The sequence below is a fragment of the Carassius auratus genome, chromosome 32, assembly GCF_003368295.1.
Source record: "Carassius auratus strain Wakin chromosome 32, ASM336829v1, whole genome shotgun sequence".
NCBI classification, from domain to species: domain Eukaryota; kingdom Metazoa; phylum Chordata; class Actinopteri; order Cypriniformes; family Cyprinidae; genus Carassius; species Carassius auratus.
Window position 1 is genome coordinate 25,072,584 of NC_039274.1, and position 72,089 is coordinate 25,144,672.

At 35.7% G+C, this 72,089-nt stretch overlaps 2 protein-coding genes across 3 annotated transcripts in view; both read right to left on the reverse strand.

The window, feature by feature from the left end:
• Positions 1 to 20,080: 20,080 nt before the first annotated feature.
• Positions 20,081 to 37,471, reverse strand: LOC113051915 (major intrinsically disordered Notch2-binding receptor 1-like). Its single transcript, XM_026216096.1, has 5 exons — positions 36,818 to 37,471; positions 36,440 to 36,479; positions 33,342 to 35,626; positions 26,377 to 26,631; positions 20,081 to 20,410 (listed from the first exon to the last, which is right to left on the reverse strand). The coding sequence occupies exons 3-5, from the start codon at positions 35,586 to 35,588 to the stop codon at positions 20,213 to 20,215; spliced, it is 2,700 nt and encodes an 899-aa protein (XP_026071881.1). The 5' UTR covers positions 35,589 to 35,626; positions 36,440 to 36,479; positions 36,818 to 37,471; the 3' UTR covers positions 20,081 to 20,212.
• Positions 37,472 to 60,247: 22,776 nt separating this feature from the next.
• Positions 60,248 to 72,089, reverse strand: part of LOC113051914 (A disintegrin and metalloproteinase with thrombospondin motifs 17-like) — a 94,610-nt gene continuing 82,768 nt past the window's right edge. The window contains exons 21-23 of one of the 2 annotated variants that reach the window (XM_026216095.1): positions 72,010 to 72,089; positions 62,809 to 62,986; positions 60,248 to 62,252 (exon numbers count right to left, since the gene is read on the reverse strand). The exon at positions 72,010 to 72,089 is cut by the window's right edge and continues 73 nt beyond it. In XM_026216095.1, the coding sequence (XP_026071880.1) occupies positions 62,101 to 62,252; positions 62,809 to 62,986; positions 72,010 to 72,089 (410 nt within the window). In that variant the 3' untranslated portion in view covers positions 60,248 to 62,100. Of the gene's footprint in view, positions 62,253 to 62,808; positions 62,987 to 71,985 lie in introns of those variants that run through there. The other variant, XM_026216094.1, reaches the window with a different exon arrangement.

The following is a 72,089-nucleotide window of genomic DNA, read 5'->3' on the forward strand; positions in this document are numbered from 1 at the left end:
TGGCATATATCCATGTGAAATACATAAGCAGTACATCAGGGAAAAAAATGGAGAAGACATGTTTTTGAAAGAAGATTATCTTGACATTTGTACTATACCTTTATGTCAGTTGTTTCTTTTTGAAACAAGTCCTCTGATAGAGAACAGGTATGAGGTGATGTTTGCCGTCTCTTGCTGGTATCGACCGATGGATCGCTAAACAAAAACTTTATTTATCCTTTAGAAAAAAAAATATAGAGATTATAGGAAACTTACAGCCTGGCCCAATTTGCTAATACATTAAGTGAATAAATTTGACAATATTATATCTTATTATATATTGAACTGAATATGATGTATAGCAAAAATAAAATTTCTGTTGACGCAAAAAGAAAATCTAAAAATTCACAATTGTTCCCATTTATTTTTTAATAAGAACAATTCAGGGAACCATCTCTCCAGCTGTCCTCTGAATTCAATATTATGCCGCAGACAGTGATTAAGACTTTGACGAGTAACTCTCCGAGCAGCATTGAGCTGATATTGAATTGCCCTACAGTATGTAGGAAAAACATCACTGACAACAACAGAAATCAATGACTTTCAGTCACATCAACAATCACTCACATTCTGGCACAGTCATGACATACACGCTTAAAAATAAAGATCCTGAAAGATGAACCAAAAGAACCTTTCAGTAAACAGTTCTTAAGATTTTTTCTTAGTGTGAAGAACACTTTAATAAATCTAAAGAACCTTGAATAAATAGGCATTGATGTTAAAGGTTAACAACTGATGCCAATAAAGAACCTTTATTTTTTAAAATGATCGTTTGTCAGCAGTTGCATATTAAATAAATCTTGTCTGATTCACAACGAGAGACAAGCCATACACCACCAAGAATGATGTCTAATTTTTATGCAACTCTTCTCCAAAATGGAAAGGAAAGATTCGAAATGAGTCTTGTTTGTCTAAATGACCAGTCGTTTTAATGCATCTGTCTGTGTCCCTCTCTGTAAGTCCAAATCATCTGCTTGCGCTGACCAACCAGCAGCCACACTGTTACACCAGCGGTGGATCCTGGACCGATGCCCTTCTACAAAGATCCAATCCATCAAAGCTCAGAGAATTCAGTTGTCTCTAGTACAAGATTGATTGCAAGGCAATTAGAGTCAAATGAGTGTTTAATAGTTGCATTGACTACATTATTAATTGAACAGTATTAATGATGCATGAGCCAGGACTTTGGGTGGCGGCTGAAACCCTACACAACAGTCCATTAGCAAGGCCTACATCTGGGTTTAGTCTTGGTTCGTTTTATTTAATGTGGCTCCACTCCATAATAGCTGTTTGCATTTGTTTCAGCTTGGTTTCCCATTAGCACAGTCAGTTTCTGGGCTGTTCCCTTCAAAACCTAAAGTTACCATAAAAGTTAGATTGCAAATAATAAAGCCTATGTCAAACTGTTATCTTTTACCATCTTATTTGCCTCTAGACAACCTCAAATTTTAAAACCAATGACTTACTGCAAATAATTTGTGGAAACCAATTGCCTTTAAAAATAGAACTATTCCACTAAAAAAGTAATTTCTTAATGCTCAATTATAATAACATAATTTCTATAATTATATAAATGTAAAGGAAGTATACGTATGTATATTTATAGAAATATGAACTCAAACATTAATGCAAATAGAGACAAAATAACACTTACATTTTAATATTTAACTTCTATTCAAAAGTGAAGCATGCTGGAACTAGAAAGTTTGTGTTCTGCTTAATATCATCAGTTATTGAGCTTACATAACCTTTTCTAATAAGTGCACTGGACTTTCAGTAATATTTGACTGAAATGCACTTAGTTTTATTCAATAAGATGCAATGCACTATTCTCCTTTAAAGAATATCTCTAAGGCAATGAATGTTGGCATACATGTATATAGGGCCATTAGTAATTTGTGTAGAGGCCTTGCTAACTAAAACACATTTTATCCTGCATTTATCACAAACGATCTCATAAGTTTTGTGTTCAGACGGATCTCACAAGCAGACCTTCAACTCACTTTTAAGGAAAGACATCCATATATGGAAAATTGTTTCCATTGCCATTAAAATGGCCTGGCAATCTTTGGTAGCGGATGAATCCCACTGCAGAAACAGCTTCTTATCACACCACGGCTTAATGGTTGAATCCAGTTGAGCACTGAAGACAATAGAAGACACAGCAGCAAATAAGATATCCTGACTCTGTAACGTCTAAAGTGGGTCTGAACGCAGTACTTAAGGGCTCGTAGAGACCTCTTCTTGAATTATCCAGAACTATTACATTAATAATGATCTCAAAACAGCAACAACCAAGCAGAACCAGAAGCAGAGAATGGTTCGACTTTGGAAGTGGAGCTCATTTTATGAGTGTATTTTTAAAGTATGTTCTATAGAAGGAGTTCTGTACCTGAATGTGGAACGTGAAAGCTCAATTATGGTGTTTCACCTAAAGTCACCAAAACAGTCATATGACTTAGTCAAACAGACAATATATTAAAATATGATAAAGATATATTTCTGACATGTATTACATCTATACTTCCAAAATATACTTTCTGACAACGATTTCATTATATTACAGTTTATTATTATTATTATTATTTATTTATTTGCCAGATAGAGTTGCATTTGATATGCCTCAGGATAGTTACTAATGATGGGTTTGGGATGTGCATATTCTTTTTTAATGCCATCTGCTTGTCAAGAGATCATTTTCTTGCAACTCTAGAGTCAATTTTTTTAAAAAGAAAACAGATTTACATCTCATTTAATCCCATGAGCATGAAAGTGTGCAGGTCGTGCAACTCTGTTTGTGCAGTATGTGCTAGCCGTCTCACCCAATAGGTAACGTCTGCATCATTATTTTCCTGTCAATTTTTTCCTGAGACGTGGGTTCTGCAGCAATTATGAGCAAAAAAACCTGCCCTTCTGTGTTTTTTACTGAAGACTAACTCGGTAAACAGAGGCTTACCCGCAGGAGCTGCATTGAATGCTGTGACTTATGAAGCCAAACATCAGAGCTGAAATATCTGCTCTTTATTCGTCTCTTGTCGCACACGCAGGACTGTGTCCTATTTAACGAATGGCTGGATCCTTTCTCAGAGACGCTGCAGTTAATAAAGGTCACTCTGTGTGTGTGTGTGTGTGTCAGAAGACCAGCAATGGGACGCCTTCAGTACAACCAAGATGGCAATATTTGCAGATGCACATGGGCATTTAAGAATTCTGACCAGGGAGAGAGAAAAACAATACAGTACTATTGAAAAGAATGGAATGGAATATAAATGAAGCAATTCTAACAGAACTGAGAAGATTAATACAATCTAATATATATATATATATATATATATATATATATATATATATATATATATATATATATATATATATATATATATTTGCAGCATGTTAGGTTCCCAAAAAACATTTTAGTGAACAGTTCATAAAATAAGGATTTGTTTCTTCGTGTGAAGAGCATTTTAATAATCTAAAGATCCGTTATCTCATTATAAAAAAAACTTTTGTCCAATAAAAGATTCCATGGATGTTTCTTCATGAAACCTTTAATACCAATAAACAACATTTATTTTTTAAGAGTGTACAATTAAAGGATTGCAAATTAAAAAACAAATGAACGGTTAAAAATAGAACCTCATTATATTCATTTTAATAGAACAGCTCAGAAAAGTTCTCTATTTTCAAATGCATCTGTGATAAACTTATTTTCCTCCCACTTGGACAATTGAACCCTTGTGCAGTTACTGTTCTTTTAAAAGTGGCTTGTAAAGATCTCATTATGCTACATTATTCTCAAATCATGCAATCAATCTCTTTGTCAGTTTGTTTTCTTTCGATTAGCACAGGTATTGTATGTCTTTTTGGAACGGATTAGGTAGACGTCGTTGGTCTGAACTTATGCACCTCAGTTTCTGAGTGAAAAAAAAAAAAATCATTAACTGTGGTTCATTTTGACAATATTCACTTAAAAACTGAGGTGCATAAGCTCAGATCAATGAGACCTTTTATTAACCGGTTCCAAAAAGAAATATAAAACTTGTGCTGATTGAAAAAAAGCAAGCTGAGAAAAAGATTAAATCCAATATTTGGGAATAATCAAGCATAACAAGGTGATCCTGACACACGGAACTGCATTTTTCTGACAGGATGTCTGTGTAGGCAGATCATGGGCACTGTTAATGCTTCAGAAATGAGCTTCGCTGCTGTGGTTATGAAAGATATTAGGATTAGAAAGAATAACATAAGGAATATAATGTTTAGCGAGGAAGACAAGGAGGGAATGTATGCAATAGAAGGTATAGAATGATTTATGATTCACAATATCATTTCCAGGCTACGCTTTAACAACAGAGCAATATATAACTACAGGCTCTTCTTCATCAAGGTCCAACATTGAACCGCTCTCTCAGATTGGTCCCATTTGTTTCAATTAGACACTGATCTCAGGACAACGACACAAAAGCAGACTCAAGATGGAAGATTTATCTTATATGAAGTTAATATTAACATTTAATGTCTCATCTATCTATGGAATCAGAATAAAACGTGTTGTCTGAAAATGTGCATGTGACTCAATAAATTAGCAAAAATAAATGTGCAGTGGTGCCATAAAGCATTTAAACACTTGAAGTATTTAAACTGTTTGAATGTCGTTAGAATGCATTAGATCACAAACCATCAAAATGCTATATCTATTTTAAAGAAATTTCACTAAATGAACAGAGCAACGAAACTATAAATAGATAGATTTATATAAATACAAAGAAAACGGTCAGTAGTTACAGTTAATATTTAATTATTATATACACTTATTGATTTAAGTGTATTATTGATCAAAAGTGATAGTAAATACTTTTGCCACAAAGGATTTTGATTTCGAATTTAAATTTCCTTAAAAATAAACATCACAAAATGCAAACAAACAACAGGTTTCCACAAAAATATGAAGCAGCACAACTGTTTTTAACACTGATAATAATTAGAAATGTTTCTTGAGCAGCAAATCAGCATATTAGAATGATTTCTGAAGATCATGTGACACTGAAGACTGGAGGAATGATGCTGAAAATTCAGCTTTGATCACAGGAATAAATTACATTTTACAATGTAATCAAATAGAAATTTTTTTTAATATTTTACAGTTTTTACTGTATTTTTGCTCAAATAAATGCAGCCTTGGTGAGCAGAAGAGAAAACAAAATCAGCTTGGGTAAGGCTATGAGCAAAAATTTACATTGTTCATCTTTTAGGTGTAGTGACTTCATGCATGGCCAATTCCTGGAAACAATACCAAACGTGCTGTGCATTTCGTCTCTGACCTCGATCTCCTGCAGTTATCTGAGAGGAAGTTGTTGCTAAGAGCTTGAGAGAGTCCGATATTTTTTTTTCATACCTGTATTAAACCTCAACAGTGGTAGTATCCAACAGCCCTGCTTGACCACAACAACAACAACAACCACCAACAAACAAACCCAGACTCATTCACCAGTCTGACTCCTGTGTGCTGTCGACAGGCAGTGCATTGTGATTTTACTCCCAGGCTGCATGCTACACAATCCAGTTTTAGACACTATACATTAGCATTTGAATGGGTGCCATTTTCACCTACGGTCCAAAAAAAGAAAAGAAAAAAGGTTTGTATATCAGGCTTGTCTCATTCAGTCAGATTTCTGATTTAAGAAGCATGACATATGCCTCTATTTACAATTGCACAAAGACAGCAAAAGTCCCAAACACAAACAAGACAGCGTCTGCCTAAACTGGAACACATCAGCATTCTGTAACCGTAAGCTCTGTAATGTTCTCAGTCACTGCTAATGTGCTCACTTTCTTCCAGCATTGTTTACACGTGGCTAACAGTGTTGGGAAAGTTCACTTTCTATATGAACTAGTTCAAAGTTCAATTCACAAATTTTAAAATGAACTAGTTCAGTTCATAGTTCAAACTACAAAATCTTGAACTAAGTTCACACAGTTCCAAAAATGAACTAGTTCGTTGTTATTTTTTTCCATATGTTGCTGCGAGCTATTACTTTTCAAAATTATTGCAACAGCCCATATAGAATCACAGACAGAAAATTATTCTATCAGTTTTAACAATGAAGCTATGCGTCAGATTTCATCTTCATATCCAATTTTGAATCCTTATCCAACCAGGGTTTACATTAGCATTGAGGGGACAGCATTTCCCCATTGTTGCTTTAATGCTTTGTCTCCCATTCTCACCGACCTTGTCATAAACATCATAAAATTATTTTAAATGATCATACGCCTTCTTGCTACATGCTGCTGTCGCGCGCATACTTTTTTTTTTTTTTTTTTTTGATGACGCGTCACGCATGCGGCGGACGGCGATGCGACACTGGTGGCTGGTGTTGCCAGATTGGGTGTTTTTCCGCTACATATTAAGACCCGTTTACGGTGTGTTTTAGCCGGGTTTTCGCCTGTAAGGCTCTATAGAAATCTGGCATCCTATTGAACGAAGTTAACCTGAGAGAGCGTGCCGTTCACAGACACCAGAATGAACGAGTTGACAGTAACGTTCATCAGGCATTAATACAGCACGTTCAGTTCACGTTCGCCCAAAATATGAACGAGTTCATGAACTATCGTTCAATGAACGCGTTCAGGCACAACACTGGGCTAATATGAGCTGATCTCAAACAATTATCCCTGGCGATCTCCACAGAGATTTTGATTTAGGTCCTCTATGGTGAGAAGTCCATACCTTGATGGTATATACTGAATTTTAAGAAGAACTGATTAATATTTGCAGTTGTGCAGTATGAATACATTCCAAGACATTGTACATGTTGACATTGAGGTTTTGGTCAAATTCTAAGGAAATGCTACGTTATGGAAGCCCGTCTCTGCCACTGAATAATAATACATAAAGTAAATATGACTTTTTCTCACAATTATGACTTTTTTTCTCAGAATTGTGTGATATAAACTCACAATTGTGAGTTAAAAAAAAATCATAATTGTGAGATATAAACTTGCAATTATATTTTGCAATTCTGACTTTATAACCCACAATTCTTTATATCACACAATTCTGAAAAAAGTCAGAATTGTGAGAAAAAGTTTCAATACCTTTTTTTTTCTCAGTGGCGGAAACAGGCTTCCATACAACATAATGCACAATGAAGAAAAACAATCCATCCAAGATGCATCCAAGTTGGTGGATGAAGTTGAGAGAAATTTTTGGTATAAAAATTCATAATGGAAATATATAAAATTCAACTTTAAAATTCCAGAAATGTTCATTATAGTATTGACAAATACATATATAGATATAAGTAAAAAATAAAAATAAAATAAATAAATTTAAATAACCGCTAATCTGAACCAAGAAAAGTTTATGTTTCATCATAAGGCCAAGCTTCACTCTTCAGCACAATGGTAACCAAAACACTTTTCGAAACACAACATTAACTTTTCTAAATCTCTAAGATAACTGAACATCACACATTAACAAGTGTTAATGTAACTTAAAACACAAGATAAAATACATTTTACAAAATGTCTAACAAAAAAATGGACAGACAGAATGATGGTAGACCAGGAGAATTAAAGATGAGATGAGGGAATAAGAATCCATAGGTGCATGAAACACTGCTGAAGGCACAATTTCCAGAGAGAGAAATATTGGCTTGTTACTTGATTTTAATATATCTGCAATCTTTCGCCCACAGGGTCACATTAGATTATAGCTCATGAAAGAATAACGAGGTATAACCACAACCAACAGAAAATCAGATGAGACACTAAACACTGAAGTGATGTGATGCAACGGTGCTGCATCTACAACTCATTATACTGGATTCATTTAAAACGCTTCAATTTTCTTCATTGTCACACCTCATAAAGATCCTTCAGTTTTCAGCACATTTTAAATGGCGTTAATGCAGAACAAATGTTTTCAAATTAATTTACTGAAGCAGCAAAACAATAAGAAAAAGTCCTTTGGGACCATTTTTCGCCCTAAACTGTACACTATAATGCAAGATTAGATTTAGCACTTTTTTTTATTTAGCTTCCATATGCAAACAATAAAAAGTGCATAGTATGTCTCATCAAGGCAAGATTATTTTATATGGAAGCTTGTTTCTGCAACAGAATTAAGAAATAATATTTTAAAAAAGGCAACTGTGAGTTTTTAGTCTCATTATTCATACTTTTTTTTCTTGTAATTCTGACTTTACACTTTCTTTTCTGAATTGAAAGATCTCTTTTTATCTTGCGATTCTGATGATATATCTTGCAATTCGGAATAAAAGTCAAAATTGTGAAATATAAATTAAAAACTGCAAGAGAAACCTTAGAATTCTGCATTTATATTTGTGGCAGAAATGGGCCTCCATAATTTTATGGGTTAGATTGAATGCAACGAGCACCATAAAACTGTTCACCTCTCAGCACAGATTTCTGAAAACACTAGAAATGCAGGAAACGCTACACTATTTCATGATTTGATGATCAAAGTGTGTTAGCAGGAGTCCAGCTCAACCCCCTTCTCTCCCTCTCTCTCACACACAGTTTTTCATATTAAACCAGTGAGAAACCTGATGTTCCCTTGAGGCGCTAGACTTTAATGAACGGATTTGAGTGGAATTTAAAGGAGTGAAGGTTCACCTTTACATGGGGTGATTTGAGAAAATGTACCACCCATGAATAAGTTTTTACCACTTATATGGAACTATATTTATAGCATTATGCACTGTAAAAAAAAATCCCGTAAAAAAACGGTAAAATTCCGGCAGCTGGGGTGCCGGAAAATTACCGTTAAATAACGTGCACATTAAGTAACAGTAATTTTCCGTAATTCAAAAATACAGTTTTTTGCTGTAATTTTACATATTTTCTGTATTTTCTTCAGCTTTTAATGTTTGATAAGATGTTTTACATAAATATTGTGGAAAGTTAATAAGAAAAAAACCATTAAATTATCATAAAGTTTGAACACTGCTTTAATTCAAATAATCAGCCGTAAGTGCAAAAATGTGTTTTAATAATTTATTGACCAATCTGCAAGAATATACAAATAGTTTGTTCAGGACTGCAATTTACTAATATTCTTTGTACAAAACTGCAACAATATACCAGTATAGAGATTATAGCTAAACTGCAACAATATTCCAATAAAAAATAAGCCCAAAAGTTTAAATTAGATCACAACTGCAACCACATACAATTCAGTTTTTTTTCATAACTGCAACAGTATATATATATATATATATATATATATTTAATAACTGCAACAACACACAAAAGAATTGTTCAAAACTGCAACAATATAGCAAATTGGTAAACAAATAAAAAATAAGAATTAATTTGTCCTTAAAACTGAACCACCTGTGAACAGATTAATTCATCTTGACAACAGATGATGCATTAAAAAAAAAAAAAATCAACCATGAAAGCAAATAATCAGCAAGTATTTTAAGTCTTTGACACTGTCAAGAATTTCTGCTAGGCAATGTAGGAAGATCTGACACTCCAAGTTTTACTCCATCCTTTCAAAGTCCGCAATCTTGTTAATCAGTGAAAGAACCTTTGGACTGACTGCTGATTTCTTTCTCGATGTGGTCTTCTCCACTTTCGATCCCTTCTCGGGGTTCATCTTAAAAAGGAATCTGTTGAGTAAAAAAAACATATTTAGTAATAAAACATGGACTGTACCATATGCTGTGAATATATTTAAAATAAAAGCAGAACAATAAGAACTTGTAAAGGGCATGCTTGTGGTGGATGTTGTGAAGAAGTATGTGAGAGGTAGTTGTGTGTGAGGCAGACTAAGAAGGTTGTGACAATGTAAGAGAGTGTGTTGTGTGAGGATGAGAGTGTGAGGATGCATGTAGGGCTGCACAATTAACCACATGCAGTTGTCAGATGCATTTGCAGATGAATCGCATTAGATTATGAACAGGATACTGCATAGCTTGTCAGTGAACTACAGCTCTGTTTATTAAATGTTGCTTAATTTGAAAACAGGTGATGGATATTTACTACTAATCACAGGTGTTTCTCGCTTTCCGCATTTCATGTTCATACACTTTTTCCTCTTGCTACCCTTCATCAATTATGGCCTAGAATTACCCATTTAGTCAAAAAGAGATGATCTAAATGACAAGTAAAGTTAGCAACTACACTATGTTTTGATTTGACACACTACCAACAATAATAGACCAATACAGAACATTAGTTTTTATAATCATGCAGCAATATCTATGAAAACACTGTAAAATGTAAATATTTGTAGACTTTGTACTCAAAATGTACGCCTGTGCAAAAGTAATACGCACTGTTTCTCAGACAAAACAAAGCACTGCTTTTGATGAGCTAAATAGTTTTTTTCTTTTCGTTTTTGCATTTGATTTCTATTTAAGCTTGCGTGCTAATCTATCTGATTGTTAAACTCAGCAAGTCTTATGATAAAAAGCTTACAATGCTTCTTATTTGTAAGTCTCTTTGGATAAAAGCATCTGCTAAAAAACAGTTTAGTTACTGCTAAGTGCTTCAAACAAATCTCTTTCAAAAGAGTTGATGGCACTAACCTTGAAAACTCTGGCAGATTTGGTCTTCCTCGGGGCTCACTGTATCAATCCTGTACCATCTTAACACGACTTTGTTCCCAGCTGGCGGTCAGACTGGACGCAGTGACTTCAGCCAGTGCTTGGCGTTTTTGTTTGTAATGTGCATCAAAAGGTCAGTGAGCAAACTGTGAGCAGCTTGACATGCATGCTCTCGTGGGCCTTCAGTTTAGACAAGGAACTTTAGCCAATTTGGAGCCAATGACCTGAATCATAAATCCCATGTGACTGATCACTTTTTAGTCACAAGAAAATGACATCATGACAAAGCTGATTGGCTGATGACTCCACGGTTCTAAACCTTCACTAGTGACTATCATGAGTTACGATGTTTAGAATATTATGTTTGTCAAAGAAAAAAAAAATACAACAGTTTTAATTTAACATTCTAACATTAAATTAATCCATGATAACGATACAATGTTGTCAATCTAAAACTAAAACTAAAATAAAAATTAAATGAAATTAAAATTAAAAATAGATTGCAGATATTGAAATAAAGCTAAAATAAAATAAATCATCGAAAATGAGGAATGTTGCACGTAACTCAAATTAGCTGAAAAAAAGAAAATTAAAATAAACATAAATAGAAGTAAAAAATAATAATAGAAATGCATAAAAAAATTACTAAAATGAATGTACAGTATAAAAACGTTAACATAACTGTCCAACTACCATTTGCTTTTTCAATTTTATTTGATATACAAAAACCTCAATTTAAAAAAATAATAATAATTCAAAATTAAAAACTTTATTATTATTATTATTATTATTATTAATAATAATAATAATAATAATAAACTAATAGTAAAATAAAAATCAATCCAATGTTTTGACAAAAAGAGGTAAAAAATAAATAAAATAGCTCCAGTTGTCTTCAGGGCCTGGATCAATATGATTTCCATTAATCATAGACTAGAGAATATCACCCATGACTCCCTGGGGCACAAAAGGCTTAAACATCTTAATTTTTGTACATGGACTCAAAGGAAAAGCATTGTACGGTAACATTTATTCAAACGTTGTGCCGTTTCGCTACATTTTTCCGACTGTGGTGTCAAAGGCAATCATTACAGATGAACCCTTTTTTCAAGTGATGTTTATGTTCCTTGCACTTCTTTTGAAGTACTTCAAGTTACTCACTTCCTGTGTTGTTTGTTTTTTTCACTCAATTTCTCAGTCGCCACACTGATTCATTTAACAGCATGACGGCATCCAGAAATCTGGAACATCTTATCTTGTGCAACAGAAAAAGCTTCGGAAATACAATTAAAAAAGTCCTCCTGAGCACATTTATATAATCGACGACGTGACATCAAATACATCACCAGGAATTATTTGTCAGCCTAAACAGGATAGATGTACAGCACCCTTCATTATATTTCATTGTGGCTTTCATTTGTGCAACTACTCTGGACAATTAAAGTTAACATAACAACCAACTAGCAAGCACATTTGATTTACTATCTTAGACTATATTTCTGAAATGCATGCATCATTGACCATTTCCGTTCATATTAGTCATCCAGATTGCAATATAATCAATGATTTATTACAGATGTTGAATATCTAGTTCCTTCCGGCCGGATTTTGAATCATGCATAATGATTTTACTAAAGACACAAATAAAAACATCTCAGTTTCCTATGGAATTCCAGTATATTAGACCACTCGGTTTCTTTGCTTAGACAGAGATGGTCTTGTTATTGGGAGATCAGAGGGTCTGTATTACTTACCTTTATTAATTAAAAGGCACTATATCATCATTATACCCTGCAGTCACAAATCAATATTTTAACGTTTCTGTTCTGCATTCCTCTGATATTATTACCGGTCCCAAACCGGTTCGGGTGGAAGAAATACTGGTTAATAACATTATTTTAAAAATAAACAATATAATTTGCCTAATAATAATAATATAATTACAGTGTTTTCTTTACTCAAAAAGAAAAGGAAAAAATAGAGATCTAACTTTAGCCAATAACTTGCTGCGCTTAGTCACAGCCAAAGCATCATCTTTTCTAGTTTTTGGGCAAATGTTCAAATAAAAAAACATATATCAACACTTTAAAGACATCAGAGTATTTTTAAGATATTTAAAAATGTTTGCTGCATTGTTATATAAAAAAAAAACCACTTAAGATTGCGCTGAGAGTGGAAAAAAAAAAAAAAACGGAAGTCGCTTACTTCACATTTTATTAGCCATATTACTTTCCGAAATAATGAAGGCTAAAATGCCTGTAGTCTAAAGCAAACTGTTTACAAACATTATAAAAACAGCTAATAGTTTCTCTCCAAAACAAATCCTTTAAAGTTTAGGCTATAAATATGTCAATCCAAAAAACAATTTAAGCTGAAGCTGATGCGTACCTCTCTCTTTCGTCCAAAAGTCCAAATGTTTTCATGTTCCTGACCTATATGGTTGCTAAAATATTATTTATTATATATAGTGTTTGTACTTTCATAAACATAAAACATCTTCTTTCACATGGGCTTTATCAGCACAGTGAGGCGCAGTCACTCTGAACGCAACATGTTGTACAACGGAGTAGTCTAACTTTTTATTTGTTTCTTTAACTCTATTTTTAATTTGTCTTATGGGTTTGAAACAACATGAGGGTGAGCTATTAATGACATAATTTTCATTTTTGGGTGAACTATCCCTTTAAGTGAAATGTATTTAGTGTATATGCGTATATTCCTTTTTGTGTAATCCTATAGTTCTTCTGTTTTCTCCATTCACAGAAGCGCTGCAGGTGCATGTGATCTGTTGAATTCATCTCACACTATCCTCAGCTAAAATCTAAGGGCGGTGCTTTGCCATTGAGATTTACCTATGATGAATTCACAGCTGAGCGGACATTTCACTCGTTGACTTCAGTGTCACATTTGCATATTCCATACTACTGGAATTCATGATTGGTTGACAGCAAATTTCAAATATTAAATGGAACGATAAAATAACGTTATTTACTGGTTAATGGCCCTTTAAAATTTTAGATTCTGTTCGCAACGTCAAAATTTTGTTCGTTTCCGGTTTTGGCTTTCGTTCCTTGAACCGGTTCAGAGCCCTGCTCATAACTGAATGGCATGTCAGAGCTGTAAAGTCTCTGTACTTTGGTCAAGACCTTTCCGGCAGGATTCAAACAGCAGCAATGTAATGAAGCTTAGAGACAGGCTGTGTTTGACACGGTCACTGCTTAGCATGTGATGAATCTGTCCAGCAGTGAGAAGGATTTCTATACTGTAATATGCCAGTCCCAGAGATATGCTCCAGTGGGACTGTAAATGGATATATTGAGATGGATAAAGTCTGGTTTAGCAGAAAACAAAAAACAGAGAATGGTTTCATAACCTTACAAACTTCTGGAGCTTCCATTTTTTCAAGATCAAAAGAGGTCGAATCTTACAATGCATAATTAGAATGAGTGTAAATGTGTGGTCAAGTTATTAATGTAAAACAAGAAATTACATATTCTGCATAAACAAAATGTAGTCTTTAAGAACATTAGCCATTATCTTCATCATAGCACATTTTCACATCCAAACACCATTAACATAATGCATCTGGATGTTTTGTATGTTTGCTGTTTGGCTTTTTTATTTTATTTTATTTTTTGGCTGTTTTATCTTTTCTTTGGTCTTTAATTTGTTACAGTAAAACAAACAAATAAAAAGAAGAATAAAAGAATTAAAGATCATACTAAGATGTATACCAATATTTTTAATTTTAACGTGATAGTTAAATTTAGTTTAGTTTATTTGTATTTTGTCTGTGAGCTGTTGGCCCATGTGAATCACATAACTGATGCCTTCATTCTTGAGCTGTGACCTTCAATTTCTCGTCTTCTGTCTTTTTATATAGGAACTAGTGAAATATTTATCGAAAGCAGTTGTTTGCAGGTTAGATTTCATCACAGCAGCAAAAGCGCTTTTGGGCTGTTTGTCTTGTGGCATTAGTTTCTGAAAAACATATCCAGGCTGCTAGCTTGCTTTAGTGTCCATTTCAGAGCTGCTGTTTCTGACAAATAGCTTTGGTTATGCTTGAGAAAACCATCTTTGCTTAGCTGTGCAGTTCTCATCTGCTATCAGTCAGAAAAAAATGAAAGAAAAAAAAAACATCCGGATCGTCCATTGCTGAAACATCAACTTAGACATGTGTTACTTTGATCCGAATTTTAAATAAGATTTGCATTCCCTTATCTTTTAGACACCAGATTTCTTTGAAACCCATGTTGTTCCAAACCTGGATTTTCTTGCCTCTGTTGAACGTGAATTTTTTTTTTTTTTTAAATGTCATAAAAAAATAACGAATCCAGAGTAGATTGGCAAAGTCAAGCACAATAAAAAGAGAGTGCAGACATGTCACACACACATATACAGATGCCATTATGAAAAATGAAAAAATGAAAAAAATATGATTTTTTTTAAGATGTAACTTAAAATGTGGGAATTTTTATATAAAAAGTCCCATTTAGTTCCATTTTTCACAATAAGCCTAGTTTTAACATTACATTTTTACAGTCTTTTACCTTTATGATTATGATTAATGTTTTACAGTGTAGTTTTTAATACCTAGAAGGTTTCTAATCTTCTATATTCCAGAGGATCCAAATGGATATTTCCCTGTAATAATCAAGCACAACACACAGTTCCCAATAGGACTATTAAATACATCTGTATATGCAGCAATCCATTATTCCAATACAGCACATGAAGATTACACAATCTCCAATATGACTGCTCAGACTCAAATAAGAATAAAATGATCAGATCTTATTTGATTCTGTTTCACAGTTCACATTAGGAGTGGTTCCATTAATTAAATATATTATGGTATTATGATATACGTGATGGATGTCTCATAAAAAAAAAAAAAAAAGGTGCAAAGGTGTCACTTGAGCGGTAATGTATAAGAGCTAAAAGCTACATCTTTGTACCCTAAATGTCACATAATAATACTACTTATGAGTTCAGGGAAATACTGAACATATTCCTTATCTATGAGTAAGCTATTATAATAAAAATAAAAAATAAATGAAAAAATCAAACCAACTGTATGTACTTTTTTTTTACCTTGCAATATGAGTTTAAAGGCCATTCTGATGATACACTGATTTCTAATAAGGGGAATGGCTTCTGTTTCATTTTCAGTGCAAAACTCAGTGAAAAAAGATGTATTGCTTTATGGCAGCAACAAAAGCATGTGTTTTTCTATTCACTGTAATTAGGAAAGTGGTGTATTTATGACCATTCACTTAACTGTAGGATGCTCGCAAAGACACACGAAACCACATACAGATGCTTTAATACAAGTATTGCATTGGTCTTGGTTAACTGGCCTTGAAATTCAGCAAGATGTACTTGAATCTTCACCGATACACATAATTCACAGAACCTGCTGTACTTTGCACTTTAGCAACTGTTGGCAATCAATGACCTTAAAATTCTCCTCATTCGCGTCGCTCTGAAAAGTGTTTTCTAGTCTCAGCGGGTTCTGGCAGTCTAGTTCAGATCTGCTCTTGATAATGTCCCCAGTGCCAGCTCTTTACACCAACCTGTGCCAGATTTCATATAAGCTGCGCTCAGCAGGCCAGAATCCAGCATGAGGTAGATCTCACACTGACAGAACCGGAGAGCAGCTGCACAGTCATAATCAGACTGTACTTAAAGTCAACATGACATCGAAAATGTCCCAATTTACTTTCCTATTACATGCCCCTCATCTTACTTTGGATGATTCATCAGTGCATATTATATGAAGTAAAATGTGACTTTTCTTAATTATATTAACTTGCATGGATTCTGAAATGACCTTGGTTTTGATTATTGCATAGGCAATGTCATTACTAATGCAACTTTCCCGTGCATTTATGAAACAATGCTGAGAAAGTGCTGCCTAGCTTTCTGAAAAGTCTTCGCGTCAGAAATACATTTATGATGCCTTGAAATGCTGCAGCTCATCAGGTTTTGGAACAGAGCCTGTAAATGCAGGTTTAATCACAATAATAGTAACATGACGAGTGTTTGATGGAGCACCTAGAACATTTTCAGATATTTATAGATGCCATTGTCGCCTCAACATTTCCAGGAAAACACCATCATAGACTTTCATCAGTCATAGTCTGGTTTCACAGAGCACATCCAGAGGAATAGGGATATAAAAAGACCCCCCCCCCACTCCCCCAAAAAATGAATCATGATATTGAGAAACACATGCAAATAAATAGGCCGATGCACATTCAACTGTCTGAACAGTTATAGATTTATTCGAATATGATTCCAGTTACACTTGATTTACACAATGCGCTCTGAACCTGGAATTATTTACAGGGGTCTACAGCGTGCTACTACACACAGTTCCCGTGTCGAAGGCGAGGTCACCGGACATTCAGCCAATCAAAGAAAAGGTCACATTCAAATGCCCTAATTACTGATCAGCTCAATTAAAGGAATAGTTCACCCAAAAATGACAGTCAGAGTCATTATTTACTCATACCTTACAATTACAGCCATTACAAAAACCCATATGCTGATATTCTCACACAATACTGTCACATCATTTCATAAGCTTCCAGTAGTATTTTGAAAATATCAGCCTTACGGGTTTGGTTTGCCAGCAGGTGTGCAAATAAATGACAAGCTTTATTATTAGGTGAATTGGTCCTATAAGTTTCATTGCGAAGCTACAGTGGTAATAGGGATAACAATGTATATATTTTGAAATCTATTCACCGTTGAAAACTCTCAGAAACAAACATAAGATCAAAAGTAGTAGTAGTTAATTCTCACATGTGTAAAGGATCATTCTGTTAATGTCATTTTTATGTGCAAGTTAAATTTCTCTTAAATGTGAAGTGTGTTATTTCTATGGCACTAGTTAAAGGACTAATTTACTCAAAAATGAAGATTTTGCTTAAAATCATTCTTTCAGGCCATCCAAAGCATAGATGAGATTGTTTCTTCATCAGAACAGATTTGATTCAAACTAGCTTTACATCTCTTGATCACCAATGGATCCTCCTAATCAAACTCGTTCCTCTAGGGCCGGTGTCCTGCAGAGTTTAGCTCCAACTCGCCTAAAAACATCTGTATGAAAGATTCAAGTATACCAAATGAGACATTGATTAGCTGGTTCAGTTGTGTTTGATTAGCATTGCTAAACTCTGCAGGGAACACCAATTAATGATGGGTTTGTTTCTTACAAACACTCAGCTTCTCACATCATAAGACATTAACTGATGGCCTGGAGTGGCGTGGATTACTTGTGGATTATTGTGATGTTTTTATCAGCTGTTTGGACTCTCATTCTGACGGCACCCATTCACTGCAGAGGATCCATTAGTGAGCAAGTGATGTTATGTTCTGCTCTTACGAAGAAACAAAACTAATTTACTTATGGAAGGCTTGAGAGTGAGTACATTTTCATTTTTGGTTGCACTACTCCTTTAATTTACAATAAAGTAATCTAACATAAAAAAAAATACACACTTCACCTTTAAATTTCGTGGCACCTGTAAAAGACAGACCATTGAGTTTGGTTGGGTGCAAACAATGCACTGTTATTTGATTAGCAATTGTCATAAAGTGCTGCAGGGATGATTTTTTTAGTTCAACCCAGAAGTTGGATATCTCCGCTGGCTTAATGCAATGTAGAAATAACCAACACAAGTGTATGATTTTTACACATTTTGTTCTTCAAGATAACCTCACAAAGGAACACAACATGTGTAAATTCTAAATACAATCAGCAGAAATAAAAAGTTAATTGCAGGCTAAAAATGAACTGCAATGTTTGCATGACTTTAGCATCACCACCACTAAGCTTCTGAATACTTTGCAAGGGTGAGTATAAACACAAGGCTATAAAAGCAAGGCTATTAAAGCAGTCTAGTGAGTAGATGAGTTTTTCTGTTCGGCGTGATGATGTTTAATGTTCCCGACAAACTCAAGACAGGGAAAAACGTAAAAAATTGAAATACAAAAAATGTTGTGTTCACCTCAGACCTTATCTCAGGTACTGTATTTAACCAAAAACCAAAGACTTCAGGACGGTTGAACTGGAAGTGCAAAAAAAATCAATGGGTTTTGGGACTCATTCCAGCAGCACTCTATTCCATATGACATTCACATATTGTGATGATAGAAAAAACATTCTTATATAATTTGGCTTGCATGATTTTTCTTCTGTTTTTGTTCAGACATTGTTCCAAAACCTAGTGAGCTGATTACATAAACAGCATTTAAGGCATTACAGGCGGTTCCAAAGGGCAACGTGCTAGTGGCAAACTCTACAGAAATCAATTGTTAATTAAGTTTCCTGTGTGCTACACATTTGTAGCATTATTTGTATGACGCACACAGTTACTGTCTATTTAGAGGACCCCAAATCAGTCACTAAGGGCTAATTTCAGTTAGGATGCTGCCTCAGAAGATAGCTGTCTGTGTAGGCGTTAGAAAAGAAATGCAGCTCATTAGTTTTAGAACAGTGCCTGAGTGCAATATTGTTTCTGGTTTTCACTCAACGGCCCTACAGCTTGACTTCTCCGAAGAATCATTCCTACAACGGTTGTAAAGAGCGTCAAAAGTGAACATCATTAAGGTAAGTTCACAGTTTTTGTTGTCAGGTCCAATTTTAGATCGGTCTGGTGAATAAGCGCAAGAAAAACATTCGACTTTCAGAGAAAAACTGAGCTAGTTGAAAGTGATTTGGGAGTTCAAGTATACAGTGTTATGATTAGTTGTGATAAAACAAGGCAAAGTATACTGTATATGATCACAATCAAAGAGAAAGCATCTATGTACTGTGATATAATTGTTTTTGAAACAGTTGAATCAGTCCAATCGAAAGGAAATGATGTCACTATTCAAACAAGCTGAATCATTAAAAGAGTCATTTTACTGTCCTCACATTCTACAATCAAAACCCTTCAACATTTGTAAGGAATAATTCACATAAAAATTACAAATCTGTCAATTATTTATTTAATAAATACAAATAAATGAGGGTGAATAAACAATGACAGACTCTTCCTTTTTCACCTGAACTATTCCTTACTGAACGCACACATTTGCGCAATCTGAATATATATTCCTTATAAAAAGGCATTGCACAAGCTCAAACACTCCAGCGATTTCCAAAGATAAATCCAACTCGTCTTTAAAACATTCTGTTAGCATATTCATCAGAAAAATACATTCTCGTAATCACAGTAAAGTAAAAAATAGAATGCGCTTAGACATAAAGCTTTCCTTTTAGTTTCTACTGCAATACCAAAAAAAAGAGAGAGAGAGAGAAACAGACATAAAACATATCAGTACATTATATCCTGGACTATAAAACAAAGGTGCATCTCCGAGCCTTTAAGTAAGGCCATCTACTACATAACAAATCATTTATTCAAGTTATAAATATTGACTAACAAAATAAAAAAGACACATCAAATTGCAATCCTTAACTCTTTGTTGTGATATATTTCGATAGACATTTTCAGGAAAGTCTAAGGCCGGTGGCTGAAATCAGACCTCATTACAGACCTCCGCAAATGAAGTCCCATGTTAGTCCCATAGAAACCTCAAGACTTCATGGTGCAGATGGGCACTACGATGACCAGTATCACAGTGCAGGCGGCCGCAAGGATCAACGCACCGATTTTACAAGCCTTGGCTCTGCGAAACTCCGCCTCCTTGCGCTTGAGCAGCGAATCGTAGCCCGGTGTGTAGATATCCTCCATCCAGTACTCCAGATTGTTGGGGTTGAGTGACTCCTGGACCTGCAGGGGAACAGAAAAAGGTCAGAGGTCCTGCGAAAAAAAAGCGTATGTGCAGAGCGGATAGTGACTTTGAAGGCTGTGGAAGATGAATGGAGCTCTCATCCAATCGGCTCGCTTAACTGCAGATAGATTACTGAAGCCAAACATTCTGTCGAGATGGAATTTTTCATCAAATTGCCATTTTAATTGAATACAAGGTGAGCCAGTGAGTACATACAACTGTAAAATAAAATATAAAGTTTCAAGCAGAGAGACACAGACAGTTAGAAAAATATAAACAATATGAATATGATTAAACAATATGAGAGACAGAATGCCAGAACGAACGAAAGAACAATAAATAGAACAAATGATAGACAGACAGACAGAGAGAAACCAAACGAATAGATGTTCAAAAGATGACAGAATGACAGATAGAACAAACCACATACATAGAACAACTGTACAATAGATAGAACAAATGGCAGAATGAATGATGGATAGAATGAATGATGGAATGAACAAATGAATGATAGATAGAGTATTGCTCTATAGAACAACAGAATGATAGATCAAATGACTGAAAGAATAAACAGAGGATAGATCAAACATCTATGAACGACTGAACAATAGATAGAACGACACAATGAGAGATAGAACGACTGAACGATAGAATGAACAAACAAACGAACAACCAAAAAACAGATAGAACAAACAAAATGATAGATAGAACGACAGTTTTATAGATAGTTAGATAGATACAGACAATCAACAATTACCAGACAGACAGACAGACAGACAGACAGATAGACAGATCCAAGATGTCACTTCAATGACTAAGAAAACTTCCAGCCAATCAGCAACCTCGGAAAACTTTTTCGATTAAGGGAACCCCCTTTACAAGCAAAGCAAGTAACTTACCTCCAAAATCTGAGCTGCACTGGTGTGTCTAATATAATTTTAATCTCACTGAGAGGGTTAATTAAGTGATTGATGGTTGTTCATGTCTATGCAATTTCACGTATTGCTGTAAACTTGGGATTCCACATTTTCATTCTCTTTAACTCAGTCTTTCCTAACTTTCGACCTTCCTACAACTTGTGTGAATGTGTGTGTGCGTGCGTTTATGTGTTAGATTAGTTTATGTCTTTGATTTATCTAATAAAGCCTTATTCATATTGAAAGGAGAAGTATCTTGTGTTTTGTGCTTACAAGTTAATGTCTTAAACTGCCGATCTTGTTACTGTGCTAATTTATAGTGTTTTCACTATAGTTTGGATATTGATATCCATTGCAGGGTTGATGTTATACGGCTTGTTCAATGAATCGCTGGCCATCTCAGTGATCAGCCATAAAACAGCGATTCTGTCCAAATTCCCTTTAAAATCTTATATGAATCCTTTTGAGCTAAATTGATCTGTTTCCCTTACAAAACAAATAAATGCGACACCACCTTGAACCGCTGTAACAGTACTGCCATTTTCAGTGCCTCTAATGACTGTCCTCCAGGCATTTTTGCAGCCAAAGTTTGTTAAATTTTGCCATTTGTCACATCTGGATTGGTTCTGAAGATAAGATGGCATTAATTTCATCAATAACTGGCAGAAAGATGCAGTCACCAATGGCAGTTTCCTCTGCAACACTGAGCATGTATATCTGCATGCACACTGAAGGCATTAACCATCTCTGTCTCTAATAAGCTCAGAGTAATCTTATATCAATACCAGCAGTGAGCAAGAAATATAATCCGTTTTTCATGTGGAAAAAAACTCCATAATTCCATGAAGGAAAACAGCAATTACTAGTTGTAGTTGTAGAGGTGACAAAGTTTATTGTCTTATTGTCGACTATGAATGTATAATTGCAACTTGATCATTTACTTAAAAGCATTACAGTTACTACGTATTTGATTTTGAAGGAGCAGTTCACCCAAAAATGAACATTTGCTGACATCTTACACTCCCTCGGGTCATCCAAGATGTAGATGAGATTGTTTCTTCATCAGAACAGATTTGGAAAATTCTTGTCTGAATCAGGAGAGAAATATGCACAGATCAAGTACTGTTTACAAGCCATAACAGTCCAAAACAGTTGGAGATAACAACAGGAGAGGAAGTATTATGCATTATGGATCAACAGCGACAGATTGAAGTTAAAAGTGTCTTAATGATTCATTTGTTTCTCACAAACATGCAGTTTTCTGATGACACCCATTTACTGCAGTGGATTGATTGGTGAGCAAGAGACATAATGCTACATTTCTCCAAATCTGATCTGAAGAAGAAACTAAACCATCTACGTCTTTGGATGGTCTGAGAGAGAGTACAAATTTTTTTTTTTTTTTTTTTGCACAATTAACAAAAGCCTTATTCAAACAAAACAACATTACACAGATCATCATTAAAGCTATCCCCTTATCTTAATGATTAATTAAATTATCATTGTCTATTTTCTTACAACACAATGCATGATCTAGAGTCTAATTGATTCATAACAGAGTTGACCAGTCTAAAAAACTAGTTATTTTGCAAATAATGCATATTAAGAAATGAATCCTCAACAGTACCGAACTCTCCTGTGAGAAACCTGAGATTAACTATCTTAAATCTCACTTTCTGTATAGGCCAACAGAACTTTTACTAAATCATTGAATGGGCCATTCGCACAGGACATGTTCTTATGTTCAGTCCGCACTGTTTTTTAATCGACTTATACTTGTGAACACACACTTGTCAGCCTTTTCTGGAGTGTCTGGCTTCCCACACAGCTCCAAAGAGTTGACTACTTGACACACAAATGTAAAAAAGTTAAATAAATAAATAAATAAATACCTGTAATATTAATGTTGTTTAATAATTAATGTTCATATATTTTTTATATATCAAACAATAATAATAATAATGTATATTTTATAATATTATATAAAAAATAATTAGAATAATTCATAAATGTTTTTTTTAATGCCTGCAACAATATCTAAAGTGGCATGCATCTGCAAAAAAAAAAAAAAAAAAAAAAAAAAAGTAATAATAATAATAATTAATTAAAATAAATTAATTAAAATAAAAAGTTAAATAGTTTTATGTAAATCATTTTAATTGCCCATAGTTTTCATACAATTGCATCCTTGCTGCAGAAATTCAGAAAACTATCCAGCCTCATCTTGTTCAGGGTTTGAAAGTGCTGTGTTGGGTCACTTAGAAACACTGGTATGGGGCATTGCTCAAGCTGCGTTCTGTCTTTTTGACATTTTCTGTCTTTTTTTCTGCTCTTCTCATGCTGTGGTTGAGTAAGCAGGCCTTCAGAAAACCTACAAGCCCTTGCAAATTGGCAAAATGAGAGATGCTCCCCTGCTTCTAGCCACATTTCCATGCACTGGAGTGAATAGGTAACACAGATGTGATGCAAAGATGTAGGGCACACTTTAAAATTCAGCTGCAGAGGTTGCACAAGCCATCGAAGTAGTCAGCAATTTCTTTTTCTGATCCATATTTTACTTCAGCACGAAAACAGCTAGTTTTAAAGCCATCACTTGCTTTTGTCCATTCAAAGCCAATATCCCTCTGGAGAGAGTCAATAAAATACAGCATATACTATGTTATTATAAGAGAGGCTTGCTGAGTGCTGTCTCCTACTAAAGCCTTTTTATTTTGTGCCGTCCTCTATCGATACACGCGTTTATGTCTGAAGATAGCTAACATAGATAAAATCATCTGAAACAAACAACTGTAAGCCTTCGTCTAAAACAAGTGCACAACAGACAGTTTTCAAGCCTGCATGAATATAAATTGATTTATTATTTTCTTTTTTTTAGTTGGTAACACCAACTATTGTAATATGTTCTTTTATATATCATCATGGCATGCATCTCATACTCTCCTAAGTCGTATTGATTGGTTTCCTTGAATAATTGTTATTATTGAGGATGCATATTGCAATACCAAAATCCATTCACATGCTTTAAAAAGGTTAAATACATTTTTGTAAAAAGTAACCTCTAAGACTGATTCAGTCCACTTCAGTAAATCAATTGTTCAGTTTTGTTAGTGAGTGAACAATTGCCGGTACTCTGTTATAGGCAATTTTTTTTTTTTTTTTTTTTTTTTTGATGATTCCCCTCATCCCCTGAGGTAACAACAGCTATACTGAAGGGGTTTTATATACAGCAGTCAACAGGCAACCTTAATAATAAATCCTTTTATTCGTTTCTGGATTTGCTGAGCTAGAAAGAACTAATGAACATAAATAAAATGTGCAAAAGGATTTTGAAAAAATACCCTTAGAAAGAGCTACTGCATTACTGCATTCAAACTGCCGAGCTGACTCAAACGATTCATGCTCCGAACTCCTAAACTGACTCAAATGATTCGCGAACCAGCTTTGAACTCACGAACTGACTCAAATGATTCGCGAACCCGCTACGAACTCCCGAACTCGCTCAAATGATTCGCGATCCCGCTACGAACTCCCGCACTGACTCAAATGATTCGCGATCCCGCTACGAACTCTTGAATTGATTCAATGATCCACGAAGCCGCTCCGAACTCCCGAACTGATTCAAATGATTTGCGATCCCCAAACTGACTCAAATGATTCGCGATCCCGCTACGAACTCTTGAATTGATTCAATGATCCGCGAAGCCGCTCCGAACTCCCGAACTGATTCAAATGATTTGCGATACCCAAACTGACTCAAATAATTCGCCATCGCCAAACTGACTCAAATGATCCGCGATCCCGCTCCGAACTCCCAAACTGACTCAAATAATTCGCCATCGCCAAACTGACTCAAATGATCCGCGATCCCGCTCCGAACTCCCAAACTGACTCAAATGATTCGCCATCGCCAAACTGACTCAAATGATCCGCGATCCCGCTCCAAACTCCCAAAATGGTTCAAATGATTCACGCTTCATACTCCGAACTAGGATTTAGGGCCGTTTCATAGTCAACGCGAGAAACGCGAAACGCTGCCGAAGCATAACGATGCCTAGCCTCGTCACTCGTCATCAGATGTCATTTGTCTAAATATATATATATATGATATATATAATAAATATATATAACTGACTGATTCAATCCAATTAATGAACAAACTGTTTATTCTGGTTTGTGAATAAATCATTCTACTGATTAAATGAAATAATTAAATTCAAAAGAATGAGTCGCTGATGAATCAGAATCTAATTCTGGCCTACATTTTTTCTCACTGAACATCCAGTTCCTCTAAAAAAATATGTTAGATTTCAGAAATTAATTTGGCTCAGTTTTGTAGTCTGCACACAACAGAAAAAAAAAAAAAAACAATAGAGCATTTTAATCCTCTCTCATCCTCATGAGAAATCAATATCAATGAAAAGTTCCCCAGTGTTGTTCCTTTATAATCTACACATAACCACAAAAAAAGGTACTAATTAAAACGTAGAAATTGCATGCTTTTCAAAATGTCTCAAAATTCATCCACATGCAATGACCTAATTTCCATATGAAATGCTTCTCAGTTAAATGAGTCAGTGAGTCACTGACCCAAGAACCCCTCAGATTGATTCAATCCAAAATTGTAAAACAAATCATTCAAACTGAATCAACAGATTCAAAATAAAGTCATTTTCCATCCAACATGTATTCTCACTAAACACGCAGTTTCACCCAGAAATACGTCTGGTTCCAGAAGCAAATTTCGCTGCTAAAGGCATTTGATATTGGCACTGAAATGAAGCCAAGCACCTGCAGTAATTGCTGTCAACAATGAGTGATTTTAATAAGGATCATTAATATTTCACAGCACACGAGGTCACCTACTGCACTGACGACCTTAAGCCACACCGCCAGCATGTGGCAGAGAAGCACTGATTGCATGAGGATCGATGCCGTCATTCCCATGAGCCTCAGCTTTTGAAGCTAATCCCACACACAGCAAAGCCTCCAAGAACAGTGAAAATCAACAAGACTGGCAAGGTTGCAATCACAGCGAGGTCGCCTCTCACCTGCAGGTCCAATGCGCTGAGCTTGTTCTTGTCTCCTGAGTTGTGTTTGTACTCTTCGATGGTCCAGGAGGGCTGGGAGCGCTTGCCGTCGGGGAGGCCGGTCAGACGCAGGTCCGTGTAGAGAGGGCTGCCCTTCACGTGAGTCTTGACGGCGGGAGGGAAGTGGTGTGGGCTGAACACCTGCTCCACCAGGTAGGAGTCCTTGGGCGGCTTTGAGGAGCGGTGGGCCTGGTGGGCTTCATACTGCCGATCTGTCTGTAGGGGACAAATGGGAGGAAAGGTCACGGAGGGGGAAGCATCGTATCTCTTCTGCTGATCTGAGGAGAACGTTAGATGCATAGTTCACCAAAAAAAAAATGAAAATGTGTTTTTTTGTCAATTTGCTCTAAACCTGTAATTATTTCTTTCTTCTGCTAAACATAAAAGAAGATATTGTAACCAAATGGTTTATAGTCCCCCAATTGACTTAAGTATTTTTTTCAGTACTATGGAAATCAGTGGGGATTATCAACTGTTTAGTAAAAAATATTCTTTAAAATATATTCTTTATGTTCAACAGAAGACAGAATCTCATAAAGGTTTGGATAAACGTGAGGCTGAGTAAATGACTACAATTTTCATTTTTAGTGAAGTATCCCTTTAAGAGGTAGGACTTTTTTATGTTTGTGTAATAATTATCTTATGTTCACCATTTATTTGATAAAAAATAACATTTTGAAATATTATTGCAATTAAAAATAACTGTTTTTCATCTGAATATATTTTAAATTGTAATTTATTTCTTTGATGCAAACACTGAATACCAGGGTGTGATGCAAACACACCGCATCAGCTACAAGTCTCAGCAATATATATATATATACACATACAGTACGTTTGTGCAAGCAGGAATGACTTTGGTCTTGTCTGCGGAGCATGAAATGAGTCTTTGTCTCAGTCCTTAAACTATTATAAAGAATAACATCTGAGTCAGGAGCTTTTTTGTGTCCAGAGGGACACCGGAGTACTGCAGCTTGTAAAAGTGATTTGATTATCATGAACTGGGCCATTCTACAAAACAAGCATCATTAGGGAGAAAAAAAAAAAACTTGAAAAATTAAAATGAGCAGCTGATGCAGCTTGTATTAAATGTATACTTTTTTTCTAAACATGATATACAAACATTTAGTAACTTTGTGTGTTCTTCATTTATTATAATTTTTTTTTTCAAAAGGATGTTATATTTAGCTTGTTTCCATTTGTTATATTAGTAAATAGGCACAGTATAAAACATAGAAATACCCTGTAAACATCAGATTTCCCTTCATAAAGTAATGAACTATCACATAAATAATATATATATATTACAGTCATCCTTTCAAGAAATCTTTGTCAACCTGTACCATGATCTTATGATTCAAAAGTGGATATTTGTTGAGCTATCAGTATTAAAATATTGAGCTATAATGAATATATTTACAGAATAAATTTCAGAAATGCAATGCTACTTTGTACTCATAAAGTTATATTTTTGTGAACACGTATCTTTAACAATTCACTCGTTCAACTCATAAAACACAATTTACAAATTTTTATTTACAAAATAAGACTCTTATCTCAAATGCTGAACACAATTTATGGTTGCACATTTCTGATTGGAACGAATTATTTTTTTATTTTATTTTTTTTTTGCTTTTTGCATTTTTTAGTTTCACAACCTTCATACAAAAATGTCAATGGACATTATGTGTTCACCATACAGTATATGCATCTATAGAATTTATATCAGTGGTTTTTGCATCAGGTCCCAGACGTCACATTGGACATGCCCAAAAATACCTGCAGACCAACACTGATATATAATTATATAATTACCTGCAGGTGATTTTGTGCCAAAATCCCACAGGGTTTGCCTGGAAAAGATAAGTTTTCTCTTCCATTTTAAAACTACCAGGACAGACTGTGACCTATTTTCTGGCTGCTACCCACCAGTTAGAAACTATATTATCTATACATATAATTGCAATATTAGTTTTGTCTCTCTGTCTCTGTTCATTTTGTAAACAAATACAAAAATAAAACCACCCACGTTCTTCTTGTTCTCTCTCTCTCTCTCCTGGCTAAAATGTAAGGAAAGGTGTTGCTCTGTCTGGCCTGAGCTAAGGTGAAAATGAAAAAAAGCCACAGGAGTGAGAGCTGAAGAGTGTAATGTTGATCCACCTCCTGTTTTCCAGCAGGGAAAGACTAATCAAACAACCACAGATGCAAATGAGGAATGGCCAACTGAGAGAAGGAGAAATGTTGTCTTTATGATATTTATTCGAGGTACATGTTATTTCTCGCCAAGAAAACAGCAGCAGTGATATAATGTGTGCTGCAGGTCAGACTCAATGTCATACTGATGACAGTGACTCACTGAAGACTCATATTTCATCATCTAACCATATTGTAACATAACCAACACATTACAAGTTCTAAAACCATGTTTTGTGGCATTGCAGTAAATTCATTAAGTGTAAATCTCACTGAGACACAATCATGAGTGTTGCTGCTATGAAACATTGGCATGGAACTGTTTGTGTAAAAGCATAATGTGCTGCTGCTTTTTATTCAGGTTTAATCTGAAGTACTAAAATAAAAAAATAAATAAAAAATAACACAATCTACAAAGTACATAACTAACACTGAAACTAAAATGAAAACTTAAAATATAAAAATCACAGTTATAAAATCTACATACTTAAATGGTATATAAACATTACTAAAATAAATTAATTGAAGTTGAAGTACTATACTTAAAATAAATATAAAGCTTTAAAAGAAACAAATAAACATAAGTAAACAGTAAACATAAAAGCACACAAAAAAAAACTAATATTAAAATGAAAAGTAAAACTATGAAAATCAAAGGATAATTCAAAATATTATTAAATAATATAATAGTACATAAATAATAAGAATTAATAAGTTGATGTTAAAGTACTACAACTGGAAAATAATTTAAAACTAAATGTAAATATTTAAAAACAAAGTACTAAACAACAAAAGCACATAAAATAACAAACTAAAATAAGTTCAAATTAATATTTAAACTAAAAATATAACAAAATCTAATTCAAAATATGATAAAAATTACAAATATAATGTTAAAATATCATAAAACTAAATTGAAATATTAAAAAACTAAGTACTAATCATAACAAAAACACGTACTTAATTTAGTAACTAAAGGTCCTAAAACTTTCACTAAAATAAGAAATGAAAGCTAAAATTAAATAAAATAAATAAATAAAAATACAAAAAAATAATAGTATACAAATAATATTAATAAATAAGTTGATGTTAAAGTACTACAACTGGAAAATAATTTAAAACTAAATATAAATATTTTTTTACAAAGTACTAAACAACAAAACACATAAAATAACAAACTAAAATAAGTTCAAATTAATATTTAAACAAAAAATATAACAAAATCTAATTCAAAATATGATAAAAATTACAAATATAATGTTAAAATATCATAAAACTAAATTGAAATATTCAATAACAAAAACATGTACTTAATTTAGTAACAAAAGGTCCTAAAACTTTCACTAAAGCTAAAATTAAATTAAATAAATAAATAAAAATATTACAAAAATAATAGTATACAAAAAATATGAATACACTGTGCAGAACACCTCAGGCAACTAATTATCAAAAACTGGCAATCAACCACAACAACCAGTTGTTGCGCTAAGACACACATTTCACTTCTTTAACCACACATTTGCTAAAAACATAATCCTTAAAGCTGCAGTCGGGAACTTTTGACGCTCTAGCGGTTAATAAACAGAACTGCTTGCGTCTTGCGGAAGAACATCGTAGCCGGAACTACTTCTCTCTGTTTATGTCTATGAAGAATCATATCGTTTGGCTAGCTGGCACTTTTGTTTGGGCTTGAAGAAAAAGGTTTGCATTGCCCTCTATCAAGGGCACTTTACGAGAAGGAAGGGATGTTGTGCTAAGAGCATGTCTGGAAATGACAGTTCTCTCGTATCTTCTGGCTTCATTGGCTGCGCTCGCTCTCGTAAACAAGTCGTGCTAAAAGGCTGGAGTAACAACTTCGTGTGAATTAGAGACAGGATGCATACACTACGACCCAGAAAAAAACATTTACCGAAACATTCAGAGCTGAATAGATATTTGGCAGATTTTGTTTGCTGTTTGCTTCGAACCCCATTGAGAGCGCTGATTTAAATCCATGAAAGCAATACTTTTAAATGAATGATGAAACAACGAAAAGCTTTTACAGCACAGGTGTTAAGAAACAGAAATGCAGTTCCTCTGTTATTGGTCAGACAGAGAGATAGCTCCACCACAAACTCAAGCCATTGGTCAGTGGGTCTGTGTTACTGTCAGCTGTTCGGGAAGCTCAAACTAACTGATCAATGCTTGATAGTGGAACAAAACACAATATGCTTAGTTTTCAGGAAAATCACATGCACTGTAAATAGCAGCTCTTCATATTAAACTCATACTACACATCTCTCCTTTAAATTAGGTTGACCTCAAAAGACACAGAACAAGCCAAAGAACAAGGCTGTTGTGTGTTCTCATTAATGTGAATGAGGTTTGATTAGACACCAGTTCCCTGTGCGACCATTCACTAAAATAAACTACAGCTTGGATCTTCCCAGAGCGCAGAGACACTTGGCACTCGCGAGTTCCCCCAAAAAGATCAGAAGGGACGATACAGGAACTGGCAGGCGTCTAACCTGGGCGATGAGCCAAGAAGACGAGAGACAAAGGAGGAAAACTGAGAAAACATGAAAATATTCCCAAGGCTAGAGAAGGGAAAGTGTTGCAGGGAAGAGCGGGAAGAGCGAGAAGAGGAGAAGAGCGAGGGAAGAGCGAGAAGAGGAGAAGAGCGAGGGAAGAGCGAGAAGAGGAGAAGAGGAGAGGAGAGAAGAGAAGAGAAGAGAAGAGAAGAGAAGAGAAGAGAAGAGAAGAGAAGAGAAGAGAAGAGAAGAGAAGAGAAGAGAAGAGAAAGAAAAAGAAGAAACAGAATAACAGAATAAACTCCAAAATAGATTAAAAAAAATAATAGAATAGAATAGAATAGAATGAACACAACAAAAGTAGAACAGAGGAGAATGTCACAGAACAGAACAAAATAACTGGCAAAGAAAATAACAGAAGTACACAAAACAACAATTAAAACAAACATTAACCATGAGATAAAATAAATAGCACAAATCAGAACCAACCAATAAAAAAACAAACAAACAAGATAATCATAACAGAGCAGATTAAATGGCACAGAACAGAACCATAACATAATATAACAAAATACAGTAGCCCAAAGCAGAAAAATATAACAGAACAAGATAGAACCTTAACATGACATAATACACAACAAGAGGAAATAAATACAACTAACATATACGATACCATAATATAATCGTTTACATAGCCTCCTCTATGCTGCAGAGATAGATGTGTCAACATACTAACTCCAGAGCTGGTAAATACTTTACAGGGCCAATTTGCCATGAAATCCTTGTTCCTCTAGGGGGATTGAATTTAAATTATTTGTCTTATTCTCTGTTGTGCCCTGAACTCAGTCTGTGCCCACAGTTAGATGAAGGGTAGAATAGGTAAATTGTGTGTTAATTGCACCACAAGAGACCATAGCTGTACTATTAGAGATATGATATTAAATCTAGCTTGCTTCCAAAACAACATGCCTGCATGTATTTTAGGAAGTGATGGAGGGTAATTGTGCATAACCACCTAGGGGTGTAAACCAATGCAAAACCATGCAAGGGTGAGGGAGAAATCCGACATCTTCTCAGCCTGGCGCATCAACATCAAGGTGACTAACATTCCTAGTGTAGTCGCAACTGATTTGCTTAAAACCAGGTAAGTGGGTGCTAGACATAATAATGTTTACCCCTTACCAATAGTGTGTTTGTTTATTCGATTGACTGTGTTGGATTTTGTCTTTGCACAGCAACCAAGATTTTAAAACTCAATTACTATTGCCAAAAAACACCTCACAAAAGAAAAAACAAAGTGCAAGTTTTGGTTATTTGTAATCCGTATTAAGCACCCATGGCAATAGTTCAATCATTAAACAGTGTGACAAAACATTGTAAAAACACTTTAAGTGCCTTAATATATTTCATATAAAAATATCAAATTCAGTAATCTCTATATAAATGATGCATTGTTTAAAAAGACAAGCAAATGAGGCTGGAATATGAACACAGTCCGCTTTATGGTTCAGTGTTTTCCTTATAATGGTTTCTTATGGGAAACAATTTAACGTGAAACTTTGCACATTGCGTTTATATTCTGGATTCATCTGCTTGCCTGCACAAAATAATGTGTTTACTGAATTTTGCCTTTTAATATCTGCATTTTACTACATTATTAAATGCAAACTGCTTAAAAGTAACTGGCGGTCATTGGAGCAAAGCTTTGTTTTGCTCTCCAGGTGGGTGTTCCTATGAGTGTGTGACGTCACGTGAAAACAATTAATTGTGGGCACTAAACCTTGATTTTACTATTACAACAAGGTACAGACTGATCCGTGTCTCACTAACCTAACAAATATGCATTTCAAGTCAAGTCATTTTAAGGCACTGTCCACAATCCATGCTTTTTCAAAGCACATTCTTCCGAATATCCATTTGTTTTGTAATTTCGTAATTTAATGTAGTATCAGTTCTGAGCTCATTTCAAATCAACGTGGGCATGAGTCATCTCAGTCAGTTCATTGATGAAGTAGGATTTCTGTCTATTTTGGATATAAACTGATGACTCTTGTGATCTAATTAGTCGGTTTTGCTAATCAGTCATAAAAAAAAAGAGACGCACCAATCGAGTGATTCAGTCAATAAGATAGCAATGCAATGAAGAACCTTAGGGTACAACGCTCTCAACAGCAAATTCAACATGCAATAAGGACAAAATAGTTCAGTATAGTGGTTTGTTACCTCTCTGGGCTTCCTATGTCTGTCCTTGCCTTCACTATGCCGGTCTCTTTCTTTCCTTTCCTCCCCTGTGTGACTGGAGTAAGAAACAGTCCTCCAGTCTCGAGGCGAGTTGGTGATACTGGCCACTTTGGACTCAGTGGCACTGTTCTCTTCGTTTAGCGACCTGGATGACCTGCGAGTGAGCATGGTCTTCTTTAATGCTTTAACCCTGAGGCTTTCACTCCCATCAGCCTCCGAGCAGCACCATTCTGGACTTTTTTCCACCTTCATGTTGTGCCCAGTGGTGTGACACTGGAAAACGTGAGGCGAGAGGTTCGCGTCAGTCTTAATCTGTTCCACGTGACCATTATCACTTGATTTCCCATTGGCCTCCGGTTCTTGAATCTTTTCATCCAGTCTAGTGAGCTTCGAGAGGACTTGAGAGATCTCCCCTCGCACCCCTGAAAGAGATTCAAGCTTCTTCTCAATCTCGCCAATCCTGAGTACCAGTTTGCAGACGCTATCTTTGAGCTCATCATCTGAGTTCTCCAGTGACTGGAAGAGGCGGTCGAGCTTGATGGTGGTTTTGCCCAGCTTGACAGTGTTGCGTTCAGGTGAGCTGTCCCCATCTGATTTCGTCACCTGAGACAGTGAGCCGTTGCTGTTGTAGCACGATGACTGCACAACTCCAAGAGAGTCACACACACTCATGTCATCCAGAAAGCGAAAGATGTCACTGATATCGTCGCTGACAATCTCAGAGTCCTCTTCTGAGTGTTTGAAGGGCGGCCTCTCTCCATATTTGTTGTGGCCGGCGTAATCTTTCGCTTTCCTAGTTTCGGATTGTTCTGTCTGGGTCCCAACACTCATGCCATTGTCCACATTGCTCGACTGAAATGATGGACAGTTGACACTCTTGTCCTTGTACCTTTTCCCAACCTCCCTTTTCTCAACAGTGGCTCCGCAAGCCACTGAAGTCAACTCTTTTGTTTTGGTTCCATTGAACTTCTTTGGGAAACCTGAGGGAGAAGCAGTGGGCTTGTCCTTTGCACACTGAAATTGCTGGCCATTTTCCATGACACTGACATTATGACGGTGATTGTCCTTTACCACTTTGCTGTTCAAAAACGACCTCTCAAAGTCAGGACCTTCTTCGGTATTGAGACTCAAGCTCTTGACAGGCCAGGCTGGCTGTTTTCCATGCTTGCTAGAAGTCCTCCTGCTGCTCACGCACTCGGAGACCGTTGTAGGTCCAAAGTACGTGGATGCTTGCAAGTCGTCCAGGCTCTCATGCTTCACCCGTGCTTTGTTCTGAATTGGTGAACTCATGGGTTCAAAGTAAGGGTTGCTGTACGGCAGCTCGAAACTGTGATTGAAGAAAGTGGGAGGCTTGTTCAGCTCCCTCCTGTGATGGTACTCGCCACCAGCTTTGGGTTTCGCTCTGCACTCCATAGTGATCACGTTGGGTGAAAAGGCAACAAGGTTGTGGAAATCCTCTTTGAAGATATTCCGCTTTTGCACGCAAGAGTGCACGGTGAAAGGCTCTCTGCTAGACATGAAAACATCCTTGATCCCTGGGTTGGCATGGAGAGATTCCTGGTCAGTTGTTGACTCGCTGTCGATGTCCATGGGGAAGTAAGTGCTCTGCATCTCGCACGGCGGAGGACTCACGGTGGGGTACTGTGGCAGATGCTGCAGTTTATCCAGTGATGCTGCCCTACATTTCAGATTGTTGGTGACTCCCAAGCGGAAGTTGGGTTCTGAGGTTGGTATAAACTGCTGGCAGTTATTGCAGTCAGATTTTGGGCAGGGTGACTTCCGAGAGACATGATGTCCCCTGGTGTCCAAGAGGTTGTACACCCTGTCATTATCGTTGAATTTATACACATCTGTGTCAGATCGACAGGACTCAAAAGACTGGTTCTTGTGAAACTTGGGTCTCGGACCCATCGGCAGCTTGTCTTTGGCCATACCTCCATTCATCTGGATGAGATTAAACATGGTGACAATGTCTGCCGCCACCATGAGCTTCTTGGACTGTTGGTCCTCCACCGAACATCTCATCTTGTCTTTGAACAAGGTTGCGGGGAAAGCTGGATCCAAGCATGCTGTGTAGAACAGCAGACTCCTCAATTTAGCCAAATGGACCAAATCAAACCGGGCACACAGGGACTTACAAAGGTCTTGGTACGAAACAGTACTGTACTTAGTATCCAATTCCTCCAAAATCCTCACAAGGAAGAGGGAATACTCTGGCATGGCATCCATTGCTGTTTTGAGTCTTGATTTTGTGAGGAAAGGACAGCCTGTAGGGGACAGATGAATGATTAGTGACTGAAGAAATGTGAGCCATCTGTCAAACTACCATAAAAACCATATCAAGATGCACGACTGTAACCATCATACACATACTCTGAATATTAATTGATCAATATGTTGTTTTCAATGACTTCTGCAATGGGCTCCAAATGTCCAAAAAATATATATAATGTATTTTATTTATTTGTTTTAAGAAAATTAAGATAAAGATATGTAATGGCATAAAATCAATATGAAATACTTAAGATATTGCACCATTTATACATATATCACATTAATTATGTGACTCACTTAAGCAAAGGATCAGATTTTAAGCTTTAGTTAAAGCACAAGATGCTCTCTAAAACTCAAATCATGCTGGATAATTTAGATCTTATTCAGTCTATGCCAGCTTAAGTTACTGTCACTAAACTGTCATTGAAACTATTCTGAGAAATTCTGAAATAATGCACATGCTCTGCTTACTTATACCTAAATAATACAAATTATAGTGCTTGTAATTAAAAAGCATTATTTAAATAATAGCTCAGACAGCTGATCTGGGAGAATTTCATGAGAAATATCTGAGTTCATATTGAGATCTACTGACTTTGGTATCATTAACAAATCTGAGTACAGTTTCAGATATTGTTGAGATCTCTTCTGAAACTCTATAGAAGACACACGAAATTATAAAAAAAATATATATATATATTTTTTTTTTAACATGGTAAAGCAAAAGTCTCCATTTGACTTCCCTGCTGTCGATGAGAAATATGAAAATATGAAATATGAAATAAATCACATATAATATTTCTTACCTATGGGTTTGGACTGCACTGTTCATTTGGTCCCTCCGATCTTAAATATAAAAGAAAGGAAACTGATAATCATTTGCAATGAAATCTTATAAGAAAGCTGAACTACTGAAATAAGAAACAATTGTTCTACACAAGCAACTATTGCGGTTTTAGTTGCATAATAGGACTGCAAATCAATTTGCACTGCATTAGAAAAAAATCAATTAGGGTTAAAAAAAAAAATATATATATATATATAAAATAATAATAAACAGCACAAATGAGCACATTCACAATCACGAGACTGTGCTGAAAAGGCTGACTGAAAATCATACAATATTTGAAAATACAAAAATTGTCAGATCCATAATAAATCATAAACGGATAAAGAACACACACCTATTTTGCGGTCCCATCTGCTGTCCTCTGGATCGACAGCGGAAAAACTGGGCAGCAGTGCATTATTAATCCACAGACATTTCTTAGCAGTTGCTCGACACAGCATCAGCACCATAAATCCCCGCTTCCCCCTGACCACTGGGAATGCTATGGAATGGCCTCTCTTCATCTGTATCCCGTCCGGATCGCAGGGGAGTTTGGTGAGGGAGCTGCTCTCTCTCCATCTGGTCGAGCTCAGAGAGCTCAACTCGTCTTTGTTTCCACCTAGAATTACGTAAATTCACCTTAAGACCATCGCGAGCGCGTGGAGACAAATTGAGGAATGGGCAAACGGGAATTTAGTCACATTCTGCATTTAATAGAAGGCGCTGCGTGACGCGTCAGTGCCTCAGACATGCGGGAGTCGCAGATCGCAAACACTGCATTAAGCTACAGCTCGACTCTCTAGCGCTCTTCTAACACACCTCTGTCTGCATCTTCAGATGAATGCGTGTTTAGATGGAAAACAAAACTAATGCAAAATGATCAAGTTGAAAAACGAATCTCCGGAGCCTCTTGTTGCCCGATAAAAACGAGGAGAACGGGTTACTTGTCAGTTCATTTAAACACACTGTATGGGGTAAGTTGTCACAGAAATTAGCCATTACATAGCCCTAAAACATTATGACACAGAAAAAAAGAAAAAAAGGACATTAAATGTGTGTGTGTGTGTGTGTGTGTGTGTACGTGTATCTGTATTTTATATATATATATATATATATATATATATATATATATATATATATATGTGTGTGTGTGTGTGTGTGTGTGTGTGTGTGTGTGTGTGTGTGTGTGTGTGTGTGTGTGTGTGTGTGCAAAAGCCTCTAAGTGCCATCTGAAATTTTCATCTAAAATTTGGATTTTTATCAGGCTCCTATATTTATGTTCAGTTATTTCATTTTAATCGCCTGGAAAAGGACCTGCACATTGCCATTAAAGTAAAATGACTCAACCTTGACAAAAATCCTAATTTTATGGCACTTAGAGGCTTTTGCATCTGAACTCTTCATATATATACTACTTTGAAAATATATGTAATTTATGTGTTATGTGTGTGCGTGTGTATTTATAAATTACATATATTTTCAAAGTAGATATTTAGATAGATTTTAAATAGCGGAACACATTTGCTATTAAATAGCCAAGTATAAAAATACAACATGCAGTAATTACTGATTATGGGGGCTATTCTTTAGATTCTCGATAAATAAATTAAAATTAGTATACAAAAACAAAACTGGATTTGCACAACATGTAGGCCTACATACAGTGTAAATGACAATGCATCATATATTCATATTCTAAATTATCCATAGACCACTGACCTTGCCTATGGTCTACGCAGTTTTGATTTACTATTCTTCCATAACACATAACACAGTTTGATTCATGGTAACCACTGATACTTGGCCATAAAACAGACAATGCAGCTGCTAAATTATTGTAAGGTGGTGTCTCTAAGGCAACATGAATTCATAAACAGATGCCATGCATATAATGCATAACAGTTTTCTGATAATAGCATTAATATGGTAATCCGGTGCCCTGGGCTGAAATGTTTTCATTAGATTGTTGGTTGACACTTGCATGAACCTTCAGGGAACTCTGGCCGTTGGTTTATGTTTGCACCACTAACATCAGTGACAGACACAACTCAAGTCAATATCATTGCTCCTGACAAATCAATATTGTATTACTGTTCACTCAGCTTTGCCAGACTCTTGTTAGCATTCAGCTGGTTTGGCTTAGGTCTTACAGAAGCTTATATACTGTAGATCTTGCTTTTTGCAGCCTGTCACAAAACTCAAAACTCACCCGAAACTCACTGGTCACACAGAGACACAGTGTTACACTTTACAAGATTAAATAATACAATACAAATAAGCAAGATTTAACATGGTTTTGAGGACACACAGAAAGCGCTGCTTTCATTTGGACTGAATGTCTGAAAGTTTAAACAGGCCTTAAGAAGCTCAGCTTCAACAACCCTCTGGTTTCTGTCCGATATTCTTAATTTTCCAGCCGACTAAACAGTGTTAACAGAGGCCCGACTCAATGGATCTTACCTCACTCCAAGGATCCACGCGTGAAGCACTGAGCTTTTGAAACTCTGAACCAGTTTAATTGGATCTGCTAAATATCAGGGACAGTAGGGGGCCATCTCCTCCTTTTCCGGCTGGAATCAGCATTGCATAATCAAACTTAGACACTTACAGATGAAAGAAACATATTCTGTGAATATTCCTTCTCTTTTTTCGCAATTCAAACATCTTCACTCATTCATATGCACACTTTAATTGCTTCTAATGCATCAAAATATTGGATCAAATATTAAGCAAACTAATGATGCAAAGCATTCTAATTCACAAATGTGATGATGTATAACACGTTTCCTAATCAAAATATTTCAAACAAGTCTATTTCTTGGAAATATTGTTTTAATACATAATCAGTTTATAGGTTTTTCCTAAATATAACTTTTCGTCCTATTAGTCTCATGCAAAAAATCCCTAGAACAATTTTATTACTATTGCTATTGCAGTTATCTAAAACCATTAAATAATAATAATAATAAACATTAACTTCACAAAAGTACATTAACAATACATCAGTGATACTAACACAACACTGCGTTGAAGTAACAAAAGCCAAAGCTTCATCCTCCTCCTCCAGGAAGAGACATCAGCAGTTTGATCAAATGACAGAAATCAGAATGATTGAAAAAAGGGTAAAAAAAAAAAAAAAAATCAGGATTCATAACACCCGTTTTTAAGCATCCAAGATTTGCACTCATATTTCATCTGATGTTTTTACCGTTATGGTTACATATTGTAATTCTTCCATTATTAATACATTAGTGTCTGTGTGGGGGAAAGGGCAGAAGCTCCTTCAGTATTATGTTACATACAGTATATATCTCTATGTGAGATTATACACCACAGGCTGAGCAATGCATGCGCGCACACACACACACACACACACAGAACACAAGTGCGCAAACTAATCAGCGGTGACCTTGAATTTCCATTTATTCTGCCTCCTGCATGCTGCCACGTCTGTCACAAACTAGTACAGTATATACTGTGCTTACTTTAGTGGTCATATATGTTTAGAAAAAAATGTTCTTAATGTGCATCCAAACTGAAATTATAGCTAATAAGAAACTGATCTGAAACAACAAGCATCCCCTCCAACGTCCAACTAAATTAAAAATTAAATTAAATTAATCTTTTTTTATCACAGTACAAAAATACAAAAGTACAAAAAGATCAATATGAAATTGTTGAAACTGTTTTTTGGCTTGTTGGAACAACTTTAGGGGAAATATTATTACTTCATCATGTGTTTATATGTAGTTTGTAAATAATTCCAATTTTTTAGCATTCACGGTCAGGTAAAAACTGGATAAAATGCAATTGCTTTTGTAAATCGTGGAGTAATAATATGACCTACTTAAAAAGATGGAAGTTACTTAAAATCCCAAAAGATTATGTGACAGTTTTGATGCAGAAAATCAGCAATCAGCATGATTTTATTTTTCTTTTCAAAGCAGAAATTTTTAAAATATCTATATAGGCGGGGGAATTAGCAGGACTTGTTTTCTCTCATATCTCAAGAATCAGCCAAAGTAAATGTGATTGCCAAATTGTGATCAAACCTGGCGCTTAGCCAATGGTTGTGTTGTGAATCAATGCAGGAGTACTAATGTTTGGAAAATCTCATGTTTTGTTTTGCATTAGAGCTCAGGTGCTTTAGTGGCTCATTGAAATGCACTTTTAATCGGTTATGATTTGCCACTAGTGAAGTAATTGAAATGTCAAGCACTAAAGGCATCAGCATACGGGAACACTCAGGTAATCAGCTGAATTTAGGAGCTTTTCATTTGAAATGCTTGAAGGCTGCATGAATGAGCCGCACACAGTCTGATAGATAGAGCTGTGAAGCTTTCAGGTAGAAGAGAAGACGTTTCCTTCAACCTTCTGCTCTCACACCTGTGGGCTGCCATTGTTTCCTTTAAGAGTCATTTCAATGTCGATGTTTCCTGTAAATTAGCAAAGAATTGAAAAGGTCATTAACCTGCTACTTACCCTTTCGATACTGTTGATGCTTTAAGTTTAGGGGTTCTATGTGACACTTAAACATAGCTATTCAAATTTATTTTTAACATAAATGTTTGCAACATTTTTTTAATTCCTAAAGCTGTGCATGCATAAGTACTTTTGTTTGCTGTTTATATTGTACAGTTCAGCAAAAATGCATGCATATGCATATTAAACACTTGTAAAATTGAGCAAATGTGAAATCTTTAAGGTCAAATATAAATACTTGGTTTTATTCTAAGTGGGAAAGGAAAGAGCAGAAAAGAAAGGATAAAAGATGCAATTAATCTTTCCTAATGATATGCAAAGAGATAACGAGGTCAAGTGATGTATTGACCACCAAAAAAAAAATGCAATTGCACACACACTTCACTTCAAAATGATCCTTGTGCTCAACATGAAAAGCAGATCACAATCCATTTTACTGCAACCTTGTGTATTTTCAAATGAACTCAAAAGGATATTTAAAGAGACTTGATTTAACCCATCTGGTATTGAGCATTAAGCTGTACAGAGTGGTTGATTGATATCACTGGGACGGAGTCATCCCCCCAAACAACTTAATGTTGATTAAAATGACCTTTTAATATTTATTACCCTTGTGCATTGGAAAAACTCTTCAGAGATTCTGTAAAAGCACATATTCTGACCTAGAATGGGACTTAGGTCTCAGAGGCGAGAATATCCCATCCAAACCATGAGAACACCAGGGAAAGCAGAGTAAATTAAGCAACAAAATAGCTTTACAACATGTATACTTTCTCGGCCTGTAGTCAATCTGATACGACCCTGAGTCACTGCACTGATTACAGCAGAACAGATAAAAGCCCTCTCTGTCTGCCTCCTCTGAGTTTAGCACACTTGTCTTCTCATTAGCCCTGATGAGCAATTTCAGCAGTTCTACGGTTGGATCAGTTAGTGCCTCACACACCTGAAGTCACTTATGATTAAGAAAAGACTTTCATTTCGTATATATATGCTGAGTCCCAATTCGCATACTATCCGTCCTAAATAGTATGCGAAACTAGAATTAGTACGTCCCAAATCGTAGTATGTTGAAAAGAGTATTCCAAAGATACCCGGATGGTCTACTATTTCTGGTTAGAATTCGAAGTGCAGATCAATGCACACTCTAAGTGCTAATATTGCCCACAACCCATTGCGTGCGGGAGGGAGGAGCTTTGCAATGGCTTGTGGTGATGTAAACATGGCATGGATGCAGCAGCGGAGATGCGCCCTCAGCTTTTAAGTGTAAGAATTCAAATGTTTAACCCTAATTAAAGTTATATTTTATTTTGTTACACACATTGCACATGAACGTCAGAACCAGCCGCCTCACAAACGACCTGCGTTTGGTTCTACGACGACGACGCCCTGCTTCTTCACTCCTCAACTTGGTAGAAGAGCACATTGTAAAATGTATTGTGAAAAAAAAAGAGAAAAAAAAGATGGGAATAGTAAATAAAATTTTATTGGACATAAAGAATGAATGAAACCACGTTGTCTTTCACGTTGCATGACGTCATTGAAGTATGTCCCAGAGCGTGCAAACTCTTTTGCTACACACTCAAAAGTATGTACTTTTTCTTCACAAAAAAAGTACATACTTTTAGGTCGTAGTATAAGTAGGCGAATTGGGACTCAGCGATACATTCTCTTCTATCCTGCCACAAACAATAAAGCAATATTAGACCGAATATAACGTTTCAAACCTTTATGGCTACTATTATCATTGGGCATGGCCTCAATCAACAATATATCAACAGCCAACGATATGAGTTTTCTTTAAAAAGTACAGGAAATTATTTCATTTGAATATTATTGACATTTACTGTTAGTTTGTCTATTAATGTAGGCCTATGCTTAAGAAATCATGCCAAACAAGAAAAACAATTATATTGCGAAACCTTATCACAATTTAAAATAACTGTTTTCTATGTGGATATATTTTAAAACTGTATTTATTCCTGTGATGCAAATCTGAATTTTCAGCATCATTACTTCAGTCTTCAGTGTCACATGATCTTTCAGAGAGAGAGAGAGAGAGAGAGAGAGAGAATTGATGGGCATTTTATCATAATAAAATTAACAATACTCCTATTTCAGTTTGTATAATCCTATAAATAATCCTAAAGGTTGATGAAGGTACCTTAAAGTCTGTATTTGCAAGCAAATGTAAATGAAACTTCCTGAAATAGTTTGTTGTAGGATCAGCTTTATTGCACTAGATGCGGTAGGTTTTGCATTTGTTTTCGAAATGTCATGAGCTCATTAGGCCTGCAAACATAAAAAGCAATAAACACACTAAGGCTTTGTTCTGCATGAGGGAAAAGCAATACTCATCTTCTGAACAGTTTAAGTCCTGTTACTGTGGGAGGGGGAATTTTGTCAGAACAATACCAATTAGAGCAGCGAGAATCTAAAGCACCGCTCTCACTCCCTCTCTGCTGGGTGCAGATAAAGGTCAATCTATTCACTGTTTGCTACTCATAAACTAAGTATTCATGGCCTGTCGCCGAAATGCTACATTTATACATGCTTGAGCGGTGACACAGTTAATACAGGAGGCTTTGACGGGAAAATATGATTGCTGTTCGAGAGCATCTGTCATTAAGAGGAGATGAAGAGCAGACTGAAGACGAAGGCGTATGTTCTTTATTAATGACAGGAGGCAGATGATGTCATTGCTGAACCTTTAAAATTCCTATTAATTATTCAAATGATCTCATATATGACTCAAAGCCAAATTAATCTGCATTGCTAAAGGAAAAGAGGTTATTTACGTTCATGTGCATATCAGTGATGGTAGTGTTGAATAGTATGTGTTTAAATGGTATGTGTTCAAAGAAATGATCAATGTTTGTTTTGATTGCAAATCATGTAAAGCACTGGAGATATTATAGCAATAGAGATATGGAAAAAAATGATACCATATGCAAATAGTTCTAGCAAAATGTATCTTTTTTTTTCTGCATGCAATGATCCACAGCATGTCACATTCACCACTACTGTATTCGACTTTGAAATTAAATTATGTCGGAATACGTTATGCAATTGCAACTCTGCAAGGATGCAAACATGCAAGACATAACAACCCAAAACATGTCTGTTAGAAACATACAGTAAACATGCCAGATATGAGCAGAGAGTGCATATCTTTTGACTTCTGAAGAGCTTTTGTCAAAGGACATCTGCTGCCAGGGTTGTTTTTCTGTCAAATGCTGAATTAAATGCTGTGAAATGCGGTGTATGCAGCATCGCCCCTGAGCCTGAGAGCGCTGATATGAGTCCGAGTCAGATGGATTTAAAGCACAGCTCTGTCTCAATTGCTTTTCACGCCTCATTAGACGAGCTGTTTAACTGTGATGGACACTTGTTGCTTTCACTCAACACACACGAGTGTGAGTGTGAGTGTGAGTGTGTGTTTGTGTACTGAGGGAACACAAAGCAGGCGTCAGCAGAACACCTGAAGAAATGAACAAGACTGCTGCAAGAGTCCAATATTGCACTACAACACAGTATGACGCACTCGCAGTATACAGCGCACACACACTCCGTGCACTGCTCATTACACTGTCATTCATCTAACAAAGAGAGCAAAAGCTATAGTTTCCTCACTAGTTCTTACAGTCCTCATGAAGTTTTGGAATTAATTAATCAAGCATGTGAAACTACTAGTACTTTATTGAATAATAAACACATGAATTACAATAAGTATTCGTTGTAAAATGAATAATAATAGTAACAACATGCCATTTAGGGCCTCCAATTTTTTTTGTATCTTTTCACTTCAAAATACCTAACCTAACCCCCCACAAATATAAAAACTTAAATGTGTCCATAAGTCTCTCATTAAAAATATAGGAAAATTAAATAAATAAATAATATTCAACATAATACACTGTCACAAATCATTATTTTCCAGAAACACAAATATAAAATAACATCAAAAATGTTTATACTGACTAAATCTTACAAATGTTGAAATTCAGATTAAATTGCACAGTTAATGGCATAGCCATTCACTAAATGTGTTGAGATTTTGTGCCATCTATGGTCAAGCGAAGAAAATAACAGGGCTTGCCCGGTTAAATTTTGAGGGCGGAAATGTAACAAAATATTTCAGTATGGAAAATCACTTGCAAAAGTGTTTTATTTTTGCATCTGTCAGATTATGTAATTTCGTTATCAACCAGCAGGGGCTAAGGGAATCATGAAAACTAGCTAAACAAACAAAGATGTATGTGCGATAAACATGTGACATCATCAGTCACGCAAACGCACATCTATGTTCTATGCAATAATAGCAAATTAATAAATGTTTAACTTCATGCTACTCCATGCAATCTAATTTATTTACCCTGTTAAAGAGTGGGATTCTCATGCTACAGTAAATATGGCCAATGTTTAAAAAGAAACAAGTTGTACAGGACTTGCTTGAGAAGGAATCTTCATTTCGTTTTTAGATCACAAAATCATTAATGTCTTCAAAGAAGTGTTTGGATGTGAGGGAAAAATAAGTCTTCATTTTGATTATCATTCTGAATCCAATTCATAGTCTTTCTTCAGCTTTTGGTTCAAAATGTTATTTCTTTATTTTTTTTTATTAAACATAGGTTACCCACATTAAAGTGTTTAAAAAAGAATGCAAGAAGCTAGAATAAAATGTTTTTCTTAACAGGCAGATACCCTGTTCTTTATTTGGATGTTTTGTATGTTCAGATATTCATATAAAAAGTTGATAGAACATAGAACATACATAGAAGTTCACTTAAAGAAAACTTATGAGTATACTTGCAGTATAAAACTACTAAACTAGTAGTTTACTGATACTATACTTCAAAGTGTACAAAGTATTAAATTAGTAAACTATCAGTAAACCTATAAGTTCACTTTTAGTATAATTGCAGTACAAACAGAGAGGTAAACTAGTAGTGTACTCAATGTTTGCTACTGTTATACTTAAAATACGCTTAAAAGTATACTTTTATATACTGGAAAGTGGGCCAATTTAGTCCCAAGGTGTATTGAAACAGTACACTTACAAGTATATTACTACTACACTCATATGTGTATACTTGCTACATAAATTATACTTAAAATATACTTTAACTTTACTTAAGTACAGTAAATTTAATAAAATAAAATTGAAGTATACTACTTTTTGGTAAGGGTCGTTTAAATGTTTACAATTTAACTTCATGTGTTGTGTAATCTATGATAAGACTCTTTTATTTTTATATATTTTTTTTTATTTTATTACTTGATATAGGCCTGAGGCCTCATTATAAACCATTTACCATATGAACTATAATTCTGTTATAGCGCAGGCATTTCAGTTAATCATGTCTTATATCTTAACGTGACTTATCTCTAATTTAAACTTGGCAAAAAATTATTTTCTTTTCCTGTTTCTGAATAATTGGGTTTTGTTTCCTCTTCAAATATTAGACACAAACATGAACTAAATATACTTGTGCCTCTATATGCAGCAGCCAACTACTTTCTAATCAAATTTGTTGTGGTCCTATAAATACATTTGCTGTTAAAAAGGTGCCTCATTTCGCTGAATGAGATTGTGTGCATTTGTTCTCCTATTCCAGTCTGAAAAGTCCACACATAAAAGCATGAAACTCTTTTAATATTCGTGTGTGAATGTGTGTGTTTGTGGTTGGTAAGATTTTTTAAATTGTTTTTGAAAGGAGTATTCATATTCATTTTGGCATAAGCTTCATCAAAGCATCTTAAAGTCAGTGCTGTAAGTGTGTTGGAGTTAAAGGTCACTGTAAATCTAGCAGCATGATTCAGTCTTGAGTCATGTTAGCTGATATGAATGGTCTATGAATGTCATCAGAATAGGAGCAGCAGAAACAGTGTGTTTTTGCTGTATATTCACATGTTGGTCTGCTCAGGTCAGTGCAGTGACGTGACGCCTGCAGTCGTACTTCACAGTGTGCAATTGATTCTCCATCTGTGTGTGCGTGTGTTGGTGTCCTCAATACAAGAGAAAGACAGAAAGAGGTGTTTTAAGGGACTTAAGGGAGACCTGACTAGCTAGTTAACTCAGAGTCTGTGAATGGTCAATTTTCAAAGGTGCACTTTTACTCAAAATGAGTAAATGCTCTTTAAAGCCGAAGTAAATCATAATGAATCTGCTCAACTTTACCTTCTATTGCCTGTTTGCGTACTGTGATTGATATATACATTTATGCATATAACATTTGGTAGATGCCTTTATCCAAAGAAACATATATAACTTACAGTGGGTTTTTATAGACACTCCTACCTGCGATCATTTACATTTATGCATTAAGCAGACGACTTTATCCCAAGCAACTTACAGTGCATTTAGTGTATAAATGTTTTATTCTCCCTGGGAATTGAACCCATGACCTTTTGCGCCGCTAACACAATGCTCTACCACTGAGCCACAGGAACATCAAACCCGCAAAGGTATTTGATCAGGTCTACCAGGGAGCTGCACATTAAGAATTTTTTCATTAATGCATTTTGACAGACATTTTTATTTAACATTAAAATTCATGCATTTGGCATGTGATTTTATCCATGTGAGGTATACATTTGATCAGTTCATGCATAGCCCGGAAATCAAACCCATGATCTTGGCATTGCTTAGCACTATGTTTGAGCTACAATAATGCTGTTTCTTTTACCCAAATCAACATAAATGGTTTCTCTTATTCATTTCCCGGGAATGGAGCCGATGACCTTGGAGTTGCTACTGCCATGCTACAGAAATGCACTGGTTTATTAATTATTTTTGGTATATCTGTTATCATTCTTCATCATTTTCCTTCCATGTTTTGGTGAGACACATAAATATGTTCAGACAGTAACTATAAAACATTTACATTGAGAAAACCTCGTGCCATATTTTGGGGGGAAACATAAATATGTACCAACAGTAAACATTACCTGTAACATTTAGATTAGAAAATACTTCCTCACATTCAGATTTAAGAGTTCAAACACTGAGAATGAAAGATTTAATTCATAGCAAGTTAAGATAATGTAGCTTTTGTTATTGAAATTGAGCTGGTCTGCAAAGAAACCTAGATTTGGGAAGGGTGGCAATATTTTCACAGGAAACAATCCAGTGCTGTGTTCACAGATCTTGCAAGAGCTGATGGGATTTTTAATAAGATCCTCAAGCTTGCATAAATGCATAAACAGGACGTGACACAAATGAAAGATCTCAAACCAAAACCTTGGTCCACTTAAATAAGGGCAATAAATGGGTAGAGGAATAGTGCATCAGTCACACTCATGTATATTTTATCAGCAATTTTCATGCATTTCAAATAACAACATTAGCACAGTCAGTTTCTATAGGGCTTATGAGCTTCTGTTATAAAACCTCATCTATTGTACTATTTAACTGCAGTATATTTTTAATGATTTCATGCAGTGCTGCAAACAGCTGATGTAAAACAAAAAGGCATTATTTAAGAGGGTAATTGTGATATAATATGGGAACATGGCCAAAGGCAGCAGTGCTTGAATCTTATGCTGTTTCCATCAAAGATATGGTTATTATATACACATCTTTTCTCATAAATATGCCCTACTACTGAAAAATACTGCTTGAGGAGGAACACTTATTTTTATAGTATCTAAGCACATTTCACAGGAGGTCTAATGTTTAAATTAAAATAAAATAATGATGACAGTATTTCAGATGACTGAATATTTCATCTCAATTCTCATCTAATATGACAATCATAAAAACAGATTTATATTATATTTATAAACTCACGTCATGATTCGGTTCAATGTTAATTTCATGATTCGATATTTTTAAATATGTTGTTCATTATTTTAACATTTTTTTTTTAATAATAAACATGGAAGCTCAAATATGTGACCATTTTTATGCAGCATTACTGAGCTTTAATTTTGGTTGAACTATAGACAATCCATCCAATCCACAATCCATAATTAATATTGTTGCAATATTTCATTTTATATATATATATATATATATATATATATTGTCACACACCTGGACTCATTTAGTGTTTTTGCCCCAGTGACCCAGTTTCTGTCTTCCGTGTTTAGTTTAATTAGTTCCCAGGTGTGTCTATTCTATTCCTCATGTGTTCCATGTCCCTGTTAATTTAGTTATTCCATCCACCTGTGTTTCCCCATTATCCTTTGTACTTAAGCCTTGTCCTTTCTGTTCTGGTTTGTCGGGTCTTCACTTGCTTCTTACGTGTGTCTACCTCTGTGCTCCATGTTGGATATCCCCTATGTTGGATTTATTAAAAGCCTTATTCCGTTTATCCTCGACTCCGTATTCCTTCAGGCAGCGTAAAACCGTGACAGAAGACCCGACCTAAAGAAGAAAATAGAAAACTGCGTCTTTCCCTCCGTTTTGCTTTCGTTTTTTCTCAGTCTTTTTGTTTTGTAGTGTTTCTATGGATCCCCTCTATCGTCCCGAATTCCTCATCCTTCTGCTGAAGCAGGAAGGACGTTCTCTCGAGGACCATACCAGACAGTTTATTCTATTAGCTAATGCCACCAGCTACCCGGACAACGCGCTCTGCACCTTCTACAACACCAGCCTGAACTCCAAATGCAGAGCGTTGTCGTCCGAAGATGGTCCTCGAGAGGATTTCGCCGCATTCGTGGAGTGGACTCTGGCGAGAAATGGCTCATCTTTCACCATCTGCCCCATTGAGGATCTCGCCAGTCCCACTCCCGACCCAGAGACCAGCCAGCCACCATCACACCGCACGGAGCCAGAGCCCACCGCAGCTGCAGAGCCCGAGCCATCCACTGACAGGGAACAGGATCTCGAGAGCGCGACTGACCAGGTGTGTGAGCCGGCCACATCGTGCATCGTGGGAGTCCTCGTGGAGATCGAGGGCGTGGAGGAAAGCCCTGCCCACACTCCTGCGACTGAGGGTGAGCTATATGCAGTCTCTGAAGATCATATGGAGCAAGTTCTGGATCTGATGGACTGGTCTATGGAGGTAATCCCTAATTTTTCTGTTTCTCCGCTGGTTCCGCCCAGCCCTGAGTTTTCTGTTTCTCCGCTGGTTCCGCCCAGCCCTGAGTTTCCTGTGTCTCCGCTGGTTCCGCCCAGCCCTGAGTTTCCTGTGTCTCCGCTGGTTCCGCCCAGCCCTGAGTTTCCTGTGTCTCCGCTGGTTCCGCCCAGCCCTGAGTTTCCTGTGTCTCCGCTGGTTCCGCCCAGCCCTGAGTTTCCTGTGTCTCCGCTGGTTCCGCCCAGCCCTGAGTTTCCTGTGTCTCCGCTGGTTCCGCCCAGCCCTGAGTTTCCTGTGTCTCCGCTGGTTCCGCCCAGCCCTGAGTTTCCTGTGTCTCCGCTGGTTCCGCCCAGCCCTGAGTTTCCTGTGTCTCCGCTGGTTCCGCCCAGCCCTGAGTTTCCTGTTTCTCCGCTGGTTCCGCCCAGCCCTGAGTTTTCTGTTTCTCCGCTGGTTCCGCCCAGCCCTGAGTTTTCTGTTTCTCCGCTGGTTCCGCCCAGCCCTGAGTTTTCTGTTTCTCCGCTGGTTCCGCCCAGCCCTGAGTTTCCTGTGTCTCCGCTGGTTCCGCCCAGCTCTGAATTTTCTGTGTCTCCGCTGGTTCCACCCAGCCCTGAATCTTCTGTGTCTCCTGTATTCCCTCCCAGCCTCCCTCTCCCGCCTCCTCCCAAACCTGCTGGTCCCTCTACTCCTTCGCTGGTTCCATCCAGTCCTGATCCTCCTGTCCTTCCTCCCATCCTTCTCCTCTCTCCTCCTCCTAGACCAGCCAGTTCCTCGCCATCCCTGCTGGTGCCAGTCAGTCCCGCAGCTCACCCTCAGTCCGCACCATCGGGGCGCGGTGGTTCGCCGCTGGACTGCCAGTCTCCAGCTCCGCCTTGGCGTGTTAAGGCCCTGTCTCCGCCTCCACCGGAACCTCCTCCCAAGTTCCCACCCACGCCTCCCCCTGTTGTTTCTACGGTGCGAGGACGCACCTACCGGGAGGGGGGAGTACTGTCACACACCTGGACTCATTTAGTGTTTTTGCCCCAGTGACCCAGTTTCTGTCTTCCGTGTTTAGTTTAATTAGTTCCCAGGTGTGTCTATTCTATTCCTCATGTGTTCCATGTCCCTGTTAATTTAGTTATTCCATCCACCTGTGTTTCCCCATTATCCTTTGTACTTAAGCCTTGTCCTTTCTGTTCTGGTTTGTCGGGTCTTCACTTGCTGCTTACGTGTGTCTACCTCTGTGCTCCATGTTGGATATCCCCTATGTTGGATTTATTAAAAGCCTTATTCCGTTTATCCTCGACTCCGTATTCCTTCAGGCAGCGTAAAACCGTGACATACACACACACAATACATTTTGATATATATTGTTACATTTGTTATATTTTCTGAATAAAAAGTTTTGCATCACGCTCAGATAACAATCATGTCAGTTACAAATATTTAAACCATGCCGACAATAATGTATATTTTCTGTTGTTAAATAATACAGAGTTCAATATTAAGTAAGAATAGTGTAAAACAATATTTACTAATTCTAGTACATTTCACAGACATATACAAAGTAAATAAATCATTTAATTAGATGTGAAATTTAGAGGTAGAAATCAAATAGTTTTTTTTTTTTTTTTTTTTTTTTTAAACAGTGTAGACATTAGTGTTGGGGAAATTTACTTTTAAAAGTAATGCGTTACAATATTGCATTTTACTAAAATTACTTATTACATATCATTACGTAATTACGTATAACTTCCTAAAAAATAGTAACTAATTGAATTACGTTCCATTTAATGTGCAACGTAACTTTTGTGCTATCTTTTCTCATCTGGGCTGGACTAGTTTGTTTGTTTATAATATGAAAATGTTGAAATGTTTTTGAAAATATGTAGCTAAAAAAATATGTCACTCAGGGTTTTTCTGTGTTGAGTTCTAGTTTCTTCACTGAACATAAACATTTAGAAATGCTATTTCAGCAACAGATGACATGTTAATTCTCCCTCTGTGACAGACTGCTGTCGACATCCAGTTATTTGTTTATTCTGCCCGTAGACTCGTAGATTGCGCTGATTAAACAAACTATTTTGTACTCGACAGCTGTGATGGCGACAGTCGGGATAATGGCTCGCTTTATGAATTAATTGGAGCTGTCTGGACAACACGAGATGTGACTAAATGGTGCTGTAATAAAACAAACATTTAGTTGTGGGATGATCGTGAAGCTGTGTTTGACTCCGATCCGGTAACGACAGCACAGCTGTAATGGTAATTGCTCTGATTAACACGTGCTGTGCGCAGAGGAACTAATAGCAAACTTATTTGATGTCTAATGTGGCACCTCACGCCTTTTATGCCAATATATCCTTCCCCAACAAACAAAGCCACATTTTCACCATCCAAATAAAAGAAAAGAGGATGAGATCAAGGGCTTGTACCACCAAATAATGTCAAGAAATTCAGCATAGTCAAATCTATGAACAAATTGCTTAATTTTTATTTTTAATTTTATATATATATATATATATATATATATATATATATATATATATAAAAGTTACTGACATTTGCATAGTGAGCACAGAGCAGCATTATGTAAGTACACTTGCAATAGAGTCTCTCAAAGGCCAAATAAATTAATCTTCAGATTATTTTGGCGTTTGAAACCCTTTTATTTCTGTTAATAACCAGTTTGCGATACAGACTTGACAGGATTATCTAATTACACACCACATTTTATTAGCAACAGCTCACTGAATGCACTGATGTCTATTAAATCAGTCAGTAGGCTTATTAAAGTGCACACTATATCAGTACCAATCGGCCAAAAGTTTCAAAACGGTCTGTCATGATTGTGTTTCAATAATACATTTCAAATAAGTGATGAAGTCAGACAAGAGTGGTATAATACGCTTTGCTTCTTTAGCTCAAATCACACTGTAAATGTATTTTTCGTTCTGATGCAGCTGATGCACATGCATGTTCTACACAAACATCACAAAGCTGAAAGGCAGGGCTTTCACAATTCTTGCATTCGCATATGTATTCTGCTCAGTTATTTTACTCATTTCTCATTGACAGAGGTAATAAATACACAGGTGAAGTATTGCCAATGAAGGGCATGTTCAGAAAGTACTTAAACGATATGGTAATCACTCCCTGTGGGCTTGTGGTTCAGAGTTATGCGTTATTAAGACTCAATCATGTCTCATCCCTGCGGTTCTCCATGTAATATCTTAATTGCACCTGATGAACAACAGAAAGAATCGCCGGCTGAATGCTAAAGATCTGCGTGTGTGTGTGTGTGTGTGTGAGGAAACTCTCCAGAACTGATTCGTTCGTGTGTGTTGGAATGCCATCTGTGATTGTGTTGGGTGTTCACTGAGAGATTACGAATAATTGCTCTGCTCAAATGGCGGTGTAAGCAGATCTCACCTAATTCTCAACCGAATGCAAATCGAACAAACTGTTTACTTACATCATGAAAGAACATTTCAACTTCTAATGTTTTAGCTATGCTTTACCATGATCGTTTGCCTTTCCCCATTACCTTGAGATGCTAAAGCAGCCTTTTTACAATCAGCACAACTGACTTTAACATTGATAATAATCAGACATTTTTCTTGAACAGCAAATCAGTATATAAGAATGATTTCTGAAGGATCATGTGACACTGAAGACTGGAGGAATGATGCTGAAAATACAGCTTTGCATTACTGCATTAAAAAAATCAAGATATATTAACATAGAAAAGAATTATTTTAAACTGAAATAATATTTTACAAAAGTTTTTACAGATCAAAAAATGTTGAAAAACAAAACAATATATATAGAATAATTTATGAGATGATGTTAATATTAATCATTGGGTGTAGTGTGATGTAGTCACATTTATGCACATTACTATCATATATTTACTTTTTAACTCCTAAATTTTCTCTAATTTAATTAAAGTTACTTCTGATGTAATTGCATTTTGTATATAAAACAACAGTGGATTAAAACAATTTTTTTTATATCTGATGTTAAAATTTTTAATCCAACTCCCTGTAAATGTTTTAATCAAATCAAAAATAATTGAATTAATAATTAGTAAAATCTAGAGTATTTACACGGTTAAAGATGTACTTTTTCAAAGTAACTTACAGTGATATACATATTTGAATATTTGGCGTGAGCATGAATAACATCACGCATTTGACTGGTATAATATACAGCCCATTTACGATGATTCACATCCAAACTGCACAAATGGAAATATTAATATTGTAAATAGGAGACTGCGGGTTTCTATTTTGTTGTAAACAATAACAAGGCAACCTAATCACATAGCAGCTGTTTGTAGCAAAACTGAACAAAACCCAACAGAGAAGCACAGAACTGGTGTAATTTGACATTACACTTTATTGCGGATCTCTGTTTGCGTTCGGGACCTCACATCATTCTGTTCTGCGGTTATTATTGTGTATTATTGAGCAATGCAGCGCACCTCTTCAGAGCTGAAAGCAAAACAGAACTCTTTCTCTGGAGAGGTGTTATTATTACAGGAGTACAGCACAGGAAAGGTTCAATTCATGAGCCGACAGAGGCCATCTATCATCACGGCATCCCATCAGCTCAAGCACTTCACACAGCAGAGTATTTCCCCGGCTTTACCACAGCAACACAACCGCTGCATTTATATTTAAACAACCTGACATATAAGACAGCAGGTTGTAAGAGGAATGAGACTATAAGCTTCATGCAAGACACTTCAGAGGACTGTCCCGGTCAAAGTCTTTAGAAAGCAGGTCAGCCGCCATTACAGTCTCACCTTTAGGCAATTATTTCTGTTTTCTGTCAAGTACAGTTACTGTCTACTTTAATGGGGAATTATGCATCATCTACGATCGTTTTTAAGCATTAGAGATTTTGTGAAGATATATCATTAGTTCTGTAGCTTGAATCAGTTCAATGCATCATCTCTGCATCTTCCTGCCACAGATACCCAAATATGATCATCCCCTCGAGAGAAAAATATATAGACATCTGCAAATTTAAATGCATGAAGGCTCTTTCTTTTCTTTTCTTTTTTTTTCTATAAACCATAAAGTGTGCTGTTCAAAAGTTTGGAGCTGGTAAGATATTTTATTTTTTTACTCACTATATTCACAAAAGACCAATTAAAGTGGCCAAAAGTGACAGTAAAGACATTTAAAATGTCTTTCGTATAAATGCTGTACTTTTGAATTTTCCACTGAAGAACCCCGAAAAAAAACTCAGTTTCCACAAAAAATATGAAAGAACACAACTCTTTTCAGCATTGATAATAATAATAAATGTTTCTTGAGCAGCAAATCAGTTTATCAGTGTGATTTCTGAAGGATCATGTGACACTGAAGACTGGAGGAATGATGCTGAAAATACAGCTTTGATCACAGGAATAAATCACATTTTAAAACACACTGAAAAGCACAACAGTTATTTTAAATTGTACTAGTATTTTGCACTATCACTGATAAATCTCATGATTTCTGACCAGTCTTTAGAATCCAGAATGAAACTAACTGAGACTCATAATTGCTTTTGAACATGGGAAGCCAAATAAACAGCACTATTTATTACTTACTGAAGAAGCCTGTAATATAAAGGTGATTTTCAGTCGTTCTTGGCCGTGTCGTGTGTTATATGGATCTCTCGTGTATGTCCAGTGACCCGGACTGAATGAGCACAAAGGCTTGGGTCGCTGCAGTTATAGTAAAAGCTCCTCCAAAAGGTCACACTGTCTGCAACAGACTCCCTGGAGGACGAATGGAGATAAAACTGAATGTGAATGCGACATAAAGTCGGTTATATATGGTCAAACCATCAATAACAGAGATTCAGTTTTGAGATTCCACAGAACAGAGCATTGTTGATGATAATTAATAGGCTGCCTTTGAAATGATCAAGAACTCCGAGAACTGACTTAAAGTGTAAAATACTTCATGATTAAAAAAAGCATGTTAAAGCAACTCATTATAAACATTGTTTTGAGTTTTATTTAAAATGATCATGTGTGAATTGAATATTCTATATCTTTTATTTGTTATGCATTAGATATTGGCCTGAACTCATAATTTAAATCATACTTTTCTTCTACAATAAATAACATTCAAAAGTTTGGGGTCTAAAAAGTTTCAGTTCTTGAAAAAAAGTATTTTTATTTTTATGCTCACAGAGGCTGCATTTATTTGATCAAAAATACAGTAAAAACAGTAAAATTATTAAATATAATTAAAATGTCAAATAATAGTTTTCTAAATGAATATATTTTAAAATGTAATTTATTCCTGTGATCAAAGCTGTATTTTCAGCATCATTACTCAGTCTTCAGTGTCACATGATCTTCAGAAATCACACTGATATGCTGATTTGATGCTCAAGAGACATTTCTGATTATTATCGATGTTGAAAACGGTTGTGCTGCTTCATACTGTATTTTTGTTGAAACTGTGATACATTTTGTTCGATTCTTTGATGAAGAAAACGTTCAAAAGAATGGTATTTCTTTGAAATAGTGATCTTAAAATTATAATGTCACATTATAAATGTCTTTACTGTCACTTTTAATCAATTTAATGCATCCTTGCTGAATAAAAGTACTTTTTTCAAAATATAAAACTATATATATATATATGTGTGTGTGTATTATTGACCCCAAACTTTTGAAATGAAGCACACACAATTTTTGTAAAACCCACATTATTAGAAAATAATTTGTCATTCATTTGTAAATATTTATAAAAATATATTTCCTTTATGAAACTATAATAATTAGCCAACAAAAACATATACGTTTTACAAATGATTAACACAAACTTGTCGTCCTCATATTTAAGGTCCACTGCTTGTATTTTTCAGTATATAAATAGATCCTCATACAAAACTGAACATCCTATTTATTTCTCCTATATATTGTCTGACAACATGATGCCGTTACCTACAACACATCCATCGCTTCCCTCATCTGAGCTTTGAAGACGACCAGAGCATCTTCATTCAGTGTGGAGTAAATGTCCCTTCACCTCTGTGTGAAGGGCGTTATCACAGCGATCTTCATTCAGAGGCGTGCGGCGCGCTGTTTAGTTATTCTGTCTGCGTGAGCACGGAGAGAACCCAAGGAATCCAGAGGGACTGCAGGCCAACAGATCGCTGCATTGAACCCTGAGGTGCTGGAGGACAGCTCCCACGATCCCTCGCAGGGGTCCAGTGCTCCTAATCCTCCCCATGTCTAAGACAATGAAGGGAACATAGAAATGGAAACACATTAACAGGAAAATGTCATTAAGAAAGAAGCAACAATTCTAATTAGTTTATATTCTGTGATTGCACATCCATCCTTAAAGGGACAGCTCAATCGAAAATAAGAAAAAAATCATATCAAAATCATATATACATGTGTGTGGTGTGTGTGTGTGTGTACAGTAAAAACAGTACAATTGTGAAATATTATTACAATTTCAAATAACTGTCTTCTATTTGAATACTTTATAATTTGTAATTTATTCCTGTGATCAAAGCTGTATTTTCAGCATCATTCCTCCAGTGTTCAGTGTCACATGATCTTCAGAAATCATTCAAATATACTGATTTGCTGTGCAAGAAACATTTGAAAACTATTAATTTAAAATAAATAATAATAAAAATAAAAATCTCACTAATTATCTTACTTTTTAATCAATTCCCTTGACCTGTTTCCCATTCACTAATGAATAACAAGACGCGTCTTCATCTCCCAAGTGCATTATCCCTCTTAACATCAGTCTGAAACAGACTAAAGCATCGTGACTGATTTCTGCTGGACTCGATGGGAGGTCTAGAGAGAGAACAAGATTAACAGAGAAACAAAGACGACCAGCCGGGCCGTGACAAACCCCTTCTATGCTGTTATTAATCGAGGACGAGAGCATAATTGAGCATGTGAATGTATTACAGTCCTGCTGGGAATATGACCGGGACTGGCTTGGTTCATTTCACTGGGATTTTTGAGTTGCTCATGTGCATTTCCAGTCAATATCGGTGTAGATGAAGTGTGAATCCCATCATTGGGTGTTTATCTGAAGGTATAAGGATAATGAACCAGAAGTAAATATTTTAAAACTTTAGTTTGAAGGGGTTCGACTGCCAAAAAAATATGGGAATCCCTGACATATAAAGGAGATGGATAGTAACCTATACAGCCAAAAAGGACATAAATGTCAAAAAAAGAAGACCATACATCTCATGCACTAAAAAATCCCATTGTCAAAATTACAAAATATATATATATAAAAAAAATGTAATACTGCTAAATACAATTTCTCTGCATTTTGCAGTGTAATTTAAATGGTAGAAACATGTTTGGGCTATGCTGGCTCTATGATTTAGCACAATAATAATAATAAAAATAATTACTAAATCTGTGTCAAACGTGTTGCCAGAAGGATGACAGCAAAGACATTTAAAAAGAACATGGACTCTTCTGTAATGAATGATGTCTCCACTAGAGATTTCCAATGAACATCTGCAGCGCAAAAGAATCCAAATCAAAGCAAAGATGATGGAGATGTTTCACCCCTCCACATCATTCATCTGAAGAGTTTAAGGAGCTGTCGAGTTAACTGAGGAAAAGGTAACTCATGAAACTACTGGATAACACGTGAAGAAAAAGACTGTGATTTCAGATTGAGATCTTCAGGAGCTCATGAATATGTGCTGAAAACCTTCAAACGATCTGTTCTCACGCACCGACAGACGCAACACACTCTGGAGAGCTTTGCTGGCTGCTACAATGGTATCAGTGTTTTCCTGGATGAAAAAGACCAAGGCTTACTCTACCTGAATTTGAGGATGAGAACCAAGATTTTAAGATTTTTGACAAGCTATTGAGCTTTTCCAGACACTGTGCTGCCTCTACTTTTTTGCCCTCCTTGTGCAAGGTGTCAATGGTCGTCTTCCTCATTATTGTGTACCCTTCAGAACTAGAATGAGAGAACATTTAAAGGCCTTTGCAGGTGATTTGAGTTAATTAGCTGATTAGAGTGTGGCACCAGGCGTCTTCAATACTGAACCTTTTCACAATATTCTAATTTCCTGAGATACTGGATTTGGGATTTTCATTAGTTGTCAGTTATAAACATCAAAATTAAAAGAAATAAACATTTGAAATATATCAGTCTGTGTGTAATGCATGAATGTAATATACAAGTTTCACTTTTTGAATGGAATTAGTGAAATAAATCAACTTATTATATGACCAGCACCTGTATATATATTACAGTAAAACATGTTAATCAGTAAACTGTAAGTATATGGTAAGTAACGTTTAACATTGTAAATGGTTTAACATTGTTTTTTAATGTAAAACGCTGTCAAATTTAAAGGGCTATTCTGGTGCAACTTATAAAAGAAATAAAAAAGGATATTTTTTTACAGAGATAGACCTATAGTTGTACTCTGTCTTGCTTAAAAATCAATGTAAAGTGTCCTATTTCAGCCCATTAACTTTTATAATGTGACATATTTCAGAGTAAAGCTATTTATAATGAGAAAATATGAATCTAGACTTGGTATAGATCATAAAAAGTGGCCATTACATACCAAAATGGAGTCAGAGTCAATGGGGTTTGTGAGGTCAGCAAAAAAAAAAAAAATTAAAATATGAAGATTATGATGACAAACTTTTTTTATATACCGTGCACTGATGAAACATTGACAATAAGGGCAGCAAAGTGTATTGATATAGTAAACAGTATTTTGATTTAATATTGACTGTAAGAGTGAGTGTGAAGATCAGAAAACTCACTGAAACTCAAAGCATCCAGAGACGGTGACCTTCTCCTCACGTCCTTCACAGCTGCGCCAGCGCCATTACACTGACAGCGGCAGATTTACGTCCAGCCGTCCGTCATGCATACACTCACAGATCCTCTGAACGTAATATATTCACAGTGTTACAGCCCACAAACAAAATCAGTGAAATGCAAAGCTGAAGAACGAGCTGGAGAACTTCACAAGGTTGTGACATGACAGTGATGCTGAGCAAATCCAAGAGGCAAAACATCATGTAGGAAACTCCTACTGTTATCTACAGCATCATAAAACATGCATTTTGGTTTCATTCCATTCCACAGACATTTCAAACATTCTTAAATTAAAAGTTTTAAACCATTGCACAAACCAGCTAGCTCACTAAATTAAATATCTGAAGCAAAACTGAATAGACAAAGAAAAACCTTGAATCAGAAATGTTAGTACATAATGCAAAATACTGATTATAAGCATAAAAGCATAGATGCACACACGCAAAATCATCATAATACAGGATATACATTTATTTTTTGTGTGTGAACAGTCTGAAATGTAAGTCATTTCAAATAAGCACCATTAAAAGTGGCATTTTAAGTACCAATCACATGTGCAACTACTGACTTACAGTACTGGAATACAGAAGCGATATTCACCAAACCTGGAACATGAAGCTGTTGCACCAAATAGTTATGACAGAAGCAGGTAGATACAATATGTATTAAATAATCCTAACAAACATAAAAAATATGTTTCATTTAAATACATACAAAAGTACAAGAACAAAACGTGGAGAAACGGCTGAATTTCACAGTAGTGAAATTTGTCTAGCACCTGCTGTGACCTTGTGCAACCTGGTAGATGGGAGCCAAGGTCTCGGACACACACACACACACACACACACACACACACACACACACACATATATACGCTCTGTTCCAAAACCTAGTGAGCATTTAAAGGCATCAGCAGAGTATGAAGGTCAATATGTATGCTACGTTTGCATTTGAAGTGCACTCCAAATTGGTCACTAGTGTCAGTGAGCTCCCTATGTAGCTCAGTAGGGTTTGAAACAGAGTTTCTCATGCACACATATGCAGTGTCACCCTCAAACATGGGCTGTTGTTTTGTTTTTGTTTTTTATGAAATGCCAACCTAACCTAAATTTTCACATTTTCTCACCACATCCTGACTGTAAAGTATCTGTAAAGTAATCCTATCAATTGTATTCAGATCTTAATGATGAGATTTGGACTGCAATGCTATTTTTCAAAAAGTCTGTGATATAAAAATGGCTCTGTAAGAGTCACTAATTAGCCTTATTTGAATATTAAATACTTCAATCTTAAAGAGAATTAGCTTGGCTGTTCGACTTCATCGAGATGGCTCTTGATAAACTAAATAACAAGCTACTTCAGCTCTTTTACAAAACCTAGTGAGCTGCCTACATAGACTCTCAGCGTGAAGGCTGTTCAGAAAGGTAGGAGGCATGATTGCATCGCCTTCTTTTGCTGAACATGCAGAGAAAAAATGCAATGCGTAATCCATTACAGCATGCATGCATGCATTATTTTAAAAATAGATTATGCTGTTATTGCTTGCATGCAAAAATAGATTATGCTAGATTATGCTATGCATTATTGTTTAGCAGTACGCAATTATACATACTGCTAGCAACAGCAAAATCATGGGTTCGATTCCCAGGGAATGCATGAATTGATCAATCTAATCAGAAATTATTATTTTATACAATATTTGCATGTTACTAAATTGAAATCAATATCTAAACTCAATCAATTGTGATTAAAAAAGCAAGGAAGTTCACTATGTTTGGGTTGCAGAGCCAATATAACACAGGCAATAATACAATTAATAAAAAAAATAAAAAAATACAAGACAAAAGATTGTTGATAGAGGTCGTGAAAAAAAAAAAGCTGTTACAAAGTCCATTGGTTACTGGCCAACCAGTGGCCTTAAAAATAACTGAGCTTTACCCACAGTGCAACAGGCAGGTCATTATGCTGAAGAAGTCACTTCCAGGGCCAAAGTGTGGATTACAGCAAAACATGGCAAAAACGATAAACCTTCAAGTCCGAAAACAAGAAACAAACAAAATGCAAGTACGCAAACACTTGACTAACACACTGCAAGTACATACTCAGTGCAGGGGGTGATAAAGTTAATGCATAGTTAGAAACACTCACGTTTACGTAATTGTGTTCTGCTGGAAATATCAGTTCCACTGCTTTCATTATTTCACATAAGAACATTTTTAATAAGAATATAAAACCTTGTTTTTGACAGTACGAATGGAGAAGACAAAAAGAAACCTCTGTGAGTGGGAGTGGTGGGGTCATTATCTCTTGGGGGGCATTTTGCTGGTGTAAAAGTCTCTGCAGGTCTGGCAGCAGCGTTGGTACCAGCGCATGTCCTGGCACAGGATCTTCTCTCGGATCACCCTGCAGTAAACCGCCCACTGATCCCCAGCGCACTTGTACGTCAATGCAGCTGCCACAAATGACAGAAGGACAGGACACGGCATTTCATAGATTCAATTAATCGACACAATCCCAGACAACATGCATCAACATCCCTCCAGACACGCAGGCTCATCTAGAAGATGCTAATGTTGCTGTTGCACTATTAAAAAAGCTGTTTCAAATTGTATTATTAACTATTGGAGTATGTTTGATGAGAAAATACATTTAATGTTTTTGCATATAATTCAGTGTTCAGTTTTATTTTAGTAATATTAACAAACTATTAGATTTTTTTTATTTTCTGCAATTATTTTTCAAACATAACTATAATAAGTTTTTACTTCGTTTATACATTTTAGTTCTTCAGCTTAAAGGAAGCTAAACTGAAAATATTGTCTTGTCATGAAGCCTAGTTGAATTAAAATAAGATTATTATTATTTTATTTCAGTACATATATATTTTAAATAATATTTCTGGGTGGGGGGTAGATTGTGTCATACATCTGGTTGAAACTGAACATTCAGGGACATATAATGATAAAAAACTCAGAATCATAAAAAACAGTACACTGCTTAAGTCTTACCCAGTCTCGGGGAGGTGATGGTGTTCACATTGACTTTCACATTGCATGTCCCAAGATGACACTGTCTGTATGCGGAGGGCTTCAGGACTGCTGGGCAATCACTGCCATGGCGACCGGTCACTTTGTGCATGCACTGGACCACTCTGGACTGCAAGCCCCGCCCACAGGATGAGGAGCACTGCAATCAACCAATCACCAGGGCTGAGTTTCCCAAAAGCTTCGTAAGCCTAAGAAGTTCATAAAAACGATCGTACGACTGATCTTCATATTATGGTCTGTTTCCCAAAAGCATCGTGACTTAAGTAGCACTTGAAAATCATCGTAGATCCACGGGTGCTCTGGAGTAATCGTTAAGCCCTAAGTGCATCGTAAGAAGACAGATTTATACGGTCACCTGCAGGACAATCAGCAGATTACACCTTTAAATTGATTCAAGTGCAATGTGATTATAATATAAGGATATGATTGTGCTTTATTGTACACTTTAAAACTCGTTTTCTTCATTTTTATTGTATAATATAATATAATATTGTATTGTATTATAGTTATTATATCCATGTTGTCTGTCTGGAACGCAGCATTAGGTTAACGTCAATAAATGATTGTGTACTATAATTAAGAGCCACTCTATAACGTGAGATTTCAGCACTTGATAAACGGACAGCGACTCCTAAGTAGCACTTGCTTTACGTGCATTGTTGGGAAACACACGTGAAACAATAACGAACGATCGTAAAATTACTCGTAGAAAACGTTCTTAAGCTCTAAGATGAATTGTTATCGGGAAAACCGGCCCTGGTCACAACAGATTAAAACATTTTCCACATCAGACCTCATTTTACTCATACAATACAGACTCTACTCAATACTTCAACACAGCAACTTTCTACTTCAACTGCAATGTTTTTGTGATAGATTTCAAATCAGGAATAAAATCTGATATAAAAATATATAAAATATTTTATGTAGCAAAAATAATAATAATAATTATTATTATTATTATTGACATTTTGGCTAAAATGTGCAGCCCTACAAATAAGCACAGCAAACCTGAAAATTTTAAATCACAATTGCAAAAAAAAAAAAAAAAATCACACTTGATTGATTATTTAGCTCAAATCGTGCCATAAACATATTTCGGTAACACTTTAGTACAGGGTCCAATTCTCACTAATAACTAGTTGCTTATTAGCATGCCTATTATTAACATATTGGTTGTTTATTAGTGCTTATAAAGTACATATAATGCATGGCATCCATAATCCTACCCAATACCCTAAACTTAACAACTACCTTATAAACTATTAACAAGCAGTAAATTAGAAGTTAATTGAGGCAAAAATCATAGTTAATGGTTAGTTAATAGTGAGAATTGAACCTTAAAATAAAGACCCATCTTTTTTCCAGGCTGGTCAGGCTAATGCACGTTTATTCAACAGCAAACAGAGGCAACTGGCAATTTTAAATGTAAAAACAGGACTAATAATGAGTGTTATCATTTCTTACATACATTTTTACAGGAGTTGGACATTCCCTCTCCTTACAATTTGACAAAACTCAACAATTGATGGCAAACATAATTTTAGAATAAACTGAAACGTATAAACTAAATACATTACATTTACATTTATCTGACGCTTTTATTATGTCAGAGGTCGCACACCTCTGGAGCAACTAGGGGTTAAGTGTCTTGCTCAGGGACACATTGGTGTCTCACAGTGGATTCAAGCCTAGGTCTATCACACCAAAGGCATGTGTCTTATCCACTGCACCAACAGCCCCTACACGTTAGTTTATAATTAAAATCATTAAAAGAATTCTGTTGTTTTCATGCAAACCACATACTGGACAGTAAATAAAGATTGAGACACGGGCCTCCATATCATCAATAAAGTTTTGAAATAGCACAGAAAATGAATTGATAAGAGCATATTAAAACTGGCCAAAAAAATGTAACGTACAAACACATGCAAGACTCTGAGTGAATCTCCTCACGGTAAACCGACTGAATTAGATTTCCAGTGGAAGACAGCAGGAGGAAACGGTTCTTGAATAATGTGTCGTTCTGCTTCCTGTGGGACGTATCCCCGCCATCGTCACACTCATGCATGTAAGACCCAAAGGAAGCTTTATTTCTCCAATAACACGCCAGCTAAATTAAATTAGCATATCTCTGTGACAATCTAATACATTTTAATAGACTTATAGTTCGACAGGGAGGGAACAAATTCAGTTATTTCACCACTGGCTAAGGAGCATGATAAAATGATAAACACAAAATACATTGACCTGATTATGACACAGATGAATAGTCCTCAGTACGATGCAGTCAAAATACAGTCTAGATCAGGGGATATATATATATATATATATATATATATATAGAGAGAGAGAGAGAGAGAGAGAGAGAGAGAGAGAGAGAGAGAGAGAGAGAGAGAGAGAGAGAGAGAGCATTGCATATTAACATGCTAATAGATCCATAGTAATGCATTTCTATAAGTATATATTTTCTATATATTTATATATATATATATATAAACATTCTGCATGGTTGCATGGTGGTTTGTCGATGTTGATGCCATCTTCACACAAAAAAATCAGAGGTATGGAAGCAGTTTAAATTTCGTAAGCAAGACGACAACGATAGTGTTGTGGACAAGAACAAAGAATTTTTCATCTTGCATCAAAATTGTTTTGTTTTTATTTAACATAATTTTATGCATTTGAAAATTAGAGATGGGTTCTGTTTTAATGTACCCAGGTGTACCTAAAATAAAAGAGTTTAATATACATGTTTGTGGCTCTTCATTTCTTTTTATTTATTACCCAATTGTAAACTTATGTTCACTGTTCTTTTTTATACATATAGCATTTGTATTAAATCTATCTTCATTGACTTGAATCGAGAATAGAGTATAGAAAATCGAATCAAGAATCGAAATCGAAATGATTTGAGAGCTTGTGAATCGAAATCGAATCGATCTGGAACATCTGAATCGATACCCAGGCCTACTCACCAAGGCTTCATGCATTTGATAAAAAATACAGTAAAAACAGTAAAATTTTGAAATACTATTATAATTTAAAATAAGTGTCTTCTATGTGAATATATTTTAAACTGTAATTTATTCCTGTGATCAAAGCTGTATTTTCAGCATCATTACTCTAGTCTTCAGAGTCACATGATCCTTCAGAAATCAGTCTAATATGCTGATTTGAAACATTTATTGTTATCAACAATGTTGAAAACCGTTATGCTGCTTCATATTTTTTGTGAAAATCGTGATTTCTTTTGTGACTGATATTTTTTTCAAGATTCTTTGATGAATAGAAGTCGACTAATGCTAACAAATGGAAGCTTATAGTAAAGTGTGACCTATAAATCCTCCAGAGCCCAAACTTTTGAACAGCAGTGTAATTTGCCATTTGGTTCACTTTTCTTACATGGTTTCATTTCTTCTCAGAAATTAGTGTGAGATCAAGCAGTATTTGTCGCAGACCCCTGGGCTGGAGAAACGAAGCTGTCGGCTGCCATGGCTGCAGACCAAACAAACCAAAATTGTTTAGCGAAGTGGCAAAAGGTGCATGAAAGCAATATACTTCCCTGCCTCCGAGGAACCCAAGCTCCTTTCAACGACGCACAGTATTTCACGTTTACAGGGGATGACGGGCTATTGGAAATGAAATCAGCGTGGCAGGTTAGCATTGATCTCAGCGCTGCCCGTCGCCAGAGTCTAGTTAATAACTTTAGTCAGGGAAAAGCCGTTCTCAACACCACATGCACTGTGAATGAGAAGAGACGTCGCATGCTTCAACCCAAAAACATCTAATCTGCTGATCAAAGGCGGCTCTGAATCACAGTCTATGACTCCCTCAAGACAGGACCATGTTTGATTGGAGCTAATGAATACGACAGAGCGCTTTAACATCTGGTGTATGAAGATAAATACAGAAACTCCTTCCTCATGTTAACATAATACAGCATTTTAAAATGACTGTGGAAACTATTGAAATGATTTTTAGAAATGCTGTATTACCACAACAGTGGTCTAGAATGACTAAATAGGTTGGACTGGATAATGGTTAATATTAAAGTGGGCTGGTTAGTTTTAATGGGATAGGTCAAATAAAAAGTAATAATTTATGCACTCTCATGTCGTTCCAAACCTGTATGACTTTGTGTTGTTACTGTTAACTAAAACTATTAAAAATAAAGCAAAAAAAGGTAAAAAAAATAAAAAATAATAATAATTAATTCATATTAATTTTGCTTCCTAACATTAAATCAAACAGTTAAAACTACAAAGAAATATTTAAAACTGTAAAAAACATAAATGCAAATTAGAAATGTTGACATGGCAACTAATGAAATAAAATAAGTTTAAGTTCAAGGGTAATACAATTTTAAAATAAATTCAATTAATTAATCAAAAACAGCTAAATACCAAAAACTAATTAAAATGACAAAAGCACATAACATTTCTAAAACCTTAATCAAAATTAAAACTTTTTTTTTTTTTTTTTTTTTGCAGACAATTAAAAAGTACATATGTCTGAATATTTTGGTTGTCCACGCTGTCAAAAATAATTTGGTGCAGGATTTACTTTGAAATATTTCTTCCTCAGAAATTGCTAGTACATTTCACAACAATTACAAATGAACAAATTGAATTAAACATTGGAAAAATTTTGGAAAATATATATATATTAATATTTTTTTTTTACAGTGGACACAATGGAAATCAATGGGATCCAGTGTTGTTTTGTATTTTGTAGAAGAGAATTTGTATTTTTGTGAGTAAATCATAACAGGATGCTCATTTTTGGCTGACTTGTCTATTTAATGCTAACCAATAGCTTGCATGGTGTAGGTCACGATGGGCAAGACAAGTCATTTCAGAGGTTCTTACATTTAAATGAAAGATTATGAAAATATGTTTCACCTTTGAAATATTATTTTGGTGATTTCATGTTCCCTGAATTCTATTACCTGGATGCCCATTAGTGGCTGACATGATGGAGACACCAAATGCACTGAGACTAACACAAGAGAAGAGCACTCCAAACACAGACTGATCCTAGCTGGCTACGATCTCTTATCCCATTCACAAATAAAATATGTAATATGTAATTTTGTGCCAAAACACACAATGTGTTCCACATAATTGAAAAGGGGTGACATAAATCCACAGCCTGGATGAAAGCAGAGCAGCCACAGCACAGAAAGAGCCTGATTCTCCTCAGCTAAAGAGGCTATTTCTATTCAGTGGAAGAATTTCACACAAGCCGCCTCAGTCAGTCATATGAATGGATGTTCATACTCATGCGTTAATGAGTGTAATATTCAGTAAGGGTTCATTAATGTAAAAAGAAAGAAAAAAATGTCAGGATGGATTTGTTACAATACAATATTGTGTTCAGACTGAAGTCAACAACTTGCAACAAACACAACTAAAATAAAAGTGTGGAATACCCATAATCCCTTGTGTCTGAATAATATACAATCTCTGTTATGGTAATTAGCTTGATATTTACTTAACTAATCTTACAGTACTTAATCTGTCAGTATAATAGTGTTAAAAGTGTAATGAATGACTTTAAGTCTCCCATGATTAATGTAGCAATAAACATGCTAAATTATTTAAGTAGCACTGATCCTTAAGTATAAAGGTGAGAGCAAAACTATTATGATCTATATAAAATATAAAAAGTTAATAAATCAGTAAATAGTAATGTATGTATATGTATGTATATATATATGCAACAGTATTTAATCATCCTGCAGTCATTAAAAAAACAAACTATTATAAATTTTTTTCTTAAAAAATACAGCTGAAATAAAATATAAATCACATGAAGATCATAAATGAAAAATTTAAATAAAAAAATTGAAATGTTGCCTTGGCGAACCAACTGAAATAAAATGTAAGTTGCCGTATTAAAACTATTAAAACTAAAACTTAAATAAAAATAAAATGGAAACTAAAGTATAAATATATATACACACATTAAAATGACAAAAACACATAACAAAATTACTCAAACTAAAATAATAACTGAAAATATAGAAATAAAAGCTGCTTAAAACTGAAATAACAAATTATCAAATTTAAGTTCAAATGCTAGTTGAGTTAAAATAAATGAAAACTAAATAGAAATAAAAGTATATACCAAATATTTAAAATCAAATTATATTAATCATAACAAAATATTATGATATATAAACAGTATTATTATAACACCAGGAACTATGTAGCTCGTCTTTTCTGCAGACCACTGAAATGAAAAGAAGCAGGTCTACAGAGGGAACATCTGCTCTTTACATAAATGCATGACACATGCACAAATATCAGATGCTTTCTGCACCAATGTCTCACTAATGGGAGAATCTATTTTCCTCTAATTTGCCCCCAAAATGATACGGCCATCTTCACAAACAAATGTCGCAGAGGCTTGTATAGTGAATACTGAGAGCCCCGGACGTGAGTCGAATCCAGCAGGCCATGATGTTAGCATATTCTTCAAGGGATAGATAAAACACAAAAGACACATGAATGTGAAATTGAGACCTTCAGTAAAGATCAGTCTCACCATGAGGTCAGACCACAGACCACAGTCAGACAAACATAATCCACAACCTTCAACCGTCTCCTTGAGCCTTTGTCTCAAACGCCTCCAATCACAGGAGTAAATTACTATTATAAGTTCTGCTGTATTAGTCTGTCATTTTGAATGAAATTAGAAAGTTCATTCACTATTTCTCCTCTACCTGAACCCAAAGCCTCATAGAAATGTCTAAAGAGATTTAGATTTTCATTTCCAATTCACCAATTAACAACATTAATTACTTATGTTGTAATTGTTGTATCTTGTACTCTATACTGAAAATGTGTTTCACTGAGCCTCCAATTGGTCAAAACCTATAAACGTCAAACAAAAGCAAAGCACATGCCGCTATTTCAGCGCTTGACCCTTATAATTGCTGATTGAAGCTATAATACTGCATATATGAGTACAAATTTTTTTTGGCAAAATGCCTTACTTGGTCCTGATTCTGCATGGTCAAAAGCGAGGCTAAAAAAAGCACACTTGTTCACTCATAGAGAGAACTAATATTAATCTTCGTATGCAAGTCAGGAACTACATTATTGTAGTGTAAGCCATATAATATTGGCTATAAATGACCCTGTACTCGAGATATGAACATCGACTAATGAAAAGCCCATATTCCCAAAACACCAGACACTAAAGCATGAGAAGCAGCACTATGATAATGGCGTGTCCACTCTGAGGTGGCGAGAGCTCATTACTGAGCAGCACAAACCTCAGGAGAAACAGAGGAACAGACAGATGGAGATCTACAGGCGACCCTGGGCCGCAGCGGTCAGCTCCACCGGGGCAGCAGCAAGGTAACCGCTGACAGCCTACATGCATCACATGTGACAGCGTGCAAACTCTGATTCAGCTGAAGATCTGTGGAGGCGTGCAGAGCGCTCTCTCACCGGCCTAATGTCTGCCTGTCGGCTTTCATTTGACTCAGGGTGCAGTCTGATGCATCACAGCCGTGTTGAGCAGAGAAATAGTGAGTTATTAATCTTGAGTACCTATAGAGTAGTACTGCATCCTTCATAACTCCAAAAAGTCTTTAGTTTTATTATATTCATAAGAGAAAGATAGTCTGTACCGATTTTTCCTGGAAAAACACGAGCGTCTGGAGGCGTGACGTGTGGGCGGAGCTAAAGAATCACGAGCACCAGTAGGCTTTTGAGTTGAGAGCGTTTGGAAGCTGTGACATTACCTGAGGACAAAACCAACCAAAGCAAACCATTGCTAACAGTCAGATTCAGCCGTTTATTTATGATCCAGAATCAGATCCAGAGGCTGAAATTTAACAAGAGCAGCATCAGCAACGAAGTCTCTATGTGGTATGTACTGAAACTGTATATATTTGCTTAGCGGTTTTGGAAAATGACTAAGTTCCACTTTATGTCATCTTTTTTTTTGTTTTTTAAGCTGTACATGTGGAAAGTGCAGTTTGATGACAACATGGCATGTTGTTTACTTGATGTGCTTACACGCCAATACTCAGTTTTACTCACCGCCTGCGGTTCCAACACACAATCGTGACCCTTTTTCATTGGGACTGCATTATCCTTAAGAAATAAACGATGAGCAAATCCGTCATCAAACTGGGCCTTGTTTGTAAAACAAGCATCTTCGAAATGCAGGGAACAAACACAAACACTTGCACAACTCCGTTGATGCTCTGTAAAAAATAAACTCCATCCACTGGTCCCTTAATGCTGTTTCTCTTTTGGTAATCTGTGCAGGGTTGTCTTGCCCTGGCAACCAAAAATACACTTCTTTTGTGACATTTCGGTCTCTCGCTCTGATCAGTGAATGCCTCTGCTCTCATTGCTCTGCTATACGGGAGCGCGCACACTTCCGGGAGAAGTGCCTCAGGACCCATATAAGGAAATTCCGCTCCATCTAACGTCACACAGCCATACTCGAAAAAAACTTTCCGAAACTTGTGACAAACCGGAAGTTGTTCCAAAAATACTCCTTCAAACGTAAAACTTAATTTTTGAAACTTTGTCCATATTTAGCATGGGAATCCAACTCTTTAACAGTGTAAAAAACTCAGTATGCATGAAATAGCATTTCAACCCCCCTTTAAGTAAAAATGTGTGTTATTTGTGATGCAAAACTCCCTAAATCACACACGGACACGTTTATATATATATATATATATATATATATATATATATATATATATATATATATATATATATATATATATATATATATATATATATATATATATATAAAATAGCTGGTTGCTAATATGATATATTATAAAATTTATTTTTTTCCTGTGATCAAACTGTATTTTCAACATCATTCCTCCAGTCTTCAGTGTCACATGATCTTTCAGAAATCATTCTGATATGCTGATTTACTGATCAAGAAACATTACTTATTAATTATCAATATTGAAAACAGTTGTTTCACATGCTTGTGGAATCCACAATACATCTTTTTTTAATGGAATTTTTGCAACATTATAAATGACTTTATTGTCAGTTTTGATATATTTAATGTCCCTTTGCTGAATAAAAGTATGAATTTCTTTTGAACAATCTTACTAACTCCAGACTCACTTCTATATATCGGCTTCTGATTATCAGGTCACCCTACCTTGGACCATTCGCCGGTCTTCCACTCGTAACATTTGGAGTGATCCTCACACGTCTCCACCTCTGCAGGACGAGACACGG

What these genes read in the sequence shown, in the direction of transcription:
- LOC113051915 (XM_026216096.1), bottom strand. Translation starts at nt 35,588, where the DNA reads ATGGATGCCATGCCAGAGTATTCCCTCTTCCTTGTGAGGATTTTGGAG. An exon ending in GACATAGGAAGCCCAGAGAG is followed by an intron (nt 26,632 to 33,341) that starts GTAACAAACCAC and finishes TGTCCCCTACAG; the next exon opens with ACAGATCGGCAGTATGAAGC. An exon ending in TCAGCGCATTGGACCTGCAG is followed by an intron (nt 20,411 to 26,376) that starts GTGAGAGGCGAC and finishes GTTCCCCTGCAG; the next exon opens with GTCCAGGAGTCACTCAACCC.